Source organism: Porites lutea, chromosome 13 (genome assembly GCF_958299795.1).
Source record: "Porites lutea chromosome 13, jaPorLute2.1, whole genome shotgun sequence".
Taxonomy (NCBI): Eukaryota; Metazoa; Cnidaria; class Anthozoa; order Scleractinia; family Poritidae; genus Porites; species Porites lutea.
In genome coordinates this window covers 3027999-3099864 of record NC_133213.1, presented here as the reverse complement: position 1 = coordinate 3099864, position 71866 = coordinate 3027999, and the positions used below count along the sequence as shown (strand labels likewise).

Sequence of the window (71866 nt, the reverse complement as noted above, 5' to 3'; positions counted from 1 at the left end):
ACTGAGTAACATTATCAGTCAGTGATTGATACAAGACCTCCCGTGACAGTAACAGGTTTGTTGAGTCTTTTCTTACCAAGCACTAAAACAGGTAAATAATGTTAATTGTGAAGGAAGCCACAAAGTTAATTTTATCTGAAGGTTAATCGAAATGGGTAATTTAGAAGAGAGAAAAAAGAGAGAGTGCACAGAACCAAAAAAAATCATAATTAGCTTCTTGTAGAATAGAAGACTCAATCTGACACGTAAGCAAACAAGCTAATGACTATTCGTCAAAGGAACAATTGAAATTATCCGTTTACTGTCGCCGTGATAAAAGAAATTCCTATCCCACTTACCGTCGCAGGCTTCAAACTGTGTTAGGTACTAGTGAACAAATTAAATATTTTGATACGGTTAATGCGCTCTCATCTCTTATATCAAGAGAAAAAAAAGTGAATTCCACATACAGCGGCCCCGCGTGAAAACAGACTGAGAACAGGTCTACATCAGGTTAAGTTAAAGCGCGAAGGAAAGAAACGCAGCAGGGGAGAACATTGCGTCCAACTTTAAGTCATTCTTAAAATACTCTAAGGCCACAGGTGGTTGTGATCCCGAGGGGAGGGGGGTACTCCAAAACGTTTTGTGCGGGGAGGCGCCGCCCCGAGGTCCGACCTCTTATCCCCTTTTTCAAAATATATACCTTTTTTAACAAAAAAAAAAGGTAACCCTTTTGTTGACAAATGGTACCCTTTTCACATACCTTGTTTAGAACTTTGCATTGCATCCCTTTGCACTCCTTTAAACTCACTGTCATTTAAATAGGAATCAGTCACAAAAATAGAACGTTTTCTCGACTTTGTAACGCCTTAAAATGCGCGCATCTGTTAGCCCTTTCACAGACCCAAATCAGAGATTTCCCCACGCATACTTCAACGAGTAACTTCCCTACCCTTTTACGCACCTGAAGCCTGAAAAAGGTACCCCTTTCGGGCGGAGCCTCCCCGTATAGGCCATTATAGAGAGTACCCCCTGTTGTGATCCACCTGGTGATTACCCGTCTGGTAATACGTAAAATACGTGAAGCTTTAGGATTCCCGGCGTGATGCCAGCACAGTCGAACCTCCAGTAAGGGAGCACCCAAAATGAGAAGATTTAGTGCATGGTCTCTCCACTACAGTTGCAAGAAGAGGACCGCACACATATACAGTTTGTTAGAGAATTCAGTGCTTTTACTTACTCAAAATTTGTGATATATTTACGAGTAGTTTCATGTTGTAACTAAAATTACATCGCATTCTCTTAGTAGTGTAGGCAACGAGCATAGAGATTAAACTAAAGTGGTCGTTTACAGGAAGACAACAATGAGAAATTTTAAGGCTGTCATGCAAAAAAGTGGTCGCGGTGGTCTTTGAGAGGTTGCAACTTTTATTAGTGATTTCACAGACAAAATTTTAATATTTTGGAAATTTGATCGCTTGTGGGAGTTGGTTGCACATGGGCGTTCGACTGAGTTTCACTTCAACAAAACCTCTGATCTAATTTGATTTATTCCCTATTTAAAGATATTTCTAAATCGTCAGTTGTATCAAATATTTAAAAAAATTGTCAAAGGAGGTGAGAGTATTAACTATTTATTGGACTAAAAAGGGATAAACATGAATTAAATTAATTCAATTCGAGATTGAATTGAAGTAGGACTTCTGTAAAGATATGATCAACTGGCATTGAACTAGGACCAGGGGCGGGCGGGAGGTAAGGGTTCGGGGCAAGAAAAACTGTTCGTAATAACGAGGCGTCCGTATTATGTGGGTGTTCGTAAAGCGGGGTTCCATTGTAAGTTGCAAGTTCTTACCATAGGAAGCATGCCCAGGACGTTTAAAACATGCCTTCATAAACGAGTGCTAGACTCTTCACGCAACGTGACCAATTCAGTTTCGAAACTTATCCCTTAAGAGTTGTGGGTACTGACGTTATTTTGTGTTCTCATAGTTTCATTTGCGCCCGTGGTATTTTATTTCCCATACACTCTTTTTTTATAAGAATGTTGTTTTTCCGTTCCAGGCTAAATATTTTTATTTTATCAGTCGAGTTTAGCTGGGGCTGAAATATTCTTAAATCATTCTTAATTTATAAACTATTAATAACGTATGGCATTTCTACTTTATATTTCTATTGGGGTTTAGATCTGTCTCCAGCGCCGTTAAGGGAAAGGAATAATCACGTTTATACGTTTAAGTCAGAACATATAATTGTGCTGCATTTACGGATTTTCAACATACAAAATTTGGTCCTTTTCAAACTCTCAGCCTCCAGGGGCACCCAACGACAAAATATAGTTCAAAACCACTTAAACATAGCATAGTTAAACGTATTTTAGTATTTAAAGGGTAGATATAGGCATATTTCTATCCCCTAAAAATTTTTGATCTGTTCGGATTTCCTAGCTGAAAGTCTAGTGATCCGAAAATTATAGGGATCAAAACTTAACTTTTCGAAAATTTCAGCCCGAAAAAAGGCTCTCAAAAATTCTAGGTGACCTTTTTAGGGTAAAAATCCGTTAAAAATAGGCAATTATACCATTTTTTAGATGTCCGAAAATCCTAGGAGAGGCAGGCAAGCAAGAAATTTTTCAACATATTCTAGATCTCAAATCGTCTTCCGAACAGATATTTTTCCGAAAATTGTCGTTGGGTGCCCCTGAGCCTCGGGTTCATTCTTAAAATATTCTTAAAATTTAACAAATTTCAGCCTTAATATTCTGAAAAAAAATGTAGATCGTATCCACTCACGAGGACAGCATTTATGCTAATTTATACGAACAAAAGAACGTTCAATTCAAACGGGGTTGTCTTGGTACACCAACATGGCCGCCGTTTCATTGTTTTGGGACATCAATATGGCCGCCGTGATGTCATGTAAATACGCTCTGAGTTTGAAGTAAGCAGATATGAAGGTCCAGAAGGGGAGGTCCTTATCCCTCATTTCAGCTCCTTTTCCACTACAATCCCGTATCTTGAGCCTCTGTTACCTCTATTCCGAATACCATGCCGTACCCCGCGCCAAATCTCGTATCAAATACGCACCAAATCCCTTATCCCGCCAAGAAAATTGACGTTTTTCCGTATCCCACCTTTTGTTTTAATTTCCGGATCCCGGAGAATACCCTTACATATGGCTTCGGGAGCAACTAAATCAGGAGCGGCTGACTAAGGCTTTAGCCGAAGGAAAGCGTACCTCGCTACGTTTGTGACTAGCCTGCGATCACATCTTCTCTAATCAATCAGTCAATCAATCAATCAGTCATACAACGAAACGACCGATCGCTGGTTACGTTTTTACGGGTCTTAATTATAAGTTAATGAGAGTATAGAAAATAAAGCCACTAGTTTTGGACCAACGTAAGTTTATTCTTCATCAACTGCACTCTAAGGCAGTGTCATGATTACTCAGATCCTGAAAACTGTAATCTTTATTCTAGGTTGTGCCGTTTAGATATCTTGCTACTTTAGCCTTGTCTAATGTTAAATGGAACAAAGTGGCAGTACGCGAGCGAGTTAAGATACTTAACGAGTATAAATTAGTGTTGACAATACACTTTGTTTAAAAGATAATCCTATGTTTTTAGTTAGACTCTTGAGTTCTCGAAAATGACCAAACGTTTACTAAGTTTTGCTTTCCAACTGATAGAATCATTAAACATGTTTCTTTCTGAGCTCCGTGTTAGTGTGACAAAATTGCTATGACTAAGCATACTTTGTTATCATTTCAGGTCGGCTTTAACCAAAAAATGTGGAACTCTCACTGCAACATACTCAACATAGCCGCTTCAAAGTACAAGGAGCCATGTTCGTGTTGCAAATCAATGCTGTGGGTGGTAGAGTCTTTTTTTAATTTGACGCTTTCTTTTCTCCTTCCGCCATCTTGAACTTAAAAACTGACAGAGAGCTCAGGCAAGTCTAAAAATGATCGTGGGGTAAACATGGCTTCTCCCCGTCTTCCCTACCCCTCTCCTTTACCAGTCCAGAGCTTTTCCACTTTTGGAAATGCGCGAAACAATGGTGTGACGTCACAGCATGGTGGTTAGAAATATCCTCGAGCGTATTCGAGTGGGCTTGGAAATCTGTTGTGTCTCTCGTTTTTCCAGCGGTCTTTGCTCGCCTTTTTGTAACACAGCAACGAAGAAGAAACGGTGGAACGCTTGTGCATAAAGTAATGAACAATGGATTTGAAATATTAGATGAAGTGAAATTTTCTTTTGATCTACGTGTCAATTTTCTGTCAATTTTGCGTACTATATTATCATCTTCACTTGGGAATATCGCTCGTAAAAAATTTTTTAGGTCTTGAAAAAATCATCTGGACATTCTCGGGATATTTTAGCTTTTTCATGTAAAATGTGGAGATCGGCTGCACATCTAGTACAAGGGCCGCCGGATTTTTTTGCGAAGCAATAGTCTGAAGCAAAATGACCGCCTTCTGCGTGGAGAGCAACACGAAGGCAGAGGCTACATGGCCTATATTTTGGACGGGATCAAGCGTTATTTTACGGTTTAAACCACTTGTCCACCGACAACATATAATAAAATCCAACTAGTGGTCCATTATCAATGCTGCGTTGTATAGGTCTTTTTTCTTTTCTGATCATTGTATAAAACAAATAGGTTCCATGTTGCCGTGGGTCTGTTCAGTAATAGATCACAGAAGACGCGGTACATCAAAATGTGGTAAAAACATCGGGGACACACTCGCCTGAGGCTCGTGTGCCACTTCTTTGTTTTTACCACATTTTGACGTCATCTGTGATCGCACGGCAACATGGAACCTATTTATAAAAACTGGTAACAGAACTTGGAGATCGAAAAAGTTACTGGTTGTTGACCTTTTCACATATTATCCTGGGGTTAATTAATAATAATAATAATAATAATAATAATAATAATAATCTTTATTTCTTAAGATAAAATCACATATCCTAAGTTACAATATAAACTCAAAAAACTATTTACATATCATATCTAAAAATTATTCTGTTACTAAAAACGTTCTTAAACCTGTCAGTGTAGATTCTAGGGTCAGAGACTGACGTATTTCTAAGATTGTACCTCATGTTCTTTTCCTTAGGTAAAAACTGGAAAAACGGGCATTCGGGGTCATTCGATCTTTTTTTGTAGAGTGTCTTGTCCGCCTTCTCTAGCAAATCCCTGATATTTACATTCTTGGACATAAACTTTCTTTTCATACGCCGGTCTAAAAAATTCTGTATTACAGAAAGGTCGGAATCTGAGGCACCATAAACAGGCAGAGCGTAAGAAAAATTTGGTAAAACTATTGCGTTAAAAAGGTGATCTACTTCCTCGTGGGACACTCCTTCCTTACGTAAAGATCCTAATACGAATAATGACTTGTTCGCCTTAATTACCTTCGCACGCACATGACTACTGTATTTACAATTTTGTTGGAAAGTAACACCTAATATGGATAACTCTGCGCACTGCGGTGTGTTACTAACTAGCGCGATGTCCTGACTGAAACCTTTCTTACGGAAAATAATCTCCTTGCATTTTGTTGGATTGCATGTCATGCGATTGCGGCTGGACCAGCTAAGAAACTGATCCACCAAGTCGGTGCGACACTGGCCGTTTCCCCAAAAAGGGACGATAATTGTAGAATCATCAGCATATTTAAACAAGGCTGGGCGACCTTCTAGATTGATCTCCAAGTCATTAACAAACACGTTAAAAAGATATGGCCCACTGACACTACCTTATGTCGTACCCCTATTGACCTCACGCCACTGTCCCTCAAAACCGTTATAAACTACTCACTGCTGGCGTTTCTCGAGAAAGCTTAAATACCAGTTCACAATAAGGGGATTCAATGGCAACTGCCTAAGCTTAGATGACAGGAGTTCATGATTGACACAGTCAAATGCTTTACTAAAATCCATTGCAAATACACGGACGGCTTTGCAGTCTTGCTCGTCTAAATAGCTGTAGATGGTGTGCTGCATGCTCAAGAGCGCATCAGTGCAACTCCCCCCTGTCGTATAAGCGAACTGTGTTGAACTCAGATGCTGTTCGACAATGTCTCGCACATGGATGTTATACACAGATTTCTCGAACGCGCGTGCAATTACAGGCGTGATCTTAATTCCTCTGAAGTCCTGCCTGCCCTTAGGGATGTCGATCTTAGGGAGGGGCGTCACGTGGGCCCTTTTCCACGAGGAGGGCCACTTGCCAGTTTTCAGGGAAACATTCCAGATCTTATGAATGACACTTCTGAAGATCTCAGCGTGATCCCTCCAAATCCAAAAGGGAATGAGATCTGGTCCCATAGCGGTTTTCTTCAGATGTTGTTCAGATGTTGTTGATGTTAATTAAGCTAACCGGATCCGGAAAATCTGCGACCCAGCGAGTCATGCGAGCCATAATAAAAATGCATGAAAAATGTTCAATTCCCTGCTTAGTTCCGAGGTTTTGCTGAGGGAATACTTGTAGAATTACGCAGTGTTGATTAGGGCTTACTGACTCAGCTGACTAGGGTTGAAAAAAGCACTCGCTTTACGGATAAGGGTTAAAAGCTGCTTTTGGGCAAAAAAAAGTTACGGATTCAGGTTAAGCGTTTCTTGGCGTTAAACACTCATTTATAACGGTTGGCTTTCGGTTATGTTTTTTCGTATCACTCCTTTTTCTATTCTTTTTTTCTATTTTTCTTTCGCATGGCTCGCATCGTGTAAAAATGCCATTTCAAGCCGGTTAATTGTGCTGTTGTGTATTGTTGAATTCGAAATTTTAAATTATTTTTGCAAGCTGCATAAACATTTAGAGGTCATGAAGATGGCCGTTTCAAGAAAATTGATTTCCTGTGGTCTTTGTATCTGACCGGGATTTGGCCTCTGATGCAGAGTTTTAGCATTTTAGTTCTTTGACGTCTTTGAAAGGGTTATAGGTTTTTACTGCGACTATTAATAACCTTTCAACAACGATTTTTAGTTTCTTTAGATTTCTCCGAAATGCCTGGTTAGTTGGGAATTACTGCATGATAAATCCCTACTAAGTTTTGCCACGCTGGGCCCACAGTAAACCGTTTTCTCAGAGACCGAAATCCTTCGAAAACTTTTCCTCTTTCTGCAAACAGTTTATCCCGACCAGTAAAAATAGAAATTAGAACCGTTGTCTTCACAAATTTCGCTTTCCTTAACTGAACCAGGATATCCTTCCCGCCTACCGAGGTTAGGTTTGCAAAAGCAACGTGAACGAACTCGGATCATCGTGGACAGTACAGATTGAAGCCCCGGAAGATTGGCCCGCTCGTCGCGTCTCATCCTCCGTTATGAGGGACCTTAAGATCCGACGACGGCGACGGCAACGGGAACGCCACAAAAGCAATAGGTTTCATTAGCAAAACAACAATTTTGCGCGTGCATCACGCTTTTTTGTACATTTCTTTGCCGTCACTGCACGACTACGACGTGAAAATGCCTAATTTCACGGTGTACAGAGGAAGTACACAAGCGACGAACTTGGATATGGTTCTTAAGAATTCAACTTTAGCAGGGTTCGCCTACATTTGACAAAGTTAGTGACTTGGACTAATCGTGATGAAGATTGAAAGAACGCGAATTCACTTTTTCAGCGACGTTTTCTCTGCCGTCGCCGTCCTCGGATCTTAAGGTCCCTCGGAGGGAGAGAAGAGACGATAGAAATACATCTGCTGTTCGCAGGCTACATGACTCCAAATTTGCACCATGATTGGGTAATTGTTTGTTTTGGTCGCGGATCAAAACATTTCCAAAAGTGGAAATGCTCTGGACTGTTTACTTTTGTAAGATGGCGGCTGCCAAAAACTTAATGAATGAATAAATGGATGGATGAATGAAATTTTGTGGACTTTCCGTTAAAAAAACGCCTGCAATATTGGCTACACCCGATGTCACTTATAGCTTAAGATGTGACCATACAGATAAAATGCCATCATAGTGTTGACTGAACATATTCTGTTGAAATTAATACGCTTAAATATCAGGAGCAACGGCGATGACTATAAAATTTGGAAACTCTTTACGAAAATAATTTTGTGATGGAAATGATTCAGATTTTGTAGTGTAATAATTTGTCGAATCGTTCGGATTCCAGTACCCGATAGACCACTGCTTAAATTTCCTTATTACGTGGGTAAAGGCGTAACTTTGCAAATTTGCTGCAAACTTTTTTACGATACTTGACCAAACAGTTTTTGCGTTACTTCCAGTTACCGACCCTATGACACGGGAGATTGGCACTCTGGGAGAGCGAGAAGCATATTTGGGATATCGGAAAACAACATAGTTTACCCCATAATATCTTAATTTGCTGCCAACACGATCGCCATCTACAAAAGTGTGTTTATCAAAGCCCGTAACCGGGTCATATACTGTAACCACCCAATATTGTTTAGGATAATTTCTGTCCAAGTAGTTCCTCAAGAATATTGCCAAGTCACGGTGACTCATTTTGATGTTTTCCCGAACAAGCCTCTGAAGGTCATTCCTGAACAAAGTGTCTGAAATCAAATTGAAAACAATAGGATTGATATCGGTATGAGAGTTATCACATCAATATGGAGATGTAAAAACCAAACCTTCCGTAGAGCAGTGCTTCAGTTGTGCTTCCCTCTGTTATGCAGGACATCTATAAACACCCCCTTTTAACTTTTAGGAAAGAGGCTTACTATAATTGTGGTTTTGATCTACTCTTCTCCCGATTCTACGTTAACATGTAGCTCTGTAATACCTTTGTAACGTTACCACACATTCATTATTCTTATATTCTGGTTAGTCTAGTTTAATAAATTACAACTTTTTAATGTTCTAAATAGCTCTAAATGGGTATAAAGACATGCCAACAAAAAAGTGGCATGTCTAGAATTGATTCACGTTTTTTATTGATGATTTATACGAATTAGTGAACGTGACTCTTCTGCAAATTATTTTGAAAAGATGCTTTGTTCACATCCCGCTCTTTTTCTCTAATTTTTTTCTCTACCTTCGGCGCAGTAGGATGAGACAGGGTTTGTTTTGTTTGGACTTCTCCTTTACAAAATAATTAAAAGTTCCGTGCCTATTAATATTATAGTAGGGATGGTATTATTATTATTATTATTATTATTACTATTATTATTATTATTTAGTGTTAGCCGTCTTCCTCCTCAAGGTGGATAATAAAACTCACTCTTGCTGTGGTTCCCTTCGTCGTGCGCTCATACCAATAAAGTATCGGTACGCTAGTATTTTCCTTCCAGTTATTAAAGAGATGGTTATGCTTTGTCAGTATTTTTAGTTTTTGCCATCGCGCTCGTACCTTTTAAATAGTTACAATATAAAAGTGCCGTCGAACCGCGAAGAATTGTTATATGGCTAGTTATGAAAGAAAATATTGCCCGCCCAGCAGCCAATCAGAGTAGAGCGCGTTTCTATTGTAGCCAAATAATATTTAACAACAATGGCATTCGGCTTTCGTATCATCTCAAGAATTATAGAGACCGAAGCTTCAAGGGCAATAGAACATCGATCAAAATGGCTTTCACCGTGGCTATACCCGAAGATGAAATAGCTGAATTTCTAACCAAAACTGAACTGAACGAATTCAAAGAAATGCAAAACTAAGCCGTATACCATCTTGCTCGAATGATGTTAGTAACTTTTTGAAAACGTCTGTTTATATAATTATATCCTAAAACCGCGTCAGACAAAAAGCCAAAGTTTAGAAGAAAATCTAAGGGGAGGGGTGAGCATGTTTAGAACTTAGAAATATTTTGAATGAATAATAAAAAAATTATTGAATTCGGCTTTTGTATAATGTGAAGAATTATGAAATTCTTGCGCCCCACTGAATTTTCATGTCAAATAAAATAATATAGATCTCGTAATCACACTTTTTCTATACAGACCACCATATTGGTAAGTGATTCTTAGATATCAATGTTGCACATCTCCCTTAACGTACGTTTTTTTCTTTAAATCTTGCATGGTTACCTATCAGTGTAAATTAGGAAACAGATGTTTACTCGAACAATTTTTAAAGGTCATAGTTTGGGATGTGTTTCGTCGTTGGTTGTTTACGTCCTCCATAAAACGCGAAATTAGGCATTTTCACGTCCTAGTCGTGCAAAAACGGGAAAGAAATGTACAAAAAAGTGTGATGCACGAGCGAAGTTGTTGTTTTGCTAATTAAACCACTTGTTTTTTTGACGTTCTCGCTGTCGTCAGCGTCGTTGGATCTTAAAGTCCCTATTGACAGCTTCTCTCTCGCGTCTTTTAGGATTAAGGAAAAACCTTACCCACTATATAAGTGTGTGATTTCTTTTCCCATTTTTGGATGCAATCTTAAACCATAAAGACTAGAAATGGCTGTGCTTTTCAATCTTTCGTAGTGAAAAAGCCAATGAAGCTGGATTTTAAATTTAAGAGCTCGCGTGCAATTTAAAAGGACAGTAAAAGGATGACAAATAGCGTTACGTAGATCCTTTAAAGATATTTTGAATGTAAAAAAACTTTGTTTATATGAATGACAATGCCAGGGGAAAATAAATTGATACGCACCTATATCTTCGCAGTGAGATGAGGCTGGTCTTCGGCTTTGCTTTGTCCAGACTCCTCCGTGACAGTAGACTTTAGAGTCTCCTTCAAGTCTGTAATCGTTGTGACAATGAACTGCGCATGTGTCATCTTCATAACTAGTTCCCGAACATGTGGTATATCCATGAGGAACTGGGTAACTGTCAGTACATCTCTGTCTGCATCGTACCATGGTACCACACTGAAGTCTTTTTCTCTTCAAAGAACATCTTCAAGAGAAAAAAATAAAAAAAAAAAGTCAACACAGTTTGTTGTTATTGGTGACTTTCATAATGATTATCGCACTTCCCAGTCCCGTTTATAGAACGAGCAGTGTCGAGAAATACAGCTGCAAGTAAAATAGGTAACTGCGCCATTTCGTTGCTATGACAACTCTGATGCCATTGTAATCCTGATCATTAGAAATTTTCATCTTTATCTAATACAGCAGTAGCGATAATTTTTCCAAATCTTTATTGATGGCGAAGTAGTTTATGCTCTAATTTCGGAGGTATTGACGCTGAAAAACCCTTCTAAAAATCATGCCACTTTAAGAACCAATTCCAAGTACAGAGAGAGCAAGGAAAATTCGCCTTCGCTTGTTTAGGTCCTCGGTTGTGGGCTTGGCTCCCTAGCCTCTAAGCTAACGTGAGGCTGAAGTTGACCTTTGGTACAAACCTCCCTTCTTTTCTAATGCCAAACTATGCCAAGAATATAGTTAATTAGCATTATTAAGAAAATTGTGATTTACATAATAGAGCGGTTTTCATTTGAGTGTCGAAAAGTAATTGGTTTTGCACTTTCTACACGATGCGATTGGCTTAAAAGATTCGCGCCACCTTTTCATCCAATCAGAAGTAAAACCAAAGCCAATTGTGACGCGCTCGCATGCATTTTCCCGCGCTTTGCGTCAGCGACATGTAATTACTTCGAGTTTTGATTGGTTCAATGTATTGTCTGTGTCCTATGTGATTGGCCAGAGTAATTACTTTGGTTTTGGTTTTACGACACTCAAACGAAAACCACTCTATAGATGAAAGGGCTGTATAAAAACAACGTCAACCACAGCCTCGTTTCCACCTGTAACTGAAAATGGACCTTAGGCAATTTCAACTCGTGGTCATGAAGGAACGGCAAAGAAATGTACAAAAAAGTGCCTTGACCTACTGCTTTTTCTACATTTCTCCTTGCTTTTATTCGTTCTGTGTTCATTTCCTCCGCAGCGGATGGCGAACAACTATCCGTAGTTTTTGAACCACATTATTGAAGAGTTCTTCGTTAGTTGCCTTTCTTTCAAGGCGAACTGCTATGCTAGTTCTAGCCTAGACCCCAAACACGAATACAACTTCCCTCTTTGCCACAATTAAGAGGGTCTAACTCACCTATTTATATGCCCGAGTGAAAAAAAAAAAAACTTTTTAGAGGATAAGGATGTCCACTAGCAAGTTAAACACAGACTATCATATGCATTTGACACGTAGCTAGTAGTGCACGAATGCGTGCATTTACATTAAAATAATCATGGCCGCTTAGCAGCCAATCAGAGCATGCGCACTATTGTGGCCATGCAATAAAAAGAATTACTTACCTTTCCACAAACGGCCAATCTTGATAAGGGAGACCATCTCTAAAGGAAATACGTATTCACAGACGCAATAAGCACATTCTTCATCACAGCGTTTTGATAACTATTTAAGAGGAACAGTCTTTCGGGATCTCAGTAACTGCGCCTAGAAACATTAATTTGTCAGCCAGCAAAGTACCTTAAATCCACTATTACCGCCTCCCGTGTCAAATGAGCACCTCTCTTCTCTTGGACGCCCCCTTTTTTTTTCAGGGAAAGAAGTTAAATACTCCAACCCCTTTCTTTCTTAAAAAAAACCTGTCCCCTTGCTGATTATTATTCCCTTACAACGTCATTAATAACTCTTTAATATGCGACTTGCTCTGGTATGGTTCATTGTCGTGCTAAAAGTTCGTATTTTCTTTTTATCCTCGGCTGCATAACCTCCTGCAACTTTATTGTATTTAAAATTTTTCCACCTTGCTTTCTAAGTTCTTTACAGAGGCAAAACTGATACCATTATCTTCGCTCATTTAAATATTAAGCCACCCTCCCCCCTACCTATTTACCTTCCCCATCAAACGAGCTTTTGTCATTAATACTCATAATCGAACATAATTGAGCAAGTTTGGCCATTGTGCCTCAAGTAGCCAAGTAGTTAGAGAGCCTGAACTAGAATTAGGAGGGTCGTGAGTTCGATTCTTACCTCGTTCTCGGAATTCTGAGCGTCTTAGAATTCTTCTTTTTTGGAAAAAATATTTGCTTTGGATGGCAATCAAACGAGTGGTCTGTCCAGCCAGTACTGATGCTCACAACTGCAGATTTGTAGTTAAATCCAAGTGCTTCACAAATCCTCTTGCTTGCAGCTTGTGTACCTCTTTCCGTAACGCATAATCCTTCCCAGACGCCTTGATTTAACATTTCAACCCTTCCTTGGTAAACAGTTGGCTTCGGCTGAGTAAAACGCAGCTTGGAGCATGTTACGAGTATTTTGGAACCTCTTGAACCATGTTTTACATAGTAAGGAGACTCTATTCCTACACTTTTGCAAGAAAGGTTGAGAGTGTTCTGTGTCGGGGTGGATGAAGCGAAGGTCCATCCACCATTTTGCCAAAGTTGAAGCAAGCCACTTATTGTACTCCAGCTTTTCGCAACGTTGACAAGTCTAGCAATTGGTTGGCAAGTGTCTTCCACATAACCAATCCACTTTCCATCGCTGCACACTCGTCCACCCTGAGGAATCTTCCAGTCACTTTCCCATCGAGGGCGATACGTCTTTCCACGAAATACGTGACTTGGAAGGAACAAGTTTTTGCATTGAAGCTTGACACAGTATCCTTCAAGGGGACTATTCATTGTTCCGTATGCTTTTACATGCTTCATATAATCACAAGAAATGTACGATCCGTTATGAACATATGGTGGTTTTGGGCAATTTATGGGCAGACAATTAGGAATATTTCCGTCCCAGGTTTCATCTACACAGGTGCGTGCTTTCCGTCCCTGAAGCCGGAACCCCTTGTGACATTTATAGTAAGCTTTTGACCCTTCGTGATTACCGTTAGAGGAAACCTCCCCGTTTGGTGGCTTTGTAAGAACACGACATTCTTTCTTTCTCTTACAAATCGGAAGGGAGGGGATCCATTCATGGTCCAAGCATGTGACATTCGTTTGGGAGTGATGGAAGTGAATGTGATATCTCGCATTACATTTCACATTTGCAATTGTGCCATGAACAGGAGTTAATGCATTAGTAGGGGGTGTGTACTGCATAGTGGAGTGTGGTATTTTTGCTACGGGGCAGGGTCTCTGGCGTCCGTAAGTTGTAAGAGTATGGGATACCGCAATTGTCGCCTTGCACTTTGTTAACGCGAGAGCGAAGACATAGTGGAAGGTTGGATCAAGAGACGAGACAGTTACTGATGTCTGGTTAATATCTACTTGTCTTTTCACTAAGGATTTGGGTTCCGGCTGTTTGAAATGTACAAGAAATATTTCGGTTTCTGTACTGGACAAAACGCTATTTGTTGGTTGCCAAGACAAGGTAACGTCGGTAGAGTTCGAAGACACGACCTGCAGGTTACTTTTGTTTTCAATGAAACGGGTACCATTCCCAAGCTTCTCCAATCTTCCTGCTATGGCGAATAATGCAAAATCTTCCCACAGAGTGTTACTGAAGAGCACATTAAGGTGTCTGTATTTTGCATTTAAATACCAGTTCTTGATAATCACTGCTAAATTTTCGCCGTGATAAAAAACTGACGCCAAGTTAGTTTTCTCGATTTGTAGATGTAAGTCGTTTCCAACTAAAAAGATGCACACATCGGTGGAATTTAAATCAACCAAGGACAGCGTGTCTTTAACTTCATCATCCGCGTAGTTGTCAATAACTTTTAGTCCAAAGGCCTTATAGAGTAAATAACTGTCTTGTCCTTCACCGCCAACAAGTTTATCAGCGCCACCATGAGGAGCAAGTGAATCGTCTCCTTCAAGTCCAAAAAGATTGTTATCAGAGTCAGCTCCGATTAAAACATCATTGTGAATGGTGCCATATACGTTTTCAATTCTCTTGTAGGTATCTCCTTCTGCGTCTGCTCCTTTACCAAAGCCAATTCTTAGATCAACTGTCACTCCCTGGTGACGGAAACCATCGCCTTTGAAAGCGAGGGTATCACTACCTTCACCCCCATCAATAAAGTCTGCACCATCACCACCATAGACGTAATCATCCCCGTTGTCGCTTAAGATGACGTCATCACCTTCCCCACCAAAAATTATATCATTACCAACACCAGCAAAAAATCTGTCGTTACCCTGTTTCCCGTCAAAAATTGTTCCTTTGTCGCCTCCATGTAGAGTGTCGGCCTGAGCACCACCTTCAATTTCCTCTGTTGTGTCACTACCTGTCAGGTTATTGGGAGAGGTGAGTGATCCCTTTAAATCTTCTGCTCCTCCAATTATTTCATTTCTTAAAGGATCAATGTTTTGTGGTGAATCAATGGTTCTACGGTCGACGACCACAACCTTTTTGTACGGGTATTTGTCGACGATATTAAATACCACCTTGTCCGCGGATATTATCTGTAGATGCTGATACTTCGCCCCACGGAAGTAATCTAAAATTAGAACACCAAGTGAGGTGGGTCGTGAAATGGATCCAAGAATGGCATCATAATGGCTGTGAAAGTCTACGCCAACATCATCAAACTCTATACCAAGCTCAAGGGTGTCTGTCTTGCTATCTTCAGCATAGTTATTGATTTCATTAAACTCGCCATATCCGTGGTTTAACACGTAAGTATCTGATCCATTCCTCCCTTCCAAATGTTGGTAATTATAACCATTGCCTGCTCCGGGATCAAGATAGTTGTTAAGTTTGTTTCCGTAAACTTTATAACTGCAATGACTTGATTTCAACTCAAAGCGGACCACGTTTTGCCAAGGATCTTTAGTAAGATTATATGTTACCACTCCTTTGTCACATCCCACTTGCTTGCATTGACATTCACTGGGGTCCTTAGATACCTCATACGGTTCGAGTGTCAACGTCTTACTGTTTATTCTAAGCGTAATTCCATCGATAGTCCTTAGCCCAAGATGTTGGTACTTGGAGGAGTTAAACCAGTTTCGAAGTGCTACAGTGGGTGTCCCATGACTTGAGACTACCCTCAAATCATCACCATTTCGCTTCAGCTGTACGTTTATAAACGTTTCCTCCAAGTACACTACATCCGCTTTCATGCGACTGTCAAAATTGTTGATTACTGCTTTCTGGCATGTTTTCTTGACAACATAATTGTCAGTACCTTCCCCACCCTCAAGATAATCTTCTCCTCCAGTGCAGCTTAAAAAGTTGGTCTGTGCATTTCCCACTATGTAATCGTTGTGTGGGGAATCAGAAACTGTGGCTATTTTAGCGTACCCACTGGGTTTGATGCACTTTGGACTCGGTAAATCTGACAAATCTACACAGACTCCGGTTGCGGACGTTTTGTAATCTAGTATGATTGGTTCTTTAAACACGCTACCGTCTTCGCTGGTGGAGACGTTAAAGACAACGTGATCGCAAGACGTAAAGAGAATATGTCTATACCGGTACCCTAAAGTCCAGTTTGCTATCTTAAAGCACGATCCTTGGACATTGTTCCGGTTTGTTAAAAGGAGGTCATTACCAATTATTTGAACTTCTATCATCTTAAAGGGTACTTCGAATACCGCGATGTCAGTGGTGTTCAAGTAATCATCTGCATCATTATCAATTACATCGCATCCCTCATTTGCTCTAATAATGTAAGTGTCCTCATCTCTCCCTCCATACAAGTGATCTGCTCCAAGACCTCCATCCAAGATGTTATTTACATCATTACCGAAAATGTTATCAGAGCTATTGGAACCCGATACTTGTTTGACTTGACGATATCTATAATCATTAAGTGTGACAGTTTGAGTTTTCTTTGCTGCACCCAAATCTAGAGCCACTGCCACACACTGAACAACATGTATATCTTGGCTATTCAAAACCTGTTTTGGGACGAAAACGACTCCATCCTGACTTCGAAATGAGACGTGACGGTAGTAGGTGGGATCTCCGGGAACAAACCAGTTCTTGATACGAATGTGATGACTCTTGGAATAAGACAGGTGAAGATCAACTCCAGTCTGATAACATCGGATGCTGGCATAGTCAACATTGATAACAATAATGTCTCGCACGTTATCTTCTGCAAAATTATCGATAATTGTTTTTCCGCCGTCTGATTGAATAATGTAAAGATCACTTCCAGTTCCTCCAGTCACAGCGGACATCTCTGGTCCGAGGTAAAAGGTGTCACTTCCACCCCGCCCATACAAATTATAATGGTAATTTCCGGTAACAAATTTAAGATTCAGTTTTCCAAAGTTACAATCTCCACCTTTTTTTCCTGTGGGTTTTGTTGTTGGCTTTGGTTTCTGTACGGCATAAAATTTGTTGTCCTTAGAGTTTCCATAATAAGTTCCATAAACTGATTTTTCGTGCAAATTTGCACCGCAAATAACATTGTATGACTTAATTGGAATAACAAACCACAGCTTGGCCGTTTTGTGTTTGTATTCGAAAGTCCTCGACTCTCCTATTCCAAGCACGATATCTTGAACATCTGAACCAACCTGAAACGTCTTACGAATTGTATTATGACTTCCACTGACATCTCCGATTTCTAAAGTAGCTCGATTATTGTCATTAAGCCTGAAGTTGATATAGCCACCAAAGCCGGAAAGTTTTCCTTGGGTAAAATCAATTCTACCCCCACCCCCCTTCTTTTCACCAACAATCTTGTAATAATTATCAGGGTTTTTCAAATCCCGAATAAGCTTTTCGTCATATTCTTCCTGCTTTCTGTAGGACTCCATCTGTCGACGTAAACCACCTGTTAGGAAATCTGCAGCACCTTCTAAAAACCCCTTTACCAAAGCTCCGAGGAACTCTAATCCCGCCCACGGGCTTTTCCAATTAACCTTTTCCATCTCCGCCATAATATCTATGTAGAAGTCGTCAATTGCCATTCGTATTATAGAGAGGACAACAACAAGAGGCTCAGTGACGACTTCTGCTGCCGGACAAAGTGTTCCTATTAGATTTAAAACCGTCGTGCTAACGTCCAGTTCTAAATCGATCACACGAAGTGGTAAAAGTTTAAGGTCGTCTGGGTCATCAAGATTTAGATTAGCCAATTGTTCTATGTCCTGTTCAATAAAGTAGATATCAAATGCGAGTCCCACAACGGGGATATCTCCAAGCAACTCTCCTACCCCTCTCTCTGCGAACTTTTCTACTTTGACGGATAACTTTTCCAAGCCTTTCTCCAAATTTAAGGTTTTTGCCAACCCCTCAGCTGCACGGCTTATGACTCTACTTTCCACCTTGGAGATAATATCATTGAGGCCAGTTAGTCCTGCCAGTGTGTGGGCAGACTGGGCCAAGGAAATGGCACCTCTAAGGTTATCGCCTTCCTGAAAGTAGTTGACAGCGCCGAGAACTGAAAATATAAGACCGTGAACTGCTAAACCTTTATTGACTTTAGCGTAGACCTTACCCATTCCGGCCCTTTGAGAATTTATAACCTTATCCATAATCAGCCTAGGAGTGGCCAGTTCATTTGGAGTTATCTTCAGCTCAACATGCTCTCGTTCTTTTGCATGACGGCGATGTACCACATCAAATTCAACCTTGTCCTTGGTAATTTTGATAGACTCTTCATCAACAGTAAGAGGGTCTTTATTGCTCAGTAAACAGGCAAAGCGCTTCTTTCGGCGTCTTTCACAATTTTCGGAGACCTTGTTGGAGATAAGCTCTCGATCGTGTTCTTTAGCAGCACGTTTGCGGATAAGATACGAAGGAACTATGGTATCCCCTTGCAATTTTTTATGCAGCCATTCGCGCCCTACCCTTGATCCAACATTCTTACGTCTTGGAGGAAATTTTCTGCTGGTAAATATTTTTCTTATGTTTGTTTCTCCTATGTTTTTAAGCATACCTTCGACAACTTCGTCCATTACTGGACTTCGCCCTGATGGATCGTTTAAATTTTGAAGGCTGGGCATATCTTTACTTTGGGGGAATCTTTTTTTTTCTTGTATTTTCTGTGCTAGTTCTCTTAAATAACTGGCTTTGTCCTCATCTCTGGGCTGAGCTGCTTCTGCAACCATTGTAATAACCAGAAATTCTACAGAAGCTCGAATGATGTCAGCGGACATGGCGGGCTTTTTGGGAATTTTCAGCTCTGTTGAGAAATCAGGTTGACTGTCAAGTGCGCTGTCCACTGCCTTTATCATAACCTTGGCTAGCTTATATTGGTCAGGGAATTTGCTAAGGAATTTATCTACCATTACTTCGTATTCAGGTCCAGCCTTCTCTCTTTTCGTGGTACCAGGCCAATCCCCATTATAAGAAATGACATATATTTGTTCAGTTCCCTGAGGGGCTTTCATCAAACGAAATTTTCTCATTTCTCCACCTATTGGAACTTCAAATCTTATATGATTATTTCCTTGGTCAGGGTATATGTCAAGAATAAATTGTTTTAACTTAAATATTTCTTTGAGCGATACTTGGTCGGTTTCATGGATTGTCACCTTCAAATAAGAATCTTTTCCTTTTTGAACTATTTGTTCTTCAATAATTTTTTTGCCCGGTATAGCGGAGTCGAGGGTCTTCAATTTGTTCCACTCCTTAATTGCCTCTTTACTGGTTTTGAGCATACTCTGAGTTAATTCAAATTCCAGTTTCGTTTCAGTTGCTGCCGCTATCTCCTGCTTTTGCTTTTCCCTAACCTCCTGCATTTTTGAAATTATGACTTTGTTTGCCCCTTGCACCCAAATGGCAGTATTTAATCCTGTCAAGGTGTTCCCTGTTATGGCTGTTCCAACTATAAAATCAGTGGCTGCGTGAAAGACCGCATCCCTTTCCTTCGCGCTAACTTTTCCTGTTAGGTCGTTAATTCGTAATGACCTCTCCAAATCGGGCTGATTGTTCAGTTTCGCATCTAAGGCTTGCGAAGATGCGTCTTGTATTGTGTCTCTTAAGGGATCCTTCAGTTTTGGGTCAGAGAGAATTTTTGCTTGGTCATGGAGATCAGCTAGATCTACTTCTTCATTACTTTCCTTGCGTACAAGGTTTACTGTAAAAGACCCGTCTTGCTGTTTGGTGAGTTTAAACTTTTCAGTTCGTTTTCCAATTGGTACTGCGAATTCTGTAGGGTATTCTTCGTTGTTATAAAGAGCGGTTGAGCTCACGAAGTTAAGCGCTTCTTTCAAAGAAATTTTGTCAGTTCTTCTAAATGTTGCTATTTTCCCTCCTCCGGGTAAACTGGTTTCTGTGACCGTCTTTGGTGAACTCGTTTTTAATTTTTCAAAGTTTACCCTTAACTGATGTTCAGCCACTGCTCTATCCAAGTGACTTTGGACTAATGCGCTGAGAGGTTTTTTAAGATTTTGACTATAACGGATCCCCTTGGTGCAAGTGCAAGTGAAAAGAACAAGGCCACCACAGCAAACCACATATTGAAAAGTGGGTTTGACCTTAAAAAAAATTATAATCATTATCATGTAACATTTGTCACATAGTACGACTAATAATAATAATGATAATGGTACAAACACCTGTTGATAAGCGGATTGTTTAGAACTGTTTGAGATTGCAACGAGTGTTAAAGGAAATATTGTAGAAAAGTGTATTTAAACGAGCCTCTGTATAGGTACCAACGAACGTCTATTTCATGGCTCGTCTGGATGTCTGGATGGGGTCGCATTTTCACGAATGTATTTTCTTTAATCGGGCTGAATTTTCATTAGAATTACTAGAATGGGATCTCACATTTTTTCTTGATTTGGGGGATCAAAAACGTCAGGTAGGTAAGGATTTAAAAATGGGAAGATTTTTACTTCATTAATTTTAACCAGTGTGTCAATTCACTCCTGGATGGTCTTGTTAAAAGGCTTTATAAGGTAGCTACATAAAAAGAAAGTTACTGAGTTGGGATCGCAAAAGTTACATTTTCCCAAAAGTGAACAAGATGGGGTCTATATTTGGCCACATAATAGAGACTAATGGGTTAAGGGTCCTGCGAGGCAAACGGCACATACACAGCGAGAGTTATGCCATTATCTAAAGTTCCCCACCCCGTCACCCCGAGGTGATGAATGTATGTGCACTTTCTAGTAACGTCGGTAAAGCGGAAACTTATCGTGGAGAAACACTCATGGAACACTTTCCAGATGGCGGAATACTACAGTGAAGCAAGTAGCACAGATAATGGTAAAAATGTAAATACCTTCATCTACAGAAGACGGTAAAATTGTAAATACTTTATCATCTACTCCCAATGGATTTTTTCAGGAACAATTAACAACACTGTTGGGGCTACTTTTGATGCCAGACCTAACGTGGAGCATTACACAATTAATGAAGCCATGCCGAGTTTGCAGAGTTAGAAAGGAACAACCAAGCCCTTTTTAATACGGACACCAAAGGTACAGGATTAACTGTTCACATTATGAAGGTTTAGCCTCATGGTGGTAGGAATTGCATGAGTTTTGGTGTCTTTGGTCTAAAGAGAACTGTCAATAACATCAGAGGAATCCCTATTTTATAGAGGCGTGTGTTCAAGTTCAGGTTCGGTTCAATGCAATTGTATATAGGTTTTGTAGAGTGGTTTGGCTACGCATTGACGTTACATAATAAAAAGAATTAATATCTAAACTTAAACTTAAACTTTTTTCCAACGATTTCTCTGAAGAACTGATACCAGACATTTCAGGCTCTAGAGGCGATTTTCTTTGAAGAGAGGGTTCCACTGTAACCTAATTTCATAAGAGATATTCAGTCACTAAACAAGTCGGATTGTTTGGTATCATTACCGAGTGATAACTGTACTTCCTTTCAATATTCCATTGCCATCACGTTAAAACGAAATCGTTAATTATGACAAAAGTATCATTACCGAGTGATAACTGTACTTCCTTTCAATATTCCATTGCCATCGCGTTAAAACGAAATCGTTAATTATGACAAAAGTATCATTACCGAGTGATAACTGTACTTCCTTTCAATATTCCGTTGCCATCACGTTAAAACGAAATCGTTAATTACGACAAAAGTATCATTACTGAGTGATAACTGTACTTCCTTTCAATATTCCGTTGCCATCGCGTTAAAATGAAATCGTTAATTATGACAAAACGTTCGTCATAGTTTGATGTCCCTTTAGTAACAAAATAGTCAACTTAAGGAGAGCAGGCTTCGGAGGTAGTATTCAGGCATTACAGAACGTTTTTTTCCTCCCTTCTGGTGTTAAGCATCTAATACAAAAGAATACAGTTCAAATAACACTAATAGTGATAGTTACTAAAATCAGTAAAAATAATTTGACAACAAATAGTGTGCAGTATATCGTTACAAGAAATAGGAGGCGAAATGCGTGTTCTACCAAGTAATTACTACAGAATGGTCTTATCAGAGCTAACATTATTTCGACATTGATATCTATACCAAACACATTTGAAATCAACTGAAGTAAGAAATTTAACGTAGACAAACTTACGAGATATTCCACTCGTGCTGCCGCGATGTGTCCTTCGTTGTGGATCCGATGGCTCTAGAGAGGGGCTACTTATTGGGTAGCACAGACCATGGATGAGTTCATCCTCTACCTATCTCGAATACACACGCCAACACATGGTAGCTATGTTTTAAATAATGGAATAGATAAAGTAAAACCTGCCAACCACAATCCAATATTTAGCTCAATATCTCTTCCCTTACTTTCGCAACTTTCAGTGTTTTTCCAGTGAGGTAATCTTGACGTGGCCCAAGGCATCACGTTTCTGGTATTTTATGTCTCAGTTCCTGTTAAAGAAATCAAATACTGTTCGCAAATTGGTATTCACAAGAACTCTTCAAATTTCCCTAACTACCATAAGCCTACGTATAAAAATTCGCTTAATTTTACTATAACCACTTTTCCTCAGCCTGGAGGTAAGCAACGGTTGACTTCACCCTGGTATCACCGGAGGCTGTGCATTTCAGGTGGCTACTCACCAGTAACAGGGAGAATTGGAACGAGATAGTAAATTGTACTGGTAACCCAGTGTTTAACTGATAAAAAAGGAAAATATCTTGGAAAAGATGCGTTTATTACAGAAAATCAGTCCGAAATTCGAAAAGGAGTCGTTGAATTCTTTTCAAAGGAGAATTACACATGAGAATTTTACTGAGGGGAGGGTGTGTCTGTACACAGGTTTTTTGTAGCATGTTGGCCGCCTTGCATTTGATGCTATTTATAACCGATGCAATCTCTCGCAATACATGTTTTGTTGTGGAATTTACACTGTCTCTTTCAAGTAAAAGTCATTTTCACGAAAGCATTTTTAATTGACCCCCATTTCAAATCCAAAACATGGTGCAACACGTAATAGCTCCTCTCCAAATCTGTGTTTGATCCTTTTTATACCCGATGTAATCTTTTCGTTATAAGATTTCTGTTGTAGAGTTTCAACAGTCTCATTCAAATAAAAGTCATCTTTACGCAAGCGATTTTTTTTCGATCTCCCATTAAGAAAAACCCAAAACATGGTGCAACTCGTAGCTGTCCCATATAATTGACTTCAAACATATTCGTTTGAAGTGTTCATAGGTCATCAATAGTTCAGCCAATATATCTGCCCATCAGGTGACTCACCTAAAATATTGTTTGCGTTTCATAAAATCAACAGGTGATTTACTCTACCCTTGAGACGACCTGAACATGTATCCCTCTAGCTACTAATTAGAGACCTTTAGATTCGAGGACGAGAAAGACTACGATTACGAGATTTGACGTAAAGTTTTTTCGGGTATTCTCAAAATATACACTCCCCGGAAAGCTTCATTTTCCCATTTTTCACTAGAAAAGTTAGCACTGTTACCTTTAGTGAAGGAAGTTACGCGCTCTTAAAATGATAAAACTTCCAACATTTGATAGCTCGTTTTCCCCACTTCGACATCAGAGACCTTTAGATTCCAAGACGAGTACGACAACGAGTACTACGAAATTTTCTCAGTGCTAAGTAGTGCTTGCGCGTGAACCAACGTCATTTTGGCGGGAAAACGTGGTAGCCCGCGTCGCCACTCTACTACGAATTTTAGCGAGAATGTCGAAGTGGAGAAAACGAGTTATCAGCTGTTTGAAGCTTTATCATTTTGCGATCGGGAGAGCGCGTACACTTCTTCACTAGAGGTAACAGTGCTAACTTTTTTAGTAAACAATGGTAAAATGAATTTTTCCCACGAGTAAAATCTCGCACTCGCAGTCTTTCTCGTCCTAGAATCTAAAGGTCTCTATTCTCGCTAAAATTCGTACAAGAGTGACGACGGCTACCACCTTCTCCCTGCAAAATGACGCTAGATCTTTCTTTTGTTGTTTGAAATAATCATAGCAACCCTGATAAAGAAGAAAAGCGCTGATATTTGGAAAAATTCGGTCATTGGGTGCCCCTGGCTCACGCGCGAGCACTACTTAGTATTGCGAAAATCTCGTACTCGTTGTCGTACTCGTGTTAGAATCTAAAGGTCTCTAATTAAGATTGGACCAATTCTTAAAGATTCGTCTTACAATTTTCTTTTCCACACTGCCGATCGAGCTAAGGTGTCATATTTTCATGAAAAAACGCAACGTTATATATCCTTTTCACGTAGTTTCCTATAGTTCAACTATGTTATTCTTTCTTTCATCTTTCTTTTCCTTAACAGTTGAAGCAGTTGAAGCTAGAAGGTTGACTATGGTCTGTTTCTAAAGGGGGGGAGGGGAGGGCAAGCTTATTGTCGTGACGCCGTGATCGACCATTTTTGGTGCTCGTGAATCGTGATGTACTGAAAAACTGTTATATCAATCGAGATTGAAGTGGACTCCATGTGAAACAAACTGCCAAAATCCTCGCTTGTGTACCGTACATGGAAGATCATTAAATTGTTAATCTGGTCAAACGACCTTTAAGTATCTGGTGGCTTGATTTAACTTCACTCAAGAGAATTTTGCTGTGACTTCACATTTCAGTGTGCTCAGACCCACTGACAGCTGGCGTCCCTTGGGAATTTCTAATAGCCGAGTGGAGATCACCACGCAGAGATAATTTGTTCGCGACTCTACAATGTCAAGTCTGTATTACATCTTGTTCAATGTCTGGTTTAAGGAAAATCGATGAGAACGCAATGACTCGGAGCCAAAGTTCTGACAGCAATGTTAACATTTGAAAGAGCAATATGGGCCATATGGATCTCTAGACGGTCTAAACTTATCAATTGATAAAGTGGATATTCTGCTATGTATAAAAACGTATTTTCTTTTCAACACGGAGCTTCAAACTTCGATATTAGGCTGATTTAGCAACAGGAAGGGAACGTCATTTGACGACGGGTAAGCACGCAGAAAGGACTAAACTCGACTTCCGGTACCCAATTTGCCGCTTTGCCATTGGTCAATCCAGTTGTTTGATTTGCGCGCGCAGTCGTCAACAGACGTTCCCGTTCAGTTGCTAAATCAGCCTAAGATATTTATAGAAGCCTGAGACACGCAGGGGACGAGTCAGGATTCATAGTGCAAATGTTGCAATCTTCTGCCTATGTCGCAAACCTAGATTTTAAAAAGCGGTCGGGATTTTCAAGAAACGAGCCCAGGTAGATACCTAGTCCCTTATGATGTCAGTTACTCCGAAAACAATAACCATCGACCAATCAATCAAGCAATATTAATATGATGATCAATTTTAATTCATTAAACTGGTGCGCACACAGGAATTGTACAAACTTTTATCATTATGGCTAAGTCTTGAATTTTATTTTATTACAATACTAGTTTACAGGCTTTTAAAAGATGTGTACTGTGTAATATAAACTATATAAAGCCGATGATTTTAAATCCAATGATGATTTTTTTTTTCGTTTGAAAAGTAACCTGGAACTTCTGAAATACTTATAATTAGACATTTATAGGTTACAGCTGGTTTTGTTATGCGTCAAGCGTTAGCCTGTAAGAGTTAGCGTGCATATAAAGCATTCAGAAGTTCAAGATCAATCATTCAATTCCCTAATCGGCCGGTGAATGTACTGGAAATCGAAGTTGTGTTCCAACTAGCTTAAGGTCAAATTTAACTTCCTAGTTACAAATCAAACTACTGTACAAAAAGCTGACAGTTCGATGAACACTCTTCTTTTTCTGTGTAAATTCTACTCCGGATCTTTTTTGGTAGGTAGCTGTTCAGGAACTTTTTCTTTTTATTTTTGCACTGGCGTTTACACTCAAAATTATAGTGCAATTGCCACAAAGCCGAACTTCTTTCCTAACTCAGTTTAAAAATTAATCATAACATCCTATGAAATTTCTGCATTGAAGATCGTGATCAATTGTCAGGATGTCCAAGCCACTCTTCATCATACACAAACTCTGGATTGTACTCTGGTTCTCCTGGCAGCTGCAACAGAAAAAAATGTAATTCGATATCGAAACTATTTTTTGACTTACAAAATGCTGACCCTTCGAAAGCCTACCTTTTTAACGGCTGTTTTATTTTACATAAAAAGAGTATTTAGCCTGCGACCTTCTTCTGGAAACGTACCGTTGAATAAAATTTGCAACGGGCAATTAATTGATTCAATAATCACTTAATTTCACCCTCTAGCATGATCCCGCCCTCCATTTAACACTACAAGACTTTCGTTATCCGTTGTTGCCAGTTTTTACTACTCAAAAACATTGCTTGTCCAAAATAAGGTTAAGTAGGAAATCAGCCAGTCTGATGAACAGAAACACAATCTAGCCATGCAGGAGCTGCTGTTGTACTTAGAAGACAAGTTTGTAGTGAAATTGGTAATGAATCTCAAGACATCAAAGGAGTTTTAATGGCGGTGTACGTATCAGTGGAGTTCTCAAAAGTGAACTTTCCTAGTATTGATCGAAGCACGTACATATTAAGCGTTCTGGCGCTGGATCCCATTGTATGAGGTATGATGTATACTACACAGTTACTTACCATGATTACATGATTATTGGTTGCAGCCTCACTCACACATTGAGTTCATTCGTAAGCTCCCAGGAATAGAAGAGACCTCTGAACTGCAGAGCGTCATCCCAGCCTAAAGTATAAAGGGTTTTGAAAAAGAATTATAATAAACAATAATACAAGCAAGAGCTTACCTATGTTGTTTAAGAATAAGTAGCAGGTATTAACTTGATTCTGGAATCCTACCATTCTAATAAATAATGGTAAATTAGATCCTAGCGGTGATCAGAGTCTAATTCCTTCTAATAATATCACTGTTCAATCGAGCATAGAAGGATTCGAGAATAAAGGGAATGATCGACTAAGTTAAAAACAACTTGATTTTAAAACAAATTCTCCTCAGTAGTACCACAAAAATGACAAAAGACAGTGCGCAGAATAATTATGTTTGTTGATCGCCAACTGAAAGCGCCGAGGGATTTAGTGAGGGTCTAGTCAGGCGATTCACATCCCCTGCAAGCCCCAAAATTGGCCTGACGTTTGTCTTGGTTATTGTTGAAGATGTCTTTTGTTTGTATGTTTGTTTGTTGTTTTTGTGATTCGCATCTTGTTTAGGCATATGGGACAAACACCAGTAGATTGGAATAACTGTTTTCGGTTCTTTTGGGACCCCAGTCGCTAATGAAGGTCTGAATGATTTAAAACTACAATGTAGCTTAGAGGCAGAACATCAATGTCATACCTTTGCTTATCGACCTCGTCTGATATGTGACGTCACCGAAGAAAAGTCCTGTAAGAGACTTTGAAGTCTGTATTTCTTCGACCTAAAACAGTTCTAGAGAAAATGAAGTAAAGGATTAAAAAAGAGTTTTCCAGCACAATGGTTTCAAAATATATCAATTTATAAACCCACAAATTTCTCCTTTGAGCAGCAAAAATAAACAAATCGTACCGATGAATCCTCCCAACCAACCTAATTGTTGCATTATGATCTTTAACGTTTTGTTCAAAGAGTTTAATTATGCTTCTAATTGTTCTATCAGTTCATTTCCACAAATATTTATTACATATTTCGAGGTCATCCCCGGTGTAAAAACCTGTAGAACAACATTTGGACTGAATTTTTAGAGGATATTAACTTTTTGCTACGATACTTCCTCTGTCCGTTTGTCCTATTGCCTTCTACGACGTTGAAGGTAGGGACCTTATGAATGCTAAAACTATATGGAACTTCCTGACCCAATTGGAATGTTTTAAGAATAGCTTAGAAAATTCTAGCTTCATATTAAACTTTATTTTACATCACGTGCATCCACGGTTTCTAATGCCACTATCAAGAATGACTATCCAGAACACTACAACGGAGCGAAAAAAATACAGGAGGGGTTGCAAGCCCGGCCACTACCATGTCTTTGGTTGATTGATCGAGTGGCCTTATTCATAACGTTATCGCGCAACCAATAAACGCACTCTTATTTTTATTTTTCGACAAAAATGATCGAAATATTAAATAAATATGTCGAAACGTTTACTCCGTAAATTGAAAAATTGCTGATAATTAACCCAAATGACAAGCCCTTGAGTCTTAAAAAAGAAAACGATCATTTAACTTTCCTACTGATTATCGATACCTTTCTACGCTCAAAACAGTACTTCAAATCTGTGCTCAAGCAAACGTACTGGGTTTATTATGATATGATTTGATCAAGGATGATAGTATTTAGCTATTACTGACTATGAAGCTCAAGAAACGCAGTTTTACAAGGAGACGCTTTCGAGATTGTGCGCCATGCAGTTGAAGGTGAAAAGTGCAGGAAAGTCCTGAAATTAAGTAGCTTAGATACATGATCTCATGGCCAATATGAATGAAGAACTTTTCTGCACTCGAATCTTCAACGTTATATCCGCGAAAAACTCTTATTTCGTCTGCATTTAGAACATTCAGAATTTAGTGAATCAACACAAAGCCCTTTTCAGGAGGGGGGGGGGGGTAGTAGCCCCCCCTCTCCCTCCCACCTCATGAGTGCTTCAGCTCTGTACACGAGCGTCGAGTAAAAACTGCGTCTCTTCTTGTCACTTCTAGCTATCCCAGGTGTTAACCTTTTGGGGCTTGGACATGAAATGTCCACCTCTCAAATTCTCCAATAATTCATGAAGAAAAAAGCAAAGGGAATCACCATTATGATGAAGGTTTGAACTGATTGTACAATAAAATTAATTTTGTGAACTAAAGCTTGGAATTTCTTCAAGAAAAATTGCTCATTTGAGAAACTACACAATCCACTTGCCAAGTAATAGATATCGGATGAAAAACTGTCTTTCGTGTTTGCTGATACATGAACTTTAATTTAATTGAGATACGAAAGTGTATATGAATATATGACCTCAAGTGTACAAGACATTTACTTGAGCACCAAGACAAATACTGCTTTGAGTCGATTTCGAAGGGAAAAAATATGCGCTTATTTTTTGCTAATGGGATTTATTTCAAAGTCGCTAGCCAAGTCAACGTTATAACTCAAATTGAGCTTGAGATCTGGGCTAATTGTTCTGGACATCTAAGAAAAAGGAATTTCAGATGTTTTTTTTTATGCGGTTCAGATAGGTAAATTTTGGATTTGACTTTTTCTCAGAGTTTTTAAAATAGCAATGCTGGCTTTGATTTCTTGCTTTGTGCAAACAGAAAATACGAACAGGTTTCTCTTTTTTGCATGGAATGGCTTTGGCCTCAATCCATCTGTGACGTCATGTCAGGCATTCACAGTTACCCTTTCTCATCGGTTTTGCAACCAAACAGGATTGAAGGTAAAGTGTTTTATTTATCGAGGGGGATCAAGTTCCCTCCTCTCACCCAACTCTCCCATTTCCAGGTTTAGCAAGATTGACACTTTTTGTAGACTCCCCGATTCGGCGCCGTGCTTTGAGCCATAAAGACCATAGGGGAATTCCAAGAAGACTCGACTTTTTCGGTCTTTTCCTTGCAGGTTTTAAATCGCTTCTTAGGTAAATAGCTGCATATTCTAGCGTAGTTCTTACCTCTACTTGGCCTATTCATTTAATTGATGCCATTTAAGATATCACGAACTCGTATGGCAGTAGCTACGACATCAGTAACTCCCTGATAAAGACATTCTTGAGAACACTGAATTTAGAATGCAACGAAGAATTTTCCAATGACGAAAGAAAACCAACTTCAAGTTGTAGTGATTCATTCTTTGACTTTCACAAAAACCTTGTAAGTACTCGGATAAATAATGAAGCTCTTAGTAGGGTTGTTGCTTGAAATTTTCCTCCAACTGAAGAATTAGATTCCACTTTCGGCTATACCGATTTGAACTATATTTCCTATCTAGTCCTCGCCGTTTAAAATAGGACAATTTCATGAAAAGTCTAGTACTTACCTGTGCTGGTCAGTCAAAGGCAGGTTGATTCATACCATCAGATTACAGTTCTACTGAGTAAGCAGCTTGAAGGCATCTGTGATTCAGTTCTATTATCACCTAAGAAGAGCATGCTCCGAACAAGTTTTCCAAAGCACAAAAATTATAAAATGCACCGTAATTTTTAGGGAGTTATTATAACTCCAAAAATGGAGTAAAAATTTTAGGTACAGGATAACCCTTTTTTGGGGTTATTTTAACTCCTAATCTAACTCCGAATTTGGGGTCATTTTTACTCCTGAAAAAGAGTTCTTTTTACTCCCAGTCTGGAGTTAAAATTACTCCGAAATGGGGTTACTTGTACTCCTTACATGGGTTGTTTTTACTCTTTTTGGAGTTAATTTAACTCTGAAAGTGGAGTAAAAATTTTAGGTACAGGATAACTCCTTTTTGGGGGTTATTTTAACTCCTCAATATCTGGGGTCACTTTTACTCCTGAAAAAGAGTTCTTTAAACTCCTTTTTGGAGTTAAAGTAACTCCACGAAAAATAACTCCACTGTAAGGAGTTAAATTATCCCCACTAGAGGAGTTATTATAACTCCCTGAAAATTACAGTGTGTGTAGTTAACTTTTATTAAACAATAAAAAGTCTTCCTTCCTCCCCTATTTGTCTTTCTGATTCATCAATTCTTCCGACCGTTAACTTTACCCAGGCTTCCAGACCATTTGAGTAAAGGCTACAAAAAAGAACCTCATTACCACAGTCTTGATTTTTTTTCTTTTTCTAATCTTTTCCTTTTTATGTTTTGACAAAACGTGCTTACCTTTAAAAAAGACATCGATCGTCACGCATCCTTACACCTATTGTTTGGGTCCAAATCTGTCCAGGTAGAGATTTCTGAATTCCGCCGGTAACGTCATCTGGGATTTTCCTGGCCTAACTGCAATACTTTCAAGAAAAGTTAGTTTATGTAAAAAAAATGTAAAATGCATCACCTGTCACGATGAATAATCGATTAGAATCTGCTTCTCTCCTCGTCCTCTCTTCTTCACATTACAGAGGGGTGTTCATGTATTTTAGCTCTAAATATAAGCAAACTTTTACCAAACTTAAGCAAAGGCCATAGAATTCGATCCGTCGAGTAAGGCGCCCACACCATCACACATCAGCAGACTTAGCTGGAGTAATCTCTCTGTTAAAAGAAACAATAACTTACAAAGAAAATTAGTATCAACTGAAACGAGGATGAGAAATACGACTGTCAATCATATAAATGTCACGAATATCTGTTTTGTACTGTTGCTCACTAACGATTATCGTTCATCGATCACTGCTCTTCACTGTTTCGTTTGTCAAATACTTGAAAAGATGCGGGCTGCTGTTTAGGTGCATGCAATCATTGTAAAGTTGAACTAGAACTCGTTCTCACTTTCCTTCGTTTTTCATATGCAATTTCTTTCTACTTACAGTACGTATGGTAAGCTCAGTTTATTTGTCCCCTCCAGTCTTGGAACTGAAGCGGTAATATACTTCACTGATCTTGCGAGGCTGACATGAAAACTGCAAGAATAACTTGGACGTTAGAACACCTTCAACTAGTTACATCCGTCCCTTACCTTTCAGCACGTGAAAATTGTCATCAGTCCGAATCTGTTCTCAAGCGTTTCTTGAAGGAACACTTCCACAAAGTAGCGAAAAAGCAACATCTAGGTAGAACACACCAAAAAAGGGCTGTCTTCTTGACGGGGCGCGCCCATAAAAAAATGCATCCACCCTTCACTGTCCGTAATATTGCTGGTAATTGGGGAAAAAAAACAGTCCCTGAAATAGAACGCTCTAGTTTTACATTGTGTTAGTAGAAAAAAACCACTTTAAATTTCATTGTCATTTGTAACTTTATTGATCATTGACAGGAACATATAATTACAATTTCGCACTTAGAAGTACAAAAGTAACACTAGATACCTGAAGAGGTATTAAGCTTTAAACATAACTGTATCAGTAGAAAAAATTTCTCTGACGACGTCTCAGTGTTTGTAAAACTTTATTGATCATGGAAGTGCAGCTACGTACATTTTACAATTGTACTACTGGTCATCCGTCAGAACGTGAACTCTTGGACCAGCCAAAAAAACAGTGGAATCGTGTCCGCGAGCGTTTCTTCAGGAACGCAGCAAAAGAAATGGAAAAAACCGCATCTCGAGGAAAATCATCAAAAAGATGGTGTCGTACGCGATCTTGACAGGGCGCGCCCCCAAAATGCATTCTTCTTCTATTCGTCCAGAATCGATTGCAAAATACGCAAAAAGAGAAAAAGATTCGACTTTGGAGGTTGCTGAAATAAAAAGGCATTAGTGATTTGCGTAGTAACCTAATATAACGTTAAAGATTCACTATAAACACCACAATCACCACTATGTGTTTTGTTGCTTTACTTTATTCATGCTTTTAACATAACTGTTTTTCTTTCTTAAACTTTTAACATAATTGTATCAGTAGAAAAGATTTCTCTGACAACGGCTAAGTGTTTGTAAAACTTTATTGATCATGGAAGTGCAACTACGTACATTTTTACAATTGTAATACTGGTTATCCTTCAGGACAGGAACTCTTGGACCAGCCGAAAAAACAGTGGAGTCGTGTCGGCGAGCGTTTCTTCAGGAACGCAGCAAAAGAAATGGAAAAAACCGCATTTCGAGGAAAAAAAAAAAGAGAAAAAAAATTCCACGTTTGAGGTTGCTGAAATGAAATGGCATTAGTAATTTGCTTAGTTACCTAATATAACCTTAAAGATACCGTATTATAAACACCACAATGACCACTTTGTGTTTTGTTCTTTTTCTTTATTCATGCTATTATCACCTTTATTAAACATTTCTATTAAGTATGGTTACTAATTACGTTTAACTACATGATGTACAGTTAAATTAAATTAGAGCAAATAGACCAACAGCACAACAGTTTGCAAGTGTTTTTATTGAGTTTCATTAAGTAGTTACAATGCTTTGTTTAATTAAATAATGGGGTGCGCTCCTACAAAAAATAGGGTCCAGGAAAACCGAGGAATGTCCATGTGTCCATAAAACCATTGACACTTCGAATGAGACACCCCAGGGCTCCCTGGACAGTACGCAGGGATCATTGTTGGCTTACTATCGAAACATTGTCGATACCAGGCCTTTTCAACTTTTGAAGTTGAACGCGCAGAAACCGAATCGAAAGCCGAATCGAAAGCCGGACAAAAAGCCGAATCGAAGTTAGATTTAATATAAAAGAAAAAAATTCACTAACCTGGTGCCACGTTTCATTGTTTGCCTTGGTCTGATTAATATGGTGTTACGTTTGTATAAACCGTTTATGTACCGCATGAGCCGAATACAAAAAAAAGATTCAATTGAAATCTGCTGTGTACGCTGTACTAGAAAACACGAAGTATTGGACAACAGCTTTAAACAGACGCTACACCATATGAATCAGCCCTACCTTATTTGGGCTGCTGCATTCATCTGTTTTCGTCTTGGCCACACTCTTGCTCCAAACGGGAACTGGGTTCCAATTGTTGATGCTCTACGTGGTCGCTTGCTCTATCCAGATGGTGTTGCTCACGAAGATGAAGTCCAGCCGGCCAATTATATTAATTAATTTAATTAGCTGTTTCAACGAACATTGACGTCTAGCTTAGCGATCGTGACATGAATAGATTCCAAAAGGATTAAGCAAAAGGATGTATAAAATTGCAGCTCTAGTCTGTCTCCAAAAAGAAGACAGCCCGCACGAATTCACTTCACGCGTTTTGGTGGACATCAACGTTAGTTGAAACAGCTTAAAACAAATGTTAAATCCTTTCTACTCTAGCTATCCCACTTCCTAATCAGTAGGCCATTTGCACCAAGATGCCCCCTGACATGGGTTAGCATGCATATCCAAGAATTATCTTCGAGGTGTAAATTGTCATCATAAACGTCCTCTTCATCATCATCAGCATCATCACTGGCTTGGTTAAAGAGCGTTTTGTTCGTCGCCTTCTTTCGCCGCCGCAATGGCAGCTACCTCGTCTACTTTTAAATAACTACATTAACTTTTCTACGACGTTCGATGAGCTTTTGTTCTTCTTTCTTCGGCCGGCTTCTTCCGTTGTTGTACAGAGGGACGCGCGGAAACATCCTGGCATTGAACTGAATTCGAGCATGGCGAAGTATCCTCTACCCGTGGACTTTCGATGAGAAGACTACCTACGCCTACGATTTGTAGACGATCAGTGCCTGCGTACTGCAATGCAGGGCTTCCTAAAAGGAGAAATCTCTCGCAAGGCAAGATTAACAAGAAGAGAAACGCCTTTCTCTAAGTGTCAATCATGTCATAACGAGAGAAACCTCCCTTTTAACCTTTTAGTCTATCTAAAACCTAAGAGATATACACAAGAGTGACATTGAGCGCAAATTCAGAAACCCGCAAAGGAAGATCTTATGAATCTCCGACATATACGTGTTCCCGAAATATGATTGCAGCCAATGGCATTCATGTGTCTAACCCCACAGGCTTCTATCCTCACTAACAGTGGTCTTCAGCTCGATGTTGGTCCTCCTCCAGCGATGAAACTGCGTCGTAGATTGATCTCGAAGATTGCCTACGCTCACAATTTGTAAACGGTCTAGCCTAGGGTGTGTGCGTTGTCCCATCTCAACCCTTGATAACCTACGACAAAGCGTTATCTCTTCTCGGGAAGAGACGCCTGGTCGCAGGTTTGTAAGACTAATAAACTGTACAATGCACTGCGCTCACAAATTTGGTCGTTAAATACACATCAGAAACTTTGAATTTGGTTTATCGGTCTTCTTATCTGTGCCTTTTATATTGTAGTTCAAATGGTTCTCAAACTTAATTTTTGAGTCATTTCGAAGGTAAAACCGACCCAAATTTGCGAGGCTAAACTAATTAACTGCCTGAACCAGAGAAACCACTCAACTCTTACGGTGAGGCCAAATGGGGTCCCAGCACAGCAGTTGAATGGTCTGTAGTCTCTAGCTGCCTACGTTTTGAATTCAAAAACACATTATCTGGTTGAACCTTGCGAATAAAAGCCTCACTTGTCCAGAGCGTCAACTGCCAAGTGAAGTGTAATCAATAATTCAAATTTGCGCGACTAAGCGGGAGAATGCAGCGAGGACGACGACGATGACGACGATGATGACGTCACGGTGAAATGCATCCGTCGGAAAGACGAAGAGAAACCGAATCGAAGCCGAAATTTTTTTGAAAAAGCCGAACTCCTAACGTTGACCGAAAACCTGCAAAGCAACCCACTTTTGAAAAGGGAAGGGGAGGCCCTTACCAGCCCAGGGAATCCGCTAGCTAATCTAACTACGATTAATTAAAGCCGAAAGTAGAAGTCCAGGGACTTCAAGCCGAACGTGTGTGGATAGTATGCTTTGCAAGGTTCATCCAGAGCTTTATGAATTAACCTCCCTTGACCCAACCCATAATGAATGGACCTGACCTGTATGAAAAGTGGCTCATTAGCAGTCTGTCTGCTGGCTGGGCGTGCTGTGAAAATGTCAAGCTGATTGGTGGACTGAGGGAAGGTGGTCTGGTCTGGTCTGCTGGTCTGACGGACTGACATTGGTTTGGTCTGGTGGTCCAACTCACTGGCGTTGGTCTGGTTTGGCGATCAGTATCTGAGGAGAATGGTCCGGAATGATCTGGTTTGATCTGGTCTCGAGGTCGGTTCGGGATCAGCGATCTAGTCGGATTATGTCTGAGAAAATTGTTCTCTACAGGGCACAAGTGTCTGGAAATTGCAAGGGTATAAAAAATATCAGTTGAAGCACTCCATAAGGAAAGGTTGATTGAATCTTAAAAGAAGAAATATCTAAAATATAACAATGATACCAATATAAGAAGAAGAAAATAATTCTAGATAATAATTCTAGATAATAATTCTAATAATTCTGGTTTTCGTGGTGACAAGATATTTAGTCATTCCTGATAGGAGGACAAGCCATTTTTATCAGAAAAATAGGTGGGAGCAATCATTGGGACGTCACCTACCAGTATGATCTCCAACAGAAATCGACTTAAATTCGAACAAAAATATCAGGTACGGTCCAAACTGATGAGAATGATGATGATAATAATAATAATAATAATAATAATAATAATAATAATAATAATAATAATAATAATAATAATAATAATAGCGGAGCTCGAAACGCGGCGCGAAGCGCCGCGCGTGGGCGGAGCCTCATAGCTAAAGAAATGTGGTAATCTACCCATCCGAGAAAATTTGGTAATCACGTGACCGTACACCGAGCGAGCGAGCGAGCGATCGAGCGAGCGACCGTCCGTCCGCACCACAGGCATACCAATGTAAAATAACTCAATCAACAGGTATGGCAACCCAAATGCAACTCAAGGTTTTATTTGGAGGGAAATCACATGGCCGCCCGAACTTTTAGGAAGAAAAAACAACAACAAAGTCATGTATTTTTCGGCGTTATTTTTTATGTTTACACTAAGGTGGATAACAGAGAAAGATCTAGAGCGAGTTATTGAAAACAAAGGAGACGAACACGGAAATTCAAAGCAGCGGTGAAAAAATGAGAAATGCTAGCGGCCAGCAAGGTGAAAATGAGCGGCGGTGAAAAATAAAAGCAAACATGCCATGAACACAGGAAACAAAATATTGGGTAAACACATACGACAATTCCTCCATAAAAATAATGTGTAACTAGGAAGTTTGACGTTTTAGACGTACAAAACAGCGTTGTAGTCGTGCAAAACAACGGCAAGGGAAAGACAAAAAAGCGTGCTGCACGTGCAAATTTGCTTTTTGCTAATTAGAAGAAAAAGTGTGCTGCACGTGCAATTTGTTTTTTTGCTAATTAGATCTACTAGTCTTGAGGCCACTTTCATTGTCGTCTCGGTTTAGCATTACACGATTTTATTTTTTGGTTTATAAGTATTATTAACCAGAGCTTCGCTTTTAGCCCTGGCTAAATCTATATATTATTATTATTAATGACATAATATGGCGCATTTAAAAATCTCAATGTGCCTGTTCTCCATTCAGCATTCAATTGAGGGAAAGCCAGAATGGTTTCTTATAATTGGTAAAAATCCTCCTATTTAATTATCGTTGGCTGAGAAACGCGTGAAAAAGCAATCGTATATGACTCCACGTGCATTTTACTATGCAGGAAATCCGACTCATAATGTAATATGAGAGCACTTTTGAGTGTTAAAACGCTTATCAACGTGCTGCGCAATAAGGGCCGAGCAGAAATTTTACCAAAAAAATAAATAACCGGCCTCACAATTGGATAATATCTTACTGTTAAAAATCTAGCTTCAGTACTAATATCAGAATACTGTAAATCTTACAAAATTTCAATAAAAAATCTAGTAATTGATCAGTTTCAATAATAAACTAGAGAACTGAAAACCAGTTCCATGTTGCCACATTTTGTAAAGTCAAGTTGTTGTCACATACGGAGCGAATGCTGCAATGCTTCAATAAAAAAAGTTACTGAAACAAAGTTATTCCCTCTCTAAAAATGCTAAAGTTTGAAAGACAAGCAAAGGCTTATTTGAGAGACAAGCAAGTAAGGCTTGAAAGGCTTATTTGAAAGACAAGCAAGTCTAGTACCTTTTTAAGGTTGAGTTGTTGCTGTATTCCGTGCTGGCCACGTGTTGATTCTTGTGCGGCAATAACCATGGATATTTGAGTTTGTCGGTAGTTCTAATTCCACTCGTAATTTCTGCAATGACCAAACATTAATTCTCGATGAGCAAGATTACCAGTATTGACAAATATGGAAGTTAAGCTACAAAATAGCATATGTTTGTGCCGCTCTTCGCATTAAGAGTACCCTTTCCAACTGAATTAAACGTAAATTATGCTCTCAAAGGCAACCTCTACATACCTCTCCGTTTTAAATTCAGCCAGTCGAGTAATCCCTTCATGTTATTACTTTTAGCATTCTGGTATAAAAGATAAAAACTACTACGAAATAAGTAAGCTTGTAAAGGAGAACTTTTCTCTTCTTAGAGTCCACAGAATCGTTGGCAGCATTTGGTGGTAAATTTGCATGTTCCTTTGCCAACATACCTTTAAAATTTACATTTGGCGCCACTAGATACCTCGTGACTAGAATAGCGTTTCCTGATTGGCTTTTACCATTGCACGTGTAAACCCAACAGAAACAAAGGTTGATTAGGCTTCACTGGGTTAGCCAGAAATCTTTGTTATTTGCTCTTGATGTATTCCTGTACGGCAAAAGCTTTCTGCTTATCGCCTAGGAAGTCTTTTATCGCGTTTAAACGATTCCTACTGTTTGCGCCAATATATAAACACGTATCAACAAAAGAAAGCAATTTTTTATGCCAGAAGATAAATAAATAAATAAAATCATAATGATGAAAAAAGTGTGAAAAACAGCACTGTTCGAAAAGAACATTTTCTGTCATTTATGCTTCACGTTCCTTTACATATTAAGTTAGTTATTGATGTTGGCAGAGTCTCGCTTTGGATGAGCTCTGTTTGCTGGGACACAAAATAATCACAAACCCATTATGGGATATTTTGGACTGTACGTCTTGTAACGCGAGGAAGGACGGCCTTTTGCCTCGCTTCCGTGACTTACATGACCCGTGACATAAATGACACTTTCGTGACAAATCACCCGGATGACAGGAAAACCCTCCTTTGCTGGTAGCTGGAAAAATACAATATTGATCAGTCAGCATAAAACCATATATTTCTTTCAGAAATTAAATCTCATTTGTTTGTTTGCTCTTTGTAGATAATCACGCACTGTACTCGCAAAATCGTCCAGAACTCGGATTTCATTGGTAGGTTTACCCCGGGGAAACTAAATGACCCTTCAATAAACCAGTTCGATATATCAAATTCAGATTTGTCTCCAAGGTTTTGGGCAACAGAATAAAAGAAAGGGATTGTTCATCCCTAATATGTAGATTTAGCCGGGGCTAAAAGCGAAGCTCTTGTTTGTATTCAAAGTGTGCTCAAACAAGATACGAAATCGTGTAATGCTAAGCGGCGAAGGCAACGAGAACGATGAAAAAACAATAACAGGTCTAACTAGCCAAAAAAGAACAACTTTGCACGTGCAGCACATTTTTTTGTACATTTCTTTGCCGTTGTTTTGCACGACTTCAACGTGAAACTTCCAGAAACTTCCTGGTTACACGTTTTTTGGAGGAAATGTCGTACGGTCTTATCAACACGAGGTTAAGTGCTCAGCCTTTGATATGGAAATGATTTTACATTCTCATGCAAATGAAACTCATTTTCACAAGAAAGGTTGTGCACTTGGCCTCATTTTGAAAGTGAGGGTTTTTGGAACTCGGAAGTGGCCTATTCCTCGGATGCATGGATAACCAAAATTTTCTTACCCATGGTGCTCCGCTGCGCGCGCGAGAGCTCCGCTAAAAATCAACTTTTTTTTTCTTTTCCTTCTTGCCCAGGGGTTTTGGTTGGGGAGTCTCTTAGTCTCAGTCCGGTCATTTCACTGTGACAGATTTTCCAGGAATTGTGGCATGCGACCTCAGTTAAAGATAGTTAAGAAAACCGCAAACACATTTGAATTTGTTGACGGGTTATTTACAGGCGCACATGAATCTTAGTGCTTTTAGATTTTATTTGTAAGTAAAAGGTATTGATAGCTTAGAAGAAAAACAAAATAGGGGAGGGGGGAGGGCGACGGCTATGATTGCAATAAAGTAGAGCCTTTTCGTTCAAGTGTTCTTGAGCGTTTATTTTAAAGTTTCACTTAGTCTCGTGGCAGTTCGTACTGTTAGTACTTCGATACAATTCGTGACACAGCTCCTTTAAGGACGTAAGGGGGACTGAAAGCTAGAAACACAGGAAAAGGACGTAGAAAAGTGGGATAAAGAGACAAGCAGTATTTTTAAAACTTATTAATTTTTTACGGGGATTTATTCTCTCGTCACCTCCAATAGATGAGTCATGGACTAAACAGGGGTACTGGTTCGAGCGTTTTGGAGGCCAAGAACGGGACGCCGAGCGCGACATTATCATAATACAATAATACTCATAAAGACTCATAAAAGCTCTCTGTACGAATCATCCTTGTCGCAAATATTCCGTAAAACGCGCGGCAATATCCTTGTTTCTTGGTTTACTAAAACAAACAAGTGGGCCATCAATAACTATTTTACTCCAGTCTTTCTTTTTATGTTTAGTTTAAACTCGTATGTTTTTAGAATCTCTCCATAAGAAGCATCTTGTAATTTCAGATCATGATTTCTATTTTTTCTAGCATTCAATAGGGCTTATAATTATTCGCGGTCCGCGTCTACGTCAATCAAATAAATAGTCTGGTCGTCCATTTCCCATTCGTTTATCTCGCTCTTTCTTTTCACTATTCATCCGTTTATTCCAGGTTGAGGTCCTTTGCTACTTGTGTTGCGGCAATAGGGTGGTAGAAATCTCGATGTTCTTCGAATGTTTTTATAGCTAAATTCTTTGACTCCTCACGCGCATACAACTCCCTAAAGAAATAAAAAAAAGGAAGAATTAGGCCCCGTTCACAAGAATCCGGATATTTTTGAAAACGGAGATTTTTTTCCCCGTTTTAAGGCTGGTTTTTACTAGCGACGGAATCGGGGTTGGAGTCGTAATCGAAAGCGTAAAACTTTACGATCTAGTGAAAACAGCATTCTGATTCTTCTTATTCCGTTTACGACTCCGCCGTTTACGATCGAGTGAAAACTGGGTCGTCGGAGTCGCAAGCTGAAGCGGAAGAACTAAACCAATCACAGAGCGTGGGAACGTGCACTGTAATTGGTTTATCCTTCCGCTCCTGCTTCCCACTCCGACAATCTGGTTTTCACTAAATTATAAGCGGAACGTAAGCGACCGAGTCGTAAGCGGAGTCGGAAGAAATGGAAATGTTTTGACTGTTATGACTCCGATTCCGTCGCTCTAATGACTCCGCTTACGACTCCGATTTTTGATTTTTCACTAGGTCATAAGCTCTCTTACGACTCCGCTTACGACTCTGACTCCGAAACCTTCGCTTGTGAAAAAAACTTGAATTGCAGCTTGTCCTTCGGCCATGTAGCTCTCCCATCTTGCTTGCCGGGGGCCACTTCTTGCTCGTCTTAGTTAATGACTTTGTTAGAGGTTACTTGCTCAGAGCCTTGCTCATTGGGCAAGTAAGTCACTTGTCCTAGACCACCGGACGGGATTTTTTCGAGCCCTGTTTTAGCCTTTTGTGTACATGTAAAAGGCCTTTTTTGGGCATCACAAACACAGGTTTTTTTTTTAATAAAACAATCCCTAGTGTGGCGATCTTTCAAAACGCGGGATCACCGTTTTCGTGTGGACGGACGGCAACGGGGGTTCTCAAATTCGACGATTTTATACATCGTAAGGCGCACTTCTTATACCTTATCAATATTCATTTTACTTCGCGTAAATATACAAGCATGGGTTAATTTTTTTCACTTGTCATTTAGACTAACTTTAGTTGGAGTTGCGCCCTCCCGCCCACCCCTTCGGCTTACTCTAGTAGCGCCTACGGTCTTTCCCAGCGAGCCTGCTCGACTAGGCTGACTTTCTCATAACTAAATGCTAATAAGTATGCAAGAAGGATAATGGAAGATTCGTAAGGGGTGCAGTGCTTACTTGTACAATGGTCTGATGAACTTCATTCGTCCTTGGATGATAATAAACTGCACTATTTCAGGATAACGATCCTGATGGGCGCTTCTTGCACAAAGTCTCAACCACCTACAAGGAAAACAATTGTTATAAAATCCATCATTATAAAGCTGAAGTTTTTTCCCTAGCCACGCGCGCTCTCATTGGTTACTACGAGGTCACACGACATCTAACAAATAAAAGTGTTTCCCGCTAAAAGTCTCTGAGCGGACAACATTGCAGCATTTATGACGTCAGAGGGTAACAGTTTACTGATCGAATGTTGACTGCTCGCTGAGATTTAATTTCATACATTGGTCCTTCAGGAAACAAAATCAAATGTTTCCCTCTAGAGCAATTATTAGATGCTTATATGGTAATTTAAGACAAGAGTACAGTAAACAAACCGGGGATATCAAGGAAAGAGCTATTAGAACAACACCTTACACTCCAAAGGGTGGGCAATGATGGACATGAAGAAATGCCACTTACTAGGGTATGAGAAAAAAGGTCATTAGTATACAAAACGGGAATGTAACATCTAAACGCTAGAATGAACATTAAGCATTTCCGTCTATGTTAGCTTTTAAATGCGGGAAAAAATGATTTCACTGCCACCTTCGTTCAAACTATGTATTTTTTAGCTAGTTATTTAGCCAGTTCATTACTTACTTAAATGAATCGTTGAGAGACTGACTCACCTAAATTTGATTTCAGAATTTTTTGATGGAGTGAGGTCATAAACTTCATCCATCCTCTTTAGGTGCGTTAGAGCAAACGGCTTCCCGGTAGTCGTCTACGCGCGATGAAAAAAGACAAAAGGTAGTTAAATACATTGAAAACACCTGGGAGTGGACCCCCGTCAACAAGGCCACAAACGGGTCATAAAAATTTGCCTGTATTGCCAAGATGGCCGTGTCAGCGGGGTTGTGAAGGACAAGGAGTAGGAGATTTTCTCAACACTAAGTAGTGCGCGCGCGTGAACCAGAGTCATTTTGGCGGGAAAACGTGATAGCCGTAGTCATGAGTTTTAGCAAGAATATCGTAGTGGCGGAAATAAGTTAGAGTGGTTTTCGTTTGAGTGTCGTAAAACCAAAACCAAAGTAATTACTCTGGCCAATCACATAGGACACAGACAATACATTGAACCAATCAAAACTCGAAGTAATTACATGTGGCTGACGCAAAGCGCGGGAAAATGCATGCGAGCGCGTCACAATTGGCTTTGGTTTTACTTCTGATTGGATGAAAAGGTGGCGCGAATCTTTTAAGCCAATCGCATCGTGTAGAAAGTGCAAAACCAATTACTTTTCGACACTCAAATGAAAACCGCTCTATCAAATGTAACAAGTTTTATCACTCTGGGATCGAGAGAGGGCTTGACCTCCTTCAATAAAGATAATAGTGCTAACTTTTCCGGTGGAAAAACGCACAATGAAGCTTTCCGCGGTGTATAGTTTTTTTTAGAATAAGTCGAAAAAATTTAATCAAGACTCGTCCTCTTTTTCGTTTAAAGGTCTGTAGTTACTGTCTTTACCTTGTCAACAAGCTGCGCCAGGAATTCAACAACTTGCGGAGGTGTGAAATCCTTGATGTCATCAGCAGAGAATGAGTCCAGATCTCCTTCGCTGGCCTGTGATACATGAGAGTAATATTAGAATTCAATCACGTTTTGTTCAAATCGCAAAATTTTTTCGCAGAAATTCCTGTCTTAATATGTACTTTCAGATGAAAAAATAAAATTTTTTAGGTTATGGGCACTTTAAGCCCAAAGAAGAAGAACTTTTGTTTCTGTAGTCACGGCAGCCTCCAACGCAGACGTTATTAGTCACGCCTAACGCGTTGCGAAGCGCTAAGAAAGTCTGGAAGGGAGGCTATAGTCCTATAGTTTCTGGCCTTGCTGGTTTGCAACATTGTCGATTTGGCTACTCAGATCAAAAAAAATTGAAAGTTATGTCCCGGGGGGCACTCTAGGTATGCTTGGGTGGGGCTGTGCCGCTAGGATCGTGGAACCCTTGACGCACTCCAGAATATGTTCAACTGCAATTGTGCTACACTATACCAGGCACCAAAAATCTCTGTCCTATCTCAGACTAACAATGAACCAGAGACTTTAACGTTCACAGCACTGATCAATTTCTATACCTTGGTCCAAATCAAACTGCTTGTAAGCTTCTACCCCTACCCCTGTATATGGCAGTACCCCTCCCCTCTGGGTCCCTGGGTGTCAATTCAAAATGAGTAATTTGTTAGGCGTCAATTTATGTTGAAAACTAAGCCCATTCTTTTGTGAGATTTATTTTGGTGCCTTTCCTTTCCAACCATCGGGGCATATTTAAAAGTAGGTTTGAATTATACTAGAACAGCGTTAGCACGGAAAATATTCTGCATAATATTCGTAAAAAACAATAACATTTTGGGTTAACCAACCTTCAGCCATCTGTCAGACAGGGTGGTACAGGGAACGGTCAAAGTCGTGTCATACCTAATTAATAAAGACAATGTGTTTAGATCTTTAATCCTGTACTCCTAATAAAGGTCAATTCACCATTTGCACATCTCCAGTAATAAACCTTGTTTGCCCCCCCAAATTTTGGATAACCTTTGTTTTTTACTTCTCCTGGGTATTGCAGTCATCCCAAAGAGAAAACAATGCTTGTGCAATTTTGTTTTGTTTTGTGTTGGCATTTTTGTTTGTTTTTTGCAGCGTGGGCAAACAACCTACATTTTTTAAAACCTGATAATGCACTCCTGTTCGTTTTTTAAACAGTACGTTAAAATGTTTGATTTTATTCCAGTACTTCTAACATTACACAAATTTCAGCTGGAAACTTTAAACAGAGTGAACTTTTGTGACCCATTCTTTGTTTTAAATGGCCCAGAAACTTCAAGGCCTGGGCTCACTGGGCCACAAATCACACAATTCTGGAGAGGACACTGCTTCTACAGGCTGGTCTAAAGATCCTTCGAAGAAAGCTATATAGTGTGTCCACAGCTTTCAGATAGGTTTTTGCGCCACTCTTCATACTGGGCAGGAGAATTTTTGGATCATTATAAGTTTCCGGGAAACTGTCCACCTACCCCTCCCCTAGGCCACCATTAACTCTTACTTCTTACTTAGGGCAAAATGTTGGCTTAAGGGAGGGGTATGATAAGCTATCCAGTATAGTATAGACATGGCTCTATCCTTGGAAAGCTGGAAATTGAGCGTATGACTTGTCACGGTAGCTATTACCCTAGATATACGCTTATTGACCTTTGAACAACTTGTCCAATGCAGTATGTACTGGCCTTACTCACCAGTTAATCACGTCAACAGGGGGCATTCCAGGGGTGTACAGCCAACCTTTCCAATCAACCTGCTTCAAAACATCTTTCTGCATGTTGAAAGTGAGCGAAGTTACAAAGACTTCTTTTAAAAAAAAAGACAAACAAAAATTGTAAGAGATAACGTTCATTTCATTTCATCAACCACGAGACCTATCACATATTACACACCGAGACGATATTTAATGATGCGACGCAGCGTAGCAGGAAAGTTTTGACGAAATTATCGAACAGGACCTGAAGCTGACCGATAATAGAGTTGAAAATAGCGAATTTACGCTACGAAGGTGGCGGCAGCAGCTACGTCAACAACAGCAGTAACATCATCATAAGAGAGAGTAAGAAGGCAGTGAGAAAACTTCTACTATTCCCTCTGCCTCCTCCCCCTCGTTTACCCGTTTGTCCTCGATCAGTTTCCGCGCAACCGTATCTCTTACTTCATGAACAACCAACAAAAAGAACACCCAAAAATCAATCAAGCTCGCTCTACTATCCCTGAGGAAAACTGGGGACTACTCGTAGTCTACCTGAAAGGCAGGCTGTTAAGTTCTATTGCCTTTGCATTTCGAATAATTAACGAAATTGAGAGTTTCTAAGAGAAATTTCGTCATCACCTTATCATGGAAATACTCCTCCAGGCATTCTTTCCAATCATCTGTTGTAACAGTTTGATACTGGTATTTTTCCAAATATTTCTTGAGAAAAGGCTCAAAAACCCCTGCAACGATAAATCAATGAATCAGACAAGAATAAATCCTTAAGGTGAAAGGAAGAGTTCGCGCGCCATGACGTATCAAAAGTTAGGACAATGATGGAGATATTTATGTATCTAACTGTTTCAAAATACCGCCAGTTACTCTCAAAGCACATCTATACGTTATCCAACCCCAACAGTATTGGTTAACAAAATCATTGTAGGAGAACATGTGAAATTTGGCGATAACATTTGGAAAAAGAAATAATAATTATGAGGCACATGCTTTGTAAAAAATTGAAAAATTTTTCAGTTTTTATGGTACCATTATCATAGAACAAAAAACGGATGAAAACAAAAAATATACATGTACAAAATAAAGGCAAACAAGCAAACAAAGAAAACAAAGCAAAAAACAAAAACAACAAGGAGATTTTAAATCCATGAGAATCAAAGGTTCAAAAACTGCCATGACTTCAAATTTTCCCGGATGCCATAACAAACCTCAAACATAATTCTTTATTTCTTATTAGGTTAGTATTAAACTTGATATTCCTTTTGTATTAATACATGCTATATGGTTATTTTGTTAACATCTAACCTGGTCCTCCCAGGATCTTTTCCAAGTAGTATAAAAAGCAGGAGCCTTTCTCGTAAGGTACACTGGAGAATGCATCATCAGGATCCGTGTCCTTAAGGTCCACTACAAGCTGTGTCTTGGGGCTGTTATCTGGAAACTGCTTCAGCTGTTCATAAGAAGAGGAAAGAGAGCTTAGACTAAGAGTCAGTGGAAAGCTTAATAAACAAGTTTAGTCGAACCTCCAGTAAGAGCATTTTACCGACCACAAAATTAATGTCCGCTTAGGAGAAATACCCCTTTGAGGCAGTTGTTTGTGTGTTTGTTGATGATCCGTCAGTTTGATTCTTGTTGACTTTTTACAAACTGCAAACATTATACTTCTAAACAAAGAGATAGCTCATACATACTAATGCGTCTTAATGTGCACTGACACATTTCAGAGCAGACGCATATGTTCGTCAGCTCAGATGCATGGATGTGTCCGGCCTGACGCGTATTACGCGTATATTGTGGTTCGCTTAGTTCTGGTCTGCACTGTATTTGTATGTCCCTGGGACTACGACTTAGTGTTTATATAAAGTAGGTGTCTGTATAAACTACATTTAGCGAAGGTTCAACTATTTTGTTATGGGTGATTCAGTCACCAAAACTTTGCGATAATAGCTATAAAGTATTATTAATGTTATCACCATAATTGTCATTATTATTAATAATATTAGTTATATTCTGACGAACATGCAAACTATTATTAACTTACTGCATCCTTCAGTGTTTTCCAGCCACCTATTAAAAAGACAAAAAAAGCCTTAATCATTTCTTCAAAATGCCCTGCCTTCTTTTCCAAGAAAAAATATGAAGATATTCGTAACAGATATTCATGCGGTGAGCCAATAAGGTTAGAAAATAACACTTTGAATCCTAAATAATTATTTTCAAAAATGCTTTCATTTGCTCATGATGAATTCTAGAAAGCACATGAACTAACACCGAAATATCTAGCATATGAAGGAAGAACCTGAAACTCTGTGGATTCGGCCGTTTCCTAAAACTCTGAGTTTAGTACTTTACTACAAATGAGTATTCGTCAACATGTAAACGAATACAAAGCCAAAAGAGCAAATCCCTCAGAACAGCATAACATCACATCAACTCTAAAAATCATACATACCAGCATCACGTAAAACGCTATTTAGAAAAGTTACATTTATTAATTAAACGGACATAAATTTCATATGAATATTTAATTCACAAAGTTAACTTTAAGCTTCGTCTTACCTATGTAAGCAAAATCGACCATCTTTTCACCCTTTCTTCGGCCCAGAATTTTGCGCTCTAGAAAGACTGTGAACCCTTCGTTTAACCTGCACGGAAACAAGTATGTCAGCAGGTAATTTCTAAATAACTTTTATTTCTAAATGTTATTAATTGTAAATTAATGTTTTTGGAGGGTTCCGAATTAAAGCTGAATCATGTCACTTCGTTCACGCTCACCTCGCTTCACGATCATATCGCTTAACGGTCATCTCGTTTCTCAATTCATGCTTATCTCACTTCACGCTCATCCCACTTCACAGTCACCTCGTTTCACGGTCACCTCGCTCCTAGGTTACCTTCCTTCTCGAACACTTCCGTTCACGTTCACGGCGCGTCGTGGACAGCCCCCTGGACATGCTTACAACTTCAAGGCGTGATTAATCTATACAACTCTTTCCTAACGGGCGAATGGACTTTCGATCGAAATGACCTGAAACCGAGAGCTGACTGTAATGTAGTACAATGTACAAACTGACGCGGACAGACTTGGCCGCACTTACATACCAAAAGTGCTCCCAGGTTCTAGTAGTGACGAGATTGCCAGTCCAACTGTGGGATATCTCATGAGCCACTACCTGATAAATGAGGAAAAAAAAGTTATCTGCACACATATTATATCATTTTTTTTTTCACCTTGCGCCTTGAAGAAACCTGTGAAATACGAGTCACTCCAAAGCCCCCAGGTTTCCCTTGTGGAACCTCAATAGAAGGCGGTTTATCGTTGTGCCATTAAAGGGTATCTCAACCATGCTAACAGAACCGTTTTCTACATGCTCAATTTCGGTTTACTCAAAAACGACTTCTGCATTAATCGAGTAACGTCTTCTATGAACTGTTACGGACATAAAATGCATCTGTTAGCCCTTTGGGACCTTTTACAGACCACAATAACAGATTTCCCTACCCTTCCACATACTTCAACAAGTGAAATCCCTACCCTTTCATCTACCTGAAAAAGGTACCCCTTTCAGGCGGAGCCTCGCCTGTATAGGCCATTATAGGGAGTACCCCCCCCCCCCCCCCCACCGGGCCCCTTTCCAGGGGGAAGACAAAAGGACTGCTCAATGGTGAGGAATACCTTTATTTGCAGAAAAAAGAAAAATAATAATAACAACAATAACTTACATCAGTGAGAGGTCTTCCACCCTGCAGGAAGAAAAAAAAGATAATGATAATTAAAATGCTAATACCAGTGATAATTAACAATTATTCCTCAAGCCTGAATGGGCTCTGTATCAATAGAGGGCCTCATGAGCTATTGACTCAGAGTGGGGAGGACGAGAGGAATAATTGTTTAAGTAAAATCCAACTAGTTGGTCAAAAATATCAAGACAAAACAACTTTAGCTAGCAAAACGCAATTCAGCCGCCATTGTTTTGGTTTTCAAAGCCGATGCTTTTTGCTACAAGTTGGCTATAACATGTAGCCTACTAATGCAGCATTGAAAATAGACCACTAGTTGGATTTTACTAATATAATACTCAATAGCAATTTTCAGTCATAATTTCTTTACAGAAGCTAGTGACACACAATATGTTGATTGACAAACATCTCACCCCCTCTCCAACCAACAATGTCGGTGTTACAAAAGTAAGGCAGGGATTCTCCATTCCTCCATATGGAAATGATGGTGGTAGAATCAGCAGGTCATAAGTTCCCCAGACATACGGAAACGTTATCTCTTCAGCAACAGCCAGCTGAGACTCAACCTGCCAGTTAAGCAAATAAAATACCATGCCCTCAGTGATTTGGATAACAGTGTGTTCTGCATCCCTGATGCATAAAAATCCCCAAGATGCAAAATAATTCATGGCATGCATCCAAGGAACAAGGCCGTACATGTAATCACAGAGAAACCTGCAGATTGGAGTTCTGTCAAATAAGGTGTAGTCGGACGATGTCAATGACTTTACTGCTATTTAACAATTTTGCTACTGCACGTTTTTTTTCCTAAAAGAGTCCATAGGGCAAAAGGGCTCACCTCTGCAAACTCCCATGCACTTATTTCAAGCATTTCTGTTTCTGTCCACACCTTAGAACGAGGACCAACTTGCCTGAAAAGTATTAAGGTTTTATTTGTTTCAAATCCCACAGCACATACATGTAATTCTAATGTAAATTATAGTAACAATAGCAAATGTTACCCCTTTGATCATTCCAAGACCATGAAATGTGAAGAGATTTTAAATTTGTCATTGTAACTTTTTTCATCAAAGGATGAAATCTGGTGGTTTTACTATTCAAATGAAACCTCATTAACTTGGCAGGATTTCTTGCATAGTGCTGTTTATTTCTTAGGATTTTACCAAACAAAATTTGAATTTTTTAAGGCCACCATCAGGGGTGAAAGGATTTATGTATTTTACTCACTGACTGACTAGAGGACCAACAACAAGAGCGATCAAGTAGCTTGGAATAACAACCTGTATAGAGAAATGAAAAGGGAGGTTATATAAAATCTCTTTCCTTTTGATTATCAGCTCCCCTTTTTACCTATCTCACAATAATGAAACTAGACTAACATGTGATAGGGATGTAACTTGTGATGATAATAAACCGAGAGGTACTCAAAAAAGTTTAATACAGGGAGGCTCCACCCAAAGGTCCAACCCCTTAGCCTTCTGATCTAAGTATATACTATTCTTGGCAGAAAAGGTACCCCTTTCATAATACCTTCAATTGTTGACAAAATGGTATACTCCTTTCACGATCACATACCTTGAGTTTAGAACTTTGCATGCCTTATAACCACTGTGTGTTAATGCTCTATTATTATTTTAAATGTGAATATATTACAACACCAGAACATTTTCTCTACTCTTTCACAGCTATAAAATTCTTCTGTTAACCTTTCGGGCTTTATAATGATGTTCACAGACTGAAATGACAGATCTTCTGCTGAAATTTCTTCCCTTTCTCATTCTGGAAGTCAAAAAAGGTACCCTTTTGGGCCAGGCCTCCAGTATCCTATCAGTACTGTACAGGTTGGTTCACATTAGGTGAAATCCTATAGTGTGACCATTCGAAGGAAACCTCTTTTACATTACCACTAGGCCGTGGCAATATAAGAGCCTGTGATTAGGACGCTTGAAATGCATATGTATGTAAAATACCTTTTGAGTGAATGTAAACACCATCAAATCAGGATTCTGTGGATGTACAGAGCTCCCTGTTCCTACTGCACTCATCAGAGCAACAAGATCCTTAGGAACTGTCACCTTTTAATAGAGACAACATTCTATTTATGTTCCCGCACAATTAATGCAGAGTTTTCTATTGATAAATTGTATATTGCAGGGTAAGATGGTTAATTTGCCTCTTCCCTTTTCTGAAAGGATATACTTTGCTTTCGGAGAAGTTCCCTCACTCTAACCACTCTCCCCGCCCCTACCAAGCAAATCACTATCTAGTAGATAAGTATCAGGGAAAACAATTGTGTTATTCACTGGATAGAGATTTATTGATTGGATAGTGTTACTGCGCCCTGGTTGGCCCTTAGCTACTGGCTAGGCTACTAATATAGTGCAGTTTATAATTATTATTGTTACACTGTAAGTAATGGTTTGTGAATTTTTCCCCTGTAAAAGTGAATTTGAGATAGAACACCACACAAGGGAATGCATACCCTGCTCTTTACCAAAAGACAGTGTGTATTGGGTCCTTTAACATTCCACCAGATTTTATGAGAACAAGGGCCACGAGATGGGGCCTACAGTTTTTCATCCTAAAGAAGACTTGTCTAGCCACTTGCAGATGAAATTACAAAGGCAGCGCTTTCTCCTCAGATTGGTCCAGGGATTGAACCCATAGTTTCTTGCTTGGCATACTGGCACAAATCTAACTGAGCTAACCAGACAGCATTTTTTTGTTTTGAAAAAGATATAGTCTTGTAAAATCCAAACTAGCCTACCTCTGCTTGATATGATGTCTTTACAGAGGGTGTGTCTTGAAATGGGATAAGACTACGAGCATGGATTGCCTGTAAAAGAAAGATAACAGTTCAAACATCAAAATTCGAAATTTGCAAAAGTTTTAAGATAATTTATTTATTATCATATTTTTTTTTATCCTCACCTGACACTGAGTGAAGAAGTAGGGATACTTTTTCCCAGCAGTCTGTTCAGGAGTAAGCCATTGTGCAGCCGATGCAGTTGAGGAAGTCTGGTAACTAATCTTGATTACCACCTTGCAACCACTAAAGGCAGAAATTAAAAGATACACAGAAAAGAGTAAATAATGTTTTATGGGTGGCACATCTATGGTGTGGTTTCTTGTCTACCATTTTACAAATCATGTTGGTTTTCAGGAGAGTGGAAAACTGGAGTACCCTGAAGTACCTAGGGAACTCAACTCACATATTTTTATGACATTTCCTCTGCCAGGGCTTTAAGTCCAGGCCACATTGGCAGAAGGTAGACTGCGAGCAGTCTCTTATTTTTCTTTTACAGCTTGAATTGGTTCGTTATTTTTTGTAGTTAGTTATGACGTGTGACTATTTTCATCGCTTGCAATCTCATGACAGACCAGTCAATGATCTGTCAACAGCTGTAAAATTGACCAATCAGCTACTCCATTTCTGGGCTGACGGAGGGTTTGTTTACTACGAAAGTGTTCGCAGTCCGTCTTTTGTCATCTCGTCCTTATCTCTCATTGTAACATAACGTCTTGGTTTGCAATCGTGCCGGCTGAGATAAGAACTACACAGATATATTTTAACAGAAAAGGCTGACAGCATGCACTGGAAGGCTGAGAACTACTTTAACCACTGCCACACCCCAGGAAAAGACATGACCCCAATAAAATAAACCCCAATATAATGAGTGCTTTTTTGATGTAAAACTTGTAACTACAGCAGGTACGTATAGCAGGAATGATAACAAGGAAACTTTTACCTTTTCAGGCCTTTAGGTAACTCAATGTTTAGTGGTTTTCCAAATGCCTGGTGCTCATCACCAAGGCTATGTTTCAAGATCTCTCCTGCATCATTTGTAACTTGACTGATGGTTAAATCACGAGTATCAAGAACCTGAAAAATAAAACACAGCAAAGGTGATACTCTTAATTTCTTAGTAAGCAAGCTTGTGATCTGTCTCTAAAGGGACAAGTAATTACATTAAGCATGTAATGGGAATATTGCTACATTCAGAGCTGGCTATTTACATACATTATACATACATAACCTTTATTAAAGTGTCTAATCATTCTAGTGCCTATTGGCACTAATTGGGGGCACCTTTAAAACTAAATTACATTATTAAAAGAAACTAATTAAATACTATAAAACATATAAAAAAAGCCAGAAATTAACACTATTCAAGCTAAGTACTCTTTTACACTTTAAAACTAAGTTCTAAATTTACTCTTTAACACTTTGAAGTTAAGTTCTAATTTTACAATATAAAAACTAAATGCATATATGAGCTCGGATGCTAAAATGAATAAGTAAATATGCGTACGTCCAGTTAATCTAAGCATAAGCGGCATTCACTCCCACATCCTTCAAGAAATGATGTTACATAAAAAATCCTTGTTGCATGAATGGGGCCCTCCTGGGTGGCTAAGAATATCCCTAGTCTGAATTACAAAACCTTTTGTTTTGCATATTAGGGAGGGAAGCCATTTTGCTGTTTTTATTTTATCATAAATGTATTTGGGATTTTCTTTGTTGCTGTCACAGTTTCTACCCATGTTTGAATCGTTTCTCCACATTTCTGCTGTCCTATGTCGCTGTTCACTCTAACATGGCCTCCACAATGAGCCATGGATACAACAGGCCAGGTGAGGTGGGGGTGGCGGGGAAGGGGGGGGGGGGCACTTTCTTGGTTGGAGAGCAAGACTTCACTGTACACGTGTACACTTGTCAAACATCATGTAACAAACTATATGAGCCAACATATGAATAAAGAATTTCAATTTCGAAAAGGCCTTTCAATAAAGCACTGGTCAAACTTACTCGTATCACCCCCAGGGCATTTCTTTTGGGAAACACTTTACAGCTGTATAAAGCTTCCTGACCGTAAGTACATTTGGAGTTTTTCAGTTTTCAGCAGTTACTGTTTGTGCTTTTCATTTAAGGGGAGTTCCTGAATAGACATCTTAGAATAATTTTAAATTTAGCTATAATTATTATTTTTCTCCTCTGGGGACAAGAAGACCTGATGATCAATAGCGCGCAGTCAAAGACGAGCACCATACTCACCAGCTTTTCGACGTTGTTCTTTTTTACCTCAAATTCCAGCTCTGCGCGGCAGTCGAGGATGTGTTTCTCGAACAACACGTTCACGAACCAATTGATGTGAGTGCATTCACACTCACTTGGAGCGGAAAAGGAGCAAGGATCGCTCATCTTCAGACAGTTAATAATTGCTAAAATTCCACTACGCTTTAACCTTCCTTTCACCTTCACTTCCGCGCGAGGCGTGGTCACAAAGCTTCGTTCGCATGCTCGCGCGGTTAGCGCGCGAGCCCGAGCCCTCGCGATAATTCGCGATAATGTTCATTCTCGTTTCCAGAATGAACATTATCTTGAATGAACAGCGATGTTGGAGTCTTTGTTTAACTTCATATTTGCATAGGTTAGCGAGTGAACATTTTACGAGTTTATTCCTTGCGATTTACTTAAGATGTTACTTTTCTTCAAGTTTATACACTCGGTAAAATTGCGGGCGACATGACTATGTATTTCGGGCGACATAACTCTGGTTCCGGGCGATATGACTTCGGGCGAGATGACTTTCGGGCGACTTGACCGGTTACCTTCCAGATTCTCATCCGTTCGCTTCAGCTCTGCAGTATCCTTGGCAGTATCCATCCTGTGATGTTTGTCTAACACTTCTTATCATTACAAGATAATTGCTATAGCGTTGCTAGACCTCTGCTTCACACAAAAGCTCAATTCATTAGATAGACAAACATTATGCTCTGAGGAGGAAAAATTCCTCACGACGAGACGTAAACATTTCGTACAAATTTCCCATTTCTGTACGTCCGTATTAAATAAGACGCGACTTTGCAAAGTCTCATCTTTTGTCCTTGTGTAAATGGCACACTCCCGCCCGGGGGCACACTTCATGTCCTATCTAAGATTCGTAATAAAAGACGCGTCTTTCGGTCAAGTTTTATGTCACCTGCGTATAAATGACTCTATTGTCTCAATGAAAGTGTACTCTATCTCCATACTTTCTTGACAAATTGAAGCGGTTAATGAGTTTACGTACCGACGCCCCATTGCCGGAAGGTTGTGTTCCCCTAATTTCAAGTGTGTGGATGGTATATGATTCTTCACGAATGACGAGAAGACAGTTAAATGTGTTGAACTATGGCACAGACTCGGCCCAAACCCGTGAGCCAGAAATTGCGAGCAATGCTCGTTACGTAAAGCGAAAATGCATTAGAAGTCTTTGAAGAAAATTCGGTGCTATCGTTTATCGCCTGTTGAGACCAAGGGAAGACAGGGAGTGATAAGCCTTTTGCCTGTCCTAAAGGACCGCGTTACACGAAAGATTTATCGACCCTGAGCAGATATTCGCCTGCAGCTTTGCAAACTAATTTTACTCCAAATAATTCCCATACAGAAACTTTCTTTTACTGCCTGAATTTCGCTGTAATTTTGCTAAAACTGCGAAATCAAAAACGTTTGGCACCGGAACATGCACAATTTGCAGTCTCAGCCGATATTCCTCTTTATTTCGGTTTTCTTTCCTAATCAATAAACATCAATATTTATTCAGTTGGCAGTAGCCATTGTATAAATATTTGTGTTTAATCCACAACAGAAATGAAACACGCTGCTGTGCAAACCCTTGCTAGCATTTTGTTTTCTTTTTGGAGCGACAGAATGTGAGACTAGTACTTCTGAAACAAAGATTTCCACTTCAAAAGGAAGCTTATAGTTTGTGATTTGTTCAGTAATTGCTCAACAAGCCGTAAAACGCGCTCAGAATAAAGATGGCCTCCAAACCAACACCTGACAAAAGTTGTTTCTTTGTTTCAATCACTTCAAGCCGTTTGCTACTCTTATGACGAGCTCTAGAGATTGTTAGATGTCTTTTTCTTTGAGTTAGATTCGACAAATTGCTAACAGATCAATGTTGCAATTTGGAGCTTGTTTATGTTGTTTATAAAAGACAGTATAATTACCTTGTAAGTGACACGTAACCAATTGGAAGAATGCGATTGTACTTAACAATGAGCTATTATCTCAAATTTCTTTAAAAAATTGTGAAAGCATAAGTACTATCTTTGGTCAGAGAACCACGTTATACGCTGTGCTTGTAGCCGATCCCAGATTTAAAAATCCAAAATGAAACATCTCGAAATCCGTCCAGCTTCCGAAAGCGACTTCACTGCGGTGGTAAATCTCTCTCGAGTGACTTACGAAGATAGATTTGAAGCAGAGCATGACTGTATTCCTAACAGATTTAAAAACTGGCTAACAGAACCGAAACGTTCCTCTTTTGTAGCAGAGCTAGGCGATCGAGTCGTTGGTTTTCGCACGTTCGTCGTCGTGAACGAAGGGCGTAGTTCGTCATGCGATGCAGAGAGGATTCATCCCCAGTTTCGACGCCAGGGACTACAGACCCAGTTGGTTGGAGCAAACAGAGAATACATTCGTGAAAACTACCCTAATGTCTCCCGAGAGTTATTCTACGCTCCAAAACAGGTATACGCGAGCCGACAAGAACTGTTCGCCGACAAGGTTCTCTTCAAACAAGACACCCTAGCCTACTATATCGATCAGACTAAGTTGGACCTAAAAAAAGTGAACCAGGAACAAGATCGGCTTGGGGTGCAGGTTAGGTCTTGTAGCAGGGAGGAGTTTGAAGATGAGATCATATCAGGGGTGTTGTTCCCAAAGGAAGTGTTCACCATCGATGGTCTGGCTCTCGAGGCTTCGCGCTCGAACGTGGGTGCCATGCTTAAAGAAGGAGATAAGATAATTGTGGATAACACCGAGGATGACGAACCGTTCAAATCGTTTAGCCACGGGCGTCTGTCTCGCAGGAACAAATGGCTTCACTGGGAATGCAATGTCTATGCCAAGCATCACCTTCTTTTCCAAGCGCACGTGCTGGAGCAGGTGAAGTATGCGAGCGAAGTCTTGTCTCCTGACAACAATCTCGTCCTCGTCATTCACTTTCTGTCAGACAGAAGTATGGTTTCCAGTGGGCGAAAGCTGTTAGAAGGAATCTTGGCCTATAAACCCTGCGACTGCCTTAACCTAAAAGAGGAATACGTACACAAAGAGAGTTTACATGACGAAAGTGAGAATGACGATTCCTTCGACTGATTGTTAGCTGCAAATCTAGTTGACCTGAATTCTTGCCTCAGTTCTAGTTCGTACTTGTTGCCCAAGTAAGACAAAAACAATTTTTTTCATGGATTTTTTAAGAGGTCACCTCGTGACACAAAAACTTAAAACATCCGTTTGTAGTGTCGAATTATCGTGGCGTGACGAGGCTGCCTTCACCTCAATGGTTTAAAATAGCACGAAATAGCACGAAAAGAGATGACCGATCAAGGTGTGTTCGATTGACGCTATTCCGGAATAAAAATGCAAAAAAGTTTTGTGACAAATCTCTTTTACCAGCAGGTTTCTTAGACCACTGGAATGCTACATACATCTTAATAATGTATTTTTAGATTTGGAGATGGTATGATGTGATGAATTGCCTAAACAGATAATTTCTAAAAGTTTATTCCATTTATTCTTGTTCTGACGGTCAAACGAACGCGCCCAAAGTAAAGCATATTTTACTTGGGTGACAACAAATATCTTAAGGCCTGTTTACATGGCGGTGGGGGAACCCAGGTAGGTGAGGTAACCCGACTGTCCATATAATCTCTTATTTTAATTTGATCACGTTTACTTGGGGTGACCATACGAGAGATTGTATGGACAGTCGGGGTATCCCACCTAAGCGGGTTACCTCTCCTACCTGGGGTCCCCCACCTCCATGTAAACAGGCCCTTAGAAAAAAAAGCGTTACATTGGGAGTTAAAGGAGCTGTGTCACGAAATTTAGCCAAATTAGGAAATAACATGCAAAATGCCCGTTAAATTAAGAGAAACGTAAAAATAACCGCTTAAAACTTTAAAGGAATAACATAACAGAAACAACAGATGTCACGGATGGGCAAAACTGAAGAAGATTGAAAAGGATTGAAATTAGGATTTTTGAAAACTGTTCAGACTAACAGTTTTTCAAAGTTGATCCGATGCTTGCAACTTCAAAAATAATGCTCAGGAGACATATTTGTTTGTCTCGGATCTCTGATTTTGTCATTTACATGTAATTTCTTTGCTTACAACTTTAAGTTCCATAGCGATTGAGGGCGAGTAATTGGCAAAATTAGACAAAATGAATTGGACTGCCGTGACACAGCCCCTTTAATCGGGTCGGGTTTGGGAGGGCGCGTGCCGCAAGGCATTCGCATGTTTGGTTTTAAATTTAAAGTGAGGTTAAAGTCATATCCCATCCCAAAATTATCCAGTAATCAATACTCCTTCATAGATGCGCATTTTGCTGCCGAAATTGTGAAGCTATTTGAGCCGGAATATTGGTTTTAAGGCTAAGTTTCCAGTATCTAGTTCTAGTCCCAAAATCGCGACACTTTTTGTGCAACAAAGTTTTGATAAAGGATAAAACGCAGGTGGCGTTAAAACTTAAAATATCTACAACTAACAATTCAGCTTTGAAATAAAGATGACCATCAACGTTGCGTGAATTTTTTTTCCATCATTTTTTTAAAAACTTTTCCCCCCTTTTTTTTTTGGGGGGGGAGGGGTGGGTGGGGGAGTCAATCTTCTGACTGTGTATTTTTTATCTCCACTGCACCTTCTTGCATGCAGCCGGACTTGTTCTAGATAGAGAACTCAATATAGTCTGTATCAGGCATTAAGTCTGCCTGCGATGGTGGCTAATTGCATGGTGTCCCAGGGGCGGATCCAGGATTTTTTAATGGGGGTGGAGGGGGGGGAATTATAACAATCGGCCATCAAACTATACGTTAATTTATTTTAAGTTGTCCTACGTTTGTCCCAAAACGAGGCGATTTAGGAAGGACGAAGGCTGGTTGGCTTCACAAGGTTTTTGCGACCCACGTATTTCTATATTTTTTGGCCCCACATATTTCCGTTTGTTTTTCCACGTAATATATTTTTCGGTGAGCTGTTCTACAGGGGCGGTGGCTAGCCACCCAATCCACCCCCACTGGATCCGCCCTTGTTTCCTTCTCCTCCTTCTCCGTCCGATTTTTATGAAACCGAAACAAAATATGCTTGATTAAGGTTTTTGCAAAATAAAAATTAGCGGTACAATTTTTCTTTTTGGGTTTAGTCTTCCTCGACAATTATCGGCAGAGAGCACTGGCGACAAGAATTGCTCACGAAGGAGACAATCAGGGAAAATACATGACGTATTGAACTTTCAAAAACAAAATGGCGGCTGTTGTGTTCCGTCGCAGAAATGGGAATAGCGCCTTGCTAATCAATCTTTTGAAGAGAGTGTTGCCATATAGGAGACATTCTGTATCAAATACACTTTTCTACAGTACAGAAAGTGCGACATCAAGATCGGAAGAGTTCAGCCTTCGCTATCTAGAGGGAAAGCACGAAGGTGCCTTATTATACCCATGGCCGTATCCTTGGTTAATGGGCCATTCCATTTAATATATGCACCCTCTATTGATGGGCCCTTGAATTTTCCCTACAGAAAAATAGGAATTTTGCATCTCGGGAAAATAAGATTAAAATGCCAACCCATTACTCTTTTCAAACACAGAGAGATCGTTGAAGAGAGCTGAGGTCACTCCTTCAGAAATGACTCCTGAAAACCCCCTCTATAGCTCCCCCTAAAATTCCCGGTTAATTCAGTGGTGGTGGAGTGGAAGGATGCAGACTTTGAATGGAATGGCCAGTATTTGTCTCATTGGTAGAATTTTATCAAACGTAGATGTTCCTGGCCAGCTTCACATAATTGTCAGATGATTGGATACATCCCCACCACCGCATTGGCTGTGTTGTGGTTAGCATAACTTAAAAAACCCATCAATATCTTTGTGAGCTGTTGAAACTTCTTACCAGTATTTTCAATGCTATACAGCCATTGAAATTGAAAACATTTGTGAAGGTTTTCATTTAATCAAATGATTCAAATAGCACTGGCTACCAGTGTGATCAAACCATTTGATTGGTGGAAGTCTACTTCTGAGTGATTTTTCTTTTTAAGGTCATGTAGCAGTTAAAATTGTGGTACACTTTAATATAAAACTTGTTTAATAGCTAAAACCTGTGACTCATATGTTATCACCTTATCAACAGGGATTGCAGTATTTGTTATGAACAGACCAGAGGCTAAGAATGCCATGAGCAAAAAGTTTCTAAATTTGGTGAGCATTAGCCCTGAAACATTTACCTTATTGATTTGTCATAACAAGCTTTTAAATCTAAGGTTTAATCAGTTGCTAAAGACCCTAGTTTATAATAACCAAGATGGGTGGCAAAGAGTAAAAAAGATGCACAAAAATAAGATGGCATCACAAAGAGTTTTGAGTCTTGAAGATCTGGCCCTGGGTGTTCAAAACGTTGGATAGCACTATCCACCAGGCCCCAGTTGTTCAAAAGGTGGATAACACTATCCATCGGATAAATCTCTATCCAGTGGATAGCGCAATCGGTTTCCCTAACATTTATCCACCGGACAGTGATTTATCCGGTGGATAGCGCTATCCAGCTTTTGAGCAACTGGGGCCAGATAAATAGCTATCCAGCGGATAAGTATTATGGAAATCCATAATTGCATTATCCAATAGATAGAGATTTATTCAGTGGATAGCGCTACCCACCTTTTGAACCACTGGAGCCATTAATTGGTGTAATTATATCTGTTCAATATAATAAAGTTAATGTTGTTGTTGTTGTTGAGCTAGATCACAATTTTCTGAGACTCAAAGGGCTCATGGCATAGCGTGCCTAGAAAAGAATTTATCTTCTTAAAATAACCTTCTTAGAAGTCCTATAATACTAAGACTTGCTCTAAATAACATACGTAAAGACTTTCTTCATCAAATTAGCTGTCTTTGCAGGCTGCAACATTGTGTAGAATAGTACATGAGGAAAAATATACCAATAATTTGTTATTTGAAGCGAAGGTCCCTTTTACTGTGTATCTCACAAAATTGGAACACCAGAAACATTTCGGGAATGTTTTTTGTGTGCAATCAGTGTAATCAATCAGGCATAGAAAAATAAACTGCCAGCAGTATTAATTTTGGCTTGCTTGCTTGTCCTGATCTTCACTGTGATTAGCAATACACAATAAACATTCCAAAAATATTTAAGGTGTTCATGGTTCTATTATTTTGATAGTAATTCAAATCTCAGTGCATAAGGTAGAGGGTGTAAGTACTGTAAACATTACGTCTTTAAGTCAAAAGCCTTGATAGAGCACACATAACAATAAAAGTGTTTGCCCAAAATTAACAGTTTATTAAATCCTCTTTTGTTAAGTTCACAGAAGCCCTTACTTGTGTGAAGTTTGACAAGAATGTTCGAACAGTTATCTTCAAGAGTGATGCACCAGGTATGACACTGAATTCATTGAACTTAAAGATTCACTTTCTAAGTGATATTCATCTTATCATTATGGCATTATTTAACACTTTAGAGTGAATAATGGAGTCTTGTAACTAAAGGTAGGTCTAACGTTTGAGTCTATGGACAAAATCCTGAGGTTTAACCATTCAAATGAAACCTCTTTGGCTTTACTTTCACATTGCACTATTTATACTACTACATGAGAAATTTCTACAATTTGATTGGCTTAGAGCAGTGGTATTTCAGCTTAATTTGAAATACCTACATGTGAAAATTACAAACCTTTTGTGGGTAGTACTATAAACAAATTTATAATAGCATGATTTGTACGTGATATTTGGCAAAAATACAACTCGTGATATTTCAAAATTGTCTCAAATTTCACTCGCCTAACGGCTGGTGAAATTACGTATAACAATTTTGAAATATCAGTTGTGGTATTTATGCCAAATATCACTACAAATCATGCTATTACCTATACTAATTTTCTATCTTATCTAAACAACTTTTGGGAGTTTAAGTGCTAAATGCTTTTTCCCCCTGTGATTTGCGCTTTTTGTTATGTCCAGGTATATTTTGTGCTGGTGCTGATCTTAAAGAAAGAGCCACAATGCCTGAACATGAAGTTGGTCCTTTTGTATCAAGAGCAAGAGCGGCAATAATGGAACTACATAACCTGCCCATGCCAACTATCGCTGCACTGGATGGCCACGCCCTGGGTGGGGGTCTAGAAATGGCTCTGTCATGTGACTTCAGGGTTGCTGCAGATAATGCCAAAATAGGCCTGACTGAAACGCGCTTGGCAATTATTCCTGGAGCAGGTAATATCCGCCAAAATTTAGCTACGTGTAGTCTAGGCAACTCTGAAAAAACTTGTTGAAAGAAGACGCAAACAAGCGATAAACAAGTTAATTACACTCAAACCCCGCTTTACGGACGCCTGCTTAACACGGACACCTCAATATTAATGACAGTTTTCTTTGTCCCTGGGGAAAGAAAACCCTTACATTTTCTCTAAATTCAACTCGCTTAATAAGGACACCCAAGTAATACAAACACTTTCTATGACCCCCTCAGTATCCGTGTTATCGGGGTTTGACTGTACTACCGTTAGCCTACGTGTAGAGCACCCTCCCCCCGACAAAGAAAAACCGGAGAGAGGGAGCTCCCTCTCTCCGTTTTTCCTTTGTCGGGGGGAAGGTGCGGCTACGCGTAGGCTATACTACCGTCATTGAAAGGACGTCTCTGCCAAAAGCAGTTAGCCTGCAGAAATGGCGCTATTTTCCCTCGTTTTTTAGGCGAGCACGACGCGCAAGACACGCTCGTTGTGGATAGCTCGCCTTTCCCCGTCACGCTTGTCTCGGGCTCTGCCCCTGCTTCGCGCTTGTCTTCGCTCGCCTGAAAAACGCGAAAAATAACGGTTGTTCTGCATGCCAAAAAGCACTAACCCGCTCTGATTTCACTAGCTTCGCGGACCATAATTTTGATCTTAACTTTTCAAGCATTTTTCTTTCAGGCGGAACACAGCGTCTACCTAGACTAATTGGTGTATCCAAAGCCAAAGAAATGATCTTCACTGGAAAGATGATCAGTGGAGTAGAAGCCGAGGAAATAGGCTTAGCAGATTATGCTGTTAAACAGAATGGAAACGGCGATGCAGCTTATCAAAGAGCCCTCGTATTGGCTGAAGAGATTCTACCTGGGGGACCTGTGGCAGTTCGAATGGCAAAATTGTCAATCAATAGAGGCATGCAGGTGGGTACACTGTGACTTACTCGGAATGTACTAAAACCGGAACTCCGGATCACTCCAGAACACCCCTGGGACAAGTCAGTATAATCTTGAACAACATGGTAAACCTAGCGTGCAGGTGAATTCTAACTTTCGCCACACTTGGGTTGTACTAATGCCCGGAACACCGGAACACTCCGGAACATCCCTGGGACAACCCGAACACTCCGGAACACTCCGGAACAACCCGGCTACCCTGGTATGCTGGTGAATTCTAAGTTTCGCCGCACTTGTGATGTACTAATACCAGGAACACCGGAACCCAAAAAGACTCCTGGGTCAACTATGTGCAATCTGGAGAAACCTGGGAAACCTAGCATGCAGGTGAATTCTAACTTGCGCCACGCTTGGGATGTATATACACTAATATACGGAACACCGGAGCACCCCGGAGCACCCCGGAGCACCCCTGGGACAACCCGGAACACTTCGAAAAGAAACCGGATAACTTGGCATGCGGCTGGGTACTAACTTTCGCCACGCACGTGACGTAGAAATACCCGGAACAATAGAACACCCCAAAACACTCCGGGATTAAAACCTCCCGTAAGTTACCACTAAGGGGCTATTTACATGGAGGGAGGAAGATCCTAGAAGGTGGAATAACTTTACGTTGGGTTGAGATGCAGAAATTTCGGCCCGTGAGTTGTCCAAGTAGAGAAGGTTAGAGAAGGAATTAAAAATGGCTGACGACAAAATTAAAAATGCAATTTGGGTCCTTTTGCTCTCTTTACTGGCGTCAATCACAACCTTTCAGGAAAATCCAAAATCGAAAAACCAGACTCGGATGTTGACGCCCAGAACACGGAAACAAACGACTGCGTAGCCCCGGGGAGGGGGGGGGGGGGGCACTTTAGGAATTTCGTCGCGTTTGTCCCTAGTGCTAGGATCTTCCTACCTCTCAGCTAGCAAGTTCCTAGTGCTAGGGACAAGTACAACCCTTTCCATGTAAACTGAACACAGAAAACATATGGCGCTAGGATGGTCCGCCTTCTAGGATCTTCCTGGTACTAGGATCTTCCTCCCTCCATGTAAACAGCCCCTAAATCTTGGCATTTTGAGTTGTCGCTTACGCCAGGTTCGACTCTACTTAACTTACCAACACGATGTTGTTGTTGTTATTGTAACTCCAGGTTGACCTTACTTCTGCCATGTCATTTGAGGAGACCTGCTACGCACAGGTACATCTATATTTGGTAAAATCTAGCGCTGGGGCGAGAATGTTACGCAGAGTTTATTAGAAACCTTTAAATTTTAGGACGAGGACGAGATTAAACTTATATATTTTTTGGCGTATTATCAAAAACAATATTCATCCCGGAAAGCTTCACTGTTTTTTTTTTTTGTTTTTTTCACCAGAAAGTTAACAAGGTTCGTTTTATTAAAAGAGGTTAAGCCCTCTCCCGATCGCAAAATGATAAAATTTCTATTATTTGCTTACTTATTTCCGTCACTGCGACATTCTCGCTGAAAATCGTAGTAGAATGACGACGGTCATCATTCGACCTAACGACAAGTCTACGCTTGACTTTTTGACACATAACGAAAAAAAGGGAACAAAATTAAAAAGAGGGCCGCCCATACGAACACAACCTCGTAGGTCCTTGTGGCTGAAATTTTTGACATTTGTTTCCGCAGGTAATACCGACAAAAGATCGTTTGGAAGGACTTCGTGCATTCAAAGAAAAGAGAACACCGCAATACACGGGAGAATAAAAAAGCTATTTCTTTATTTAATTTCAAAAAAATTAATAAAGAAAACGACTCACGATACCGAAGCATGCAGAAGTTTTCCTAAAGCCATGGACTTTGAAAATGGATCTTAATTGTTTTGAGAAAACAAATTGCACCAACTCAAAGGAAAATTTTTTAAGACAATTGGCGTGGCTGTTTTAAAAAGAATGTAATTATACTTCCCAAACTGGAGAAACCTATTAAAATGCTCACCATCAGCTTGGCTACTAAGTCGGTTTATCCATAGTTAATGGAGGTGACTGGTTATGAAGCCCGGCAAACATCAAAGGAACAAACAAAGATGCCAAGATTTATGTTGGAAGGTCCACGACCCTGCACAATCTTTTGTTTTGCGTTCATACGTTATGCATGAATTACGTAACCAGCACGTTTCTATTGGTTAGTTCCTCAGTACGGAGTAAACAACTATTGTGTTTTGTGCAGGGTCAACGCCAAAAAAGAGAACAAAAACATACAACAAAGAACTTTGTCGGGTTTCATAACCATTCCCTCTATTAACTATGGTTTATCCCATTTAAGTCGACTCATAAATAGCAAGATAAAGCAAAGAGACATCTGTTTATTTGCTCAGCTTGGCAAGACACGGTACCTCTTCGCTTAGCCAGCGTGTTGCGCGTGCAACCAACCCCCAACATTAATCCAGTCACAATCAGTCTTATTCCCAATTTATATCGTGGAGTTATTTACATGTATTATAAGGCTCATATTGACAATGTACTGTAAGCTTACATCTACTAGAAAGCTCGCATTTCCTGAAATCAATTCCATAAAAGATGAAACAACCGATTATTGTGTACCATGTTATCTGCTATAATATCCCTAGTAAGTCCTTATTTTAAAATATACTCGTTAGCTCTCGTTCGATTGAAAAGCGATTTTACAATCAGACTGTTTCTCCATACATCGGTCGCCGAGGTTCAGGGGCACCCAACGACTGCTTTCTGTAAAATATCTGTTCGGAGAAGCAAATATTGCCCAGAATTTTCTATAGCTTGAAAAAGGCTAAAAATTTCTAGATGACGGTTCCACTCATGTACAATTTTCGAAGCTTATCTAATAGATTCCCTACGATTTTCTGAAGTTTACAGTTTTTGCATTTCTCTCCTCAGACTAAGCTATTTTTCGTAGAAAAAGGAAACCTAAAATTTTGGGACTCGAAAATGCGTTGGAGGGAGAAATCAGAAAATTTCTTACTTTCGTAAAACGTTGAATGGCATCTAAAATTTTCAGAAAAATAATGCTGAAGCCCTTGTAATTTCAAAATTCCTCAATTTGCCTTAGGATGACCGAATTGATCATACCCTTAATTCTTGTCACCAATATTGCAAGGAGAAATGTGATGCTGATCACTCTTGATGGGTTAAAAACGGAGGCGTTCTGTCTTTGACAAGCAGAAGGACGAGCAATTTCAGAGAAAAGGTAATATCAAGATAAAAGTTAATGTCAGAGAAAAGTTAATAACAAATTTAACCTTGACAGCACACAAGTTATTGATGCGAGATATGACATACCGCTTCTTTAAGAGCTTATTACATGGAAATTGTTGAATACGACAAATAACGCATTTACACAAACAATACAATAACCCACTGGAGGCCCTGTGAATCATTTGCTGTTTCATAATAAGATAACCTGGCAAAAACCAGGCGTGGAGCCGGAGGGTGTAACTTAATATTACAGATTAGAGGCATCTGTAGCCTGCGAACAGCAGACGCATTTCCGGTCGTCGCTTCTCTCCCTCCGTTTAATTTTTGCTCTGGATTTAACCTTCTTTTTTTTTTTGAAGCATAATAAAGCATGTTTTAAGTGTCTGAACAAAAGCTGAATTTTTGCTATCTACTTTCGCATCATTTGATTCACTCGTCCTTCATTAGTCTGGATCACGAGACTTACAACGGTTAAGTTTTTGGAGGCACTTTAGGAATTTCTGGGTGGGGATGTGCCGCTGGGACCCTGGAACCCTTGACCTATACCAGAGCTAGTTCAGCTGAATTTTGCTACCCTATACTAGAGTAAACTCCCAAAATCCCCCTATCCTAGAGTAGCCGTTTCCCCAGTCTAGATAAAATCTTCAACAAACTGATCAGTTTCCTGAAAAATCATACCCTATTCTAGACCCAAACGCTCTGATTTATATACCCTATCCTAGAGTAAACTGCTTGAAAACCATACCCTTCACAGCGACACATACCCATATAGCCCATATATGGCAGTACCCCCCCCCCCCCCGGGGTTTTTTCCTTATTATTGCATTGCACATCCTTACTGCACATAATTACATGCATGATTAGTCTGATTAGACCGCGCACATTAAAACATGGCGCCTTTTACCTTAAAGCTGAAGCTCCCTAGGGAGATAATCTTCATTTTCCTTTAAACGAGTACAGTGATCTATCATTTTGTTTCCCTTTTTTTTTAGATGAGCATTAATTTTCTTTCTCTATAATAAACGTAGACTTCAAGCAAGACTGATGGAGAATACGAAGTTAAACTAGTAATCTTTTCGTTTATTCGTTTTTCTGAGACTTCTGGGGAGGACTGTAACTTTTACTTTGTGCTAACAGACACCATTCGAATAAACGAAATGTGAAAAAAATACCGGATGATGCACACCACCTTTAAACGACGGATGTTTATTGGAAATGGACTTTTAATATAATTGCTTTGACGTTCAGAGGTTTTCAAATTTTTAAACGTCCAAATTTACCCCAGCTCGCAACATATTTCAAAACGTCAGCGGTAAGGTTACATCACGTGATCTTTAGGACGTTTGTTCGATCCTTAAGCAGTTCCTTGTTGCATCTTTCAAGGCCACCTGGACTCCGGTTTTGAACACCTCTAAGAAGAGACGTTCGTGGAGGGGGAGAGTCCTTCATCCGAAGTCTTCCTCATAAACGTAAACTCATTCAAGAAAGCACGCCTTCCTGACTCCGCTCCCGTTCTCTTGGAAAGACGAAGTTATAATACACGATGAAAGAGGCAGCAGATTTCTCTCCCTACCTCATCATAAACCTCGTAGTCAATTTCTTCTCATGTTACACAACAATCATGTTGAACATTGTCTTAATATTCGCGCTGCGAAGGTCTTCATCACTGCCAAAGACTCTAAAAGCATTGATCCTTAGCGTGGCTGTTTCTGATCTTGGTATTGGATTAGTTGTCCAGCCTTTGTACTTAGCTCGCATGATTATGCAAATACAACAAACTGACGACCAGGAAACTTCTAAAGATATATATAGAGCTCTGCATCCCATAGGACGCACCCTTGGTTATGCTTCATTCTTCGGTGTCACAGCTATCAGCGTTGACAGATTCCTTGCTATCCACCTTCATCTCAAACACCAGGAACTTCTCACCTACCAAGAACTTGTGACGTACAAGCGTGTTGTAGCTGCAGTGATCTTAAGCTGGCTTCTCAGTGCTTTCCTAGCCCTAACCGGTGTTGTGAGCGGTGGATATGTTTGTAACCTTGCAGCGGTGACTGTGGCATTGGTTTGTCTCCTTACCATGGGTCTAATATATTTCAAGATTTACATTGCCGTACGTCGCCACACCGTTCAAGTTCATGCACAGCTAACCCAAGCAGTGGCACCGAACGAAGAAAACCGATCAAATTTTCAAAGAGTGAGAAAAACAGCAGTTGGTACCTTTTACGTCTATCTGTTGTTTCTGGCCTGCCATTTGCCAATCGCTATTGTGATCTTGGAGACACAGAGAAATAAGGTGGGGAAACATATGTTTATTTACACTCACACGCTACTATATTTGAGTTCATCCCTCGTTCCTCTGGTTTACTGCTGGAAGTTTAGACACATCCGATGCGCTATCAAGAAGATTCTGCGCAACATATTCGCAAGTCAGAATCAGATTCAAGAAGGTTAAATTTTACTAACTCAGTAAATCAGCCTTTGAAAAATGACATGGCCTGTCTAGTCTGTACACTCATCGTGCAGGAAGTTATAACGGTTTTCCTGTGTCATATTTAAACGATAGACCTAAACATTTGTTTGTTTCCCGATTTATTCGTTCTTAATGGCCTTATTCGTCCTTTATTACATATAAAAACGCAAAACGTACTGTAACTTTTGCTATTAGGTTTGTTTTTATTATAAATTGCACTTTTATTCGGGTGACAAAAAATTGGCGGAAGTTAGAACTTTAATCTAAAAACAATAGTATGCAGATAACCTCGTACACCTGTAACCTATAAATTAGAAATTCTTAGTTTTTTATGATTATCATTTTTTGAATGACATACATGTATAACAGTCTGACTTAAGGTAGAATTTTCAGGCGAATCGATTAATAAACCTCACGAAAATATTAAGTTTAAATTAGGAAAAAATGATGCACGATTTGTTATGTAAGTACTAGTTTTAACTAATAAAGTTAAGATCATGAAGAGCGATCAAAGTCATCATCCTTGACCCTTTAAACCCTAGGATCAATATTAAAATTCTCCTTTGTCGCCCCTATTCATTTACTATAGAAGTAGTGAGGGGAAGTTGATAAAATATCAAGCAAATACATTCTGTGTGATCATGTCCTAAATTCTCAGCTAGGGACTATGCTAAGCCGAACATCCTTCAAGAAAGGAGCGACTTAAAGGCGTCTGGATATCAGATAAAACACTAAATGTTGTGTTTAATACAGCTTCTCAATGAACAATGATTCTTGAAGAAATTCAAAGCAATGAAAGTTCGCAAAATTTTGTGGTAATTAATATTTTCCAACCTCCGTTACGGTAGTGATTTCCAGTTTTTGTTTTCTTTTCATGAATAATTAATGAGCTTAGGAATACTCAAACAACCTCGTTCTCGCTCGACGGAGTAAGTCGAGTTTAAGGACTCTGGGAACGAGGTCGTTAGACAGACCACTGCAATAATTCACACGTCACCCCAAGGCTCGGGGAAATGAAACAATAGGAATCACCTGGAAGTTCAGTCATGAATAAATATACATCTTTTGTTTTATTGCCCCAAAACTCTGAGCCTGTAAAGACCACGAACTCTTGCATTTTCAATAAAACAGTTTTATAATTAACACAAGGATCAATTTTTTTTTCTTTTAGTGGTACAATACAAAAGAAGTTTAATTTATTTTTGCTTCTATCGAAGTGCAAAAATTTATATTGTCTTGTGTTTGCTGTGAGATTTCTAACACATCAATAGCAGTGCTATTTCACATCATGATGTGGCGCTGAAAAGACAATTAATTATTTATCACACGGCAGACGATTACAAAATCATGCAGTCATTGGCTTGAAGGTAAATAAAACATTTTAGAATGGTTAATGAAGCCACGTAGATTAGCTGCAGCTAAAATCGAAAATTAAAATCCAGCTTGGTACACCACAAGCAATTTACGATTAGTTACGCCACAGGTACCCCAAGCTCCGGACTGAGAATCGTTGTTGCGTAACAGAAATCAGAAATATTATAAAGGTTGGTAAGGGGATTTTAGCGATAGTTATTTAGGGCACTAAAATAAAAAATAAAAATATATCAAAACTTCTTACCTTGCGTACTTGTTTTATTCATGGTATGTTCCTAGCATTTCTGGCCATTTAAGCGCGATTCTAGCGAGTTTTAGTTCTGCCGTTGTTCACCTGCCTTTCCATGCGATGCTCAGACCATACCATGAATAAAACGGGGATCGAAAGGTAAGAAGTTTTGATGTATTTTTATTTCTATTTAGTGTCCTAAAAAACGATCGGTAAAATCCCCATACAAACCCATATAATAGTTCTGTTACGTAACAATGATTCTCTTTCGTGAGCTTGGGGTACCTGCGATTATTTGCTACTTCTTCCGTTTCCTATTAACACTAAAAAAGCCTTTAATATTCAAATTTAAACCCTCATTTGGTGCACCTGTACGTTCTCTCCGGAAGTGGTGGAAAGAAAGTAATTATGGTGCCTTACGTGGAGAAACTTGAAATGCTCAGTCCATCATTATGATCAGCTCGGCTGGCAATTAAGGTCGACTTATGGATTACAAGAAAAAAAAAATAAACAGACATCTCGTTAATTGCCCAGCTTGGCGAGACGTTGAATTGAATGCCCCCGCGCGGTGAGGCCCGTGTCCCTAGCCAATGCGTGTGTTGTTGAACACAGCCGGTGATTTGCCTTAGAATATTTTTTGGCTAGAAAGAAGAATAACAAGCCGACAATAGTCGACCTCCATGACTTTTGGAACTATAATCAAAGAATGACGGAATCTGGAGGTCTCTTTACATCGCGCGCCGTGACCTGTATCTTTAACGCCTTTTTGTCTTACACTGCCGTCATGTTGAACATTTTAACAATTCTGGCGCTGAGAAAGACTTTTTCTTTGCCCAAGCCTTTAAAAACACTGCTTTTGAGTTTGGCCGTTTCTGATCTTGGAATCGGTTTGGTTGTCCAGCCTTTGCATATATCACGTCTTGCCATGGAGTTGCAAGCAGACACTGACAGCAACTCGTACTATAATATTTGCAATGCAATACACAAAACAGGCGCTGTTTTCTTTTATGCTTCTTTCCTTGGTGTTTCAGCCCTTACTGTGGACCGATTCTTGGCGATTCGTCTTCATCCCAGATACAATGAACTTGTGACCCACAGGCGTGTCGTTGCTCTTGCGATCCTGATTTGGCTTTTCAGTGCTTTTACTTCGATGGCTAGTGTCTGGATTCCAAAAACTTTAAGAGTCGTCTTTGCTGTAGCTATTGTTGCTGTTTGCTCCATAGGTACAGTATTTTTTTATTGCAAGATTTGGTTAGTGGCACGACGCCACAAAACTCTAATCCAAACACTTCAAGCCGCAACCGGCATCTCTCAACGTGGTAGAACATCTGATTCACATTTCTTGAAGTCTTCTTTGAAGGCTGCGCGAATTTCATTTTTGGTGAACCTAATTTTTGTGGCTTGTTATTTACCAAATACCCTTGCAATTGCTACGGCTGCAAAAGGTAGCAATGAACATTCCGGGGTGTTAGAACATTTGTCTCTCTATACTTTGACATTGTTGTTTCTCAATTCTTCCCTCAATCCGCTGATTTACTGTTGGAAGATGAGACATATTCGATACGCCATCAAAAGTATTCTTCGGGA

General features: G+C 39.6%; 5 protein-coding genes across 5 annotated transcripts; 3 read left to right on the top strand and 2 right to left on the bottom strand.

The window, feature by feature from the left end:
- Positions 1 to 5803: 5803 nt before the first annotated feature.
- LOC140923598 (uncharacterized) lies at positions 5804 to 20956 on the bottom strand. Its single transcript, XM_073373671.1, has 6 exons — positions 20951 to 20956; positions 12847 to 20198; positions 12165 to 12203; positions 10562 to 10806; positions 8315 to 8523; positions 5804 to 6325 (listed from the first exon to the last, which is right to left on the bottom strand). The coding sequence occupies exons 1-6, from the start codon at positions 20954 to 20956 to the stop codon at positions 5804 to 5806; spliced, it is 8373 nt and encodes a 2790-aa protein (XP_073229772.1).
- Positions 20957 to 40212: 19256 nt separating this feature from the next.
- LOC140922254 (leukotriene A-4 hydrolase-like) lies at positions 40213 to 54004 on the bottom strand. Its single transcript, XM_073372252.1, has 20 exons — positions 53834 to 54004; positions 52527 to 52660; positions 51709 to 51829; positions 51545 to 51613; positions 50748 to 50852; positions 50005 to 50057; positions 49616 to 49688; positions 49191 to 49343; positions 48760 to 48780; positions 48139 to 48209; positions 47596 to 47681; positions 47078 to 47103; positions 46342 to 46486; positions 45661 to 45764; positions 45020 to 45096; positions 44150 to 44204; positions 43257 to 43352; positions 42421 to 42515; positions 41705 to 41809; positions 40213 to 40566 (listed from the first exon to the last, which is right to left on the bottom strand). The coding sequence occupies exons 1-20, from the start codon at positions 53978 to 53980 to the stop codon at positions 40449 to 40451; spliced, it is 1854 nt and encodes a 617-aa protein (XP_073228353.1). The 5' UTR covers positions 53981 to 54004; the 3' UTR covers positions 40213 to 40448.
- A 1837-nt stretch (positions 54005 to 55841) lies between these two features.
- On the top strand, positions 55842 to 57178 carry LOC140923018 (uncharacterized). The gene has a single exon (XM_073373072.1). It carries the CDS (start codon positions 55937 to 55939, stop codon positions 56921 to 56923), a length of 987 nt encoding a protein of 328 aa, XP_073229173.1. The 5' UTR covers positions 55842 to 55936; the 3' UTR covers positions 56924 to 57178.
- Positions 57179 to 59046: 1868 nt separating this feature from the next.
- Positions 59047 to 64878, top strand: LOC140922888 (methylglutaconyl-CoA hydratase, mitochondrial-like). Its single transcript, XM_073372926.1, is given in 7 exon segments — positions 59047 to 59251; positions 59956 to 60023; positions 61144 to 61216; positions 61800 to 62051; positions 62747 to 62985; positions 64155 to 64202; positions 64660 to 64878. Coding segments are annotated over 7 exon segments (963 nt in total). The 3' UTR covers positions 64738 to 64878.
- A 2868-nt stretch (positions 64879 to 67746) lies between these two features.
- On the top strand, positions 67747 to 68658 carry LOC140923597 (adenosine receptor A3-like). Its single transcript, XM_073373670.1, has one exon. It carries the CDS (start codon positions 67747 to 67749, stop codon positions 68656 to 68658), a length of 912 nt encoding a protein of 303 aa, XP_073229771.1.
- Positions 68659 to 71866: the final 3208 nt, after the last annotated feature.

Excerpts from the sequence above, each read along its gene's own strand:
- LOC140922254 (XM_073372252.1), bottom strand. The coding sequence starts at position 53,980 with ATGAGCGATCCTTGCTCCTTTTCCGCTCCAAGTGAGTGTGAATGCACT. Across the intron at positions 48,781-49,190 it reads CATTGTTGGTTGGAGAGGGG|GGTGGAAGACCTCTCACTGA; the intron begins GTGAGATGTTTG and ends TTCTTCCTGCAG. Across the intron at positions 47,682-48,138 it reads AGAACCTGGGAGCACTTTTG|GTTAAACGAAGGGTTCACAG; the intron begins GTATGTAAGTGC and ends GTTTCCGTGCAG.
- LOC140923597 (XM_073373670.1), top strand. The coding sequence starts at position 67,747 with ATGAAAGAGGCAGCAGATTTCTCTCCCTACCTCATCATAAACCTCGTA.
- LOC140923598 (XM_073373671.1), bottom strand. Across the intron at positions 10,807-12,164 it reads GATTGGCCGTTTGTGGAAAG|ATGTTCTTTGAAGAGAAAAA; the intron begins GTAAGTAATTCT and ends TTTCTCTTGAAG. Across the intron at positions 6,326-8,314 it reads GCAAATTAAGATATTATGGG|AAAACCGCTATGGGACCAGA; the intron begins GTAAACTATGTT and ends CAACATCTGAAG.
- LOC140923018 (XM_073373072.1), top strand. The coding sequence starts at position 55,937 with ATGAAACATCTCGAAATCCGTCCAGCTTCCGAAAGCGACTTCACTGCG.